Consider the following 72,089-nt stretch of genomic DNA (forward strand, 5'->3'; position numbering starts at 1 on the left):
TTGACGGCGTTTTATCCTGCTTCATCGGCCGTTGATGTTTTGTTGCGATATGTTTGAATTGTTTATGTCTCATATCTTCGATGACCAATAATATTGAAGAGAGAAACGATGCATGTGTCTACCCTTCAGAAAATACCTTTATTACTTCGAATGCGTTTTTAATAAAGATATTCGAATTTTTTACAATATTCTTATGTGTCTTGTTATTCCTGTTTATTTCATTTTGATTATGAGAATAGAACTGTAGAGAACACGAGATAGAACGTTAAGAATAGTTTGGGTAGAATTTTGGTTGATCTGAGTTTTAAAAATCAATCGGTTTTGAGAATGATATGGTGTTTCATTATGTTGTCGATTTTTTTTGATTGTACAATATGTTCTGGAGATGAATTGTGAGTACTGTATTTCATTTCATTCATGAGATGAATATGATTCTGGATATCGAGAGACTGTACCGGAATGTATTATTTGCTCCTCGAAAAATATTTTTTTCGGATATAAATGTTACTAAAGGCATAACTAAGAGGGTTTTAAAAGTAGACCTTTGAATGTGTTCTTGATTTGTTTAAGTTTTCCGAATTTATTTTATGATTACAAGATATCGTAATTTAATAACCAATAATTATTAATGAAATTACGTTCTAAGTATGTATTATTAATTAATATACCTGGGAGGGTCGGAGGGTATATTAAATACTGTTAACGTTCAGTTAAAATAAAATTTGTTAGACAACCTATATTTGTTAACGAGATTTGACTCCATTGTGTTCTGTTTTTACTGGAAAATATATTTCTTGCGGAAGTAATATGTTAGATATTTTCCTGTTACCTGAAATCCAATCGTTTTCGTGTCAGCCTCTCCTCTGCTTCGTCGACCGTTGATGATTTGTTGGGATATGCTTGAATTGTTTAAGTCTCATATCTTCGATGACCAATTTTATTGTAGTGAAAAAATGGATGTGTAGACTTTCAGAAGAGACGTATATTACTTCGAATGCGTTGTTATTATAGATATTCCATTTTTTAAATATTTTTATGTTTTATTAGTGCTGTGTATATTATCTTGATTACGAGAATAACACTGTAGAGAACATGAGAATCAACGTTATTAATATTATGGATACATTTTCGTTTGATATGCGTTTAAAAACTCAATCGATTCTGATGAGATTCGAATAATTTTTAGAATTTTGTTTAATGCTGTGTTATCGTACAACCTTTTATGTACGATTTGAGATTAAAATGTTCTTTCGTGAGGAAATTTTCATTCTGGATATCGGGAGAACGTACAAGAATGTGTAAAGTTTGCTCGATATTTTATTTCATTTGGATAAATTTTTTTAAAAAAGTGAGTAATAACTTGGAAAATTAAGGAAAATTAGTTATTTGGTTTATTCTTGATTTGTTTAATTTTTCCTAATTAATTCGTGATTATAGGTTCGTCGTTATTTAATATCCTATAGTGGTTAATGAAATTACTTTCCAAGTTATTATTATTTTTAAATATATACCCGGGATGGTCAGAGAGTGTAACAAATATTGTTAACGTTCAGTTTAAATTAGATCTCTATCAATACATCGATTTTTAAACGAATTTTGAGTTCTTTACCTTGTGTTATGTCGGATCATTTTCTTTTTGCGGAGTTAATATATTCTCTAATTTCCCCGTTTTCTGTAAAATGATATCGTTGTCTTGTCGGCGTTTTATCCTGCTTCATCGGCCGTTGATGCTTTGTTGCGATATGTTTGAATTGTTTATGTCTCATATCTTCTATGACAAATAATATTGAAGAGAGAAACGATGGATGTGTCTAACCTTCAGAAAATACCTTTATTACTTCGAATGCGTTTTTAATAAAGATATTCGAATTTTTTACAATATTCTTATGTGTCTTGTTATTCCTGTTTATTTCATTTTGATTATGAGAATAGAACTGTAGAGAACACGAAATAGAACCTTAAGAATAGTTTGGGTAGAATTTCGGTTGATCTGAGTTTTAAAAAATCAATCGTTTTTGAGAATGATACGGTGTTTCATTATGTTGTCGATTTTTTTTGGATTGTACAATATGTTCTGGAGATGGATTGTGAGTATTTCATTTCATTCATGAGATGAATATGATTCTGGATATCGAGAGACTGTACCGGAATGTATTATTTGATCCTCGAAAAATATTTTTTTCGGATATAAATGTTACTAAAGGCATAACTAAGAGGGTTTTGAAAGTAAACCTTTGAATGTGTTCTTGATTTGTTTAAGTTTTCCGAATTTATTTTATGATTACAAGATATCGTAATTTAATAACCAATAAATATTAATGAAATTACGTTCTAAGTATGTATTATTAATTAATATACCTGGGAGGGTCGGAGGGTATATTAAATATCGTTCAGTTAAAATTAAATTTGTATGACAACCTATATTTGTTAACGAGATTTGACTCCATTGTGTTCTGTTTTTACTGGAAAATATATTTCTTGCGGAAGTAATATGTTAGATATTTTCCTGTTACCTGAAATCCAATCGTTGTCGTGTCAGCCTCTCCTCTGCTTCGTCGACCGTTGATGATTTGTTCGGATATGCTTGAATTGTTTAAGTCTCAAATCTTCGATGACCAATTTTATTGTAGAGTAAAAAATGGACGTGTAGACTTTCAGAAGAGACGTGTATTGCTTCGAATGCGTTCTTATTATAGATATTCCATTTTTTAAAAATATTTTTATCTGTTTTATTAGTGCTGTGTATATTATGTTGATTATGAGAATAACAATGTAGAGAACATGAGAATCAACGTTATTAATATTATGGATACCTTTTCGTTTGATTTGCGTTTAAAAACTCAAGCGATTCCGATGAGATTCGTATAATTTTTAGAATTTTGTGTAATGCTGTGTCATCGTACAACTTTTTTAGATATGATTTGAGATTAAAATGTTCTTTCGTGAGGAAATTTTAATTCTGGATATCGGGAGAACGTAACGGAATGTGTAAAGCTTGCTCGATATTTTATTTCATTCGGAGGAATTTTTTTAAAAAAATGAGTGAAAACTTGGAAAAATTAAGGAAATGTAGTTATTTTGGTTTATTCTTGATTTGTTTAATTTTTCCTAAATAATTCGTGATTATAGGTTTTTCGTTATTTAATATCCTTTAGTGTTTAATGAAATTACTTTCCAAGTTATTATTATTTTTAAATATATACCCGGGATGGTCAGAGAGTGTAACAAATATTGTTAACGTTCAGTTTAAATTAGATCTCTATCAATACATCGATTTTTAAACGAATTTTGAGTTCTTTACCTTGTGTTATGTCGGATCATTTTCTTTTTGCGGAGTTAATATATTCTCTAATTTCCCCGTTTTTTGTAAAATGATATCGTTGTCTTGTCGGCGTTTTATCCTGCTTCATCGGCCGTTGATGTTTTGTTGCGATATGTTTGAATTGTTTATGTCTCATATCTTCGATGACCAATAATATTGAAGAAAGAAACGATGCATGTGTCTACCCTTCAGAAAATACCTTTATTACTTCGAATGCGTTTTTAATAAAGATATTCGAATTTTTTACAATATTCTTATGTGTCTTGTTATTCCTGTTTATTTCATTTTGATTATGAGAATAGAACTGTAGAGAACACGAGATAGAACGTTAAGAATAGTTTGGGTAGAATTTTGGTTGATCTGAGTTTTAAGAATCAATCGGTTTTGAGAATGATATGGTGTTTCATTATGTTGTCGATTTTTTTTGATTGTACAATATGTTCTGGAGATGAATTGTGAGTATTTCATTTCATTCATGAGATGAATATGATTCTGGATATCGAGAGACTGTACCGGAATGTATTATTTGCTCCTCGAAAAATATTTTTTTCGGATATAAATGTTACTAAAGGCATAACTAAGAGGGTTTTAAAAGTAGACCTTTGAATGTGTTCTTGATTTGTTTAAGTTTTCCGAATTTATTTTATGATTACAAGATATCGTAATTTAATAACCAATAATTATTAATGAAATTACGTTCTAAGTATGTATTATTAATTAATATACCTGGGAGGGTCGGAGGGTATATTAAATACTGTTAACGTTCAGTTAAAATAAAATTTGTTAGACAACCTATATTTGTTAACGAGATTTGACTCCATTGTGTTCTGTTTTTACTGGAAAATATATTTCTTGCGGAAGTAATATGTTAGATATTTTCCTGTTACCTGAAATCCAATCGTTTTCGTGTCAGCCTCTCCTCTGCTTCGTCCACCGTTGATGATTTGTTCAGATATGCTTGAATTGTTTAAGTCTCATATCTTCGATGACCAATTTTATTGTAGTGAAAAAATGGATGTGTAGACTTTCAGAAGAGACGTATATTACTTCGAATGCGTTGTTATTATAGATATTCCATTTTTTAAATATTTTTATGTTTTATTAGTGCTGTGTATATTATCTTGATTACGAGAATAACACTGTAGAGAACATGAGAATCAACGTTATTAATATTATGGATACATTTTCGTTTGATATGCGTTTAAAAACTCAATCGATTCTGATGAGATTCGAATAATTTTTAGAATTTTGTTTAATGCTGTGTTATCGTACAACCTTTTATGTACGATTTGAGATTAAAATGTTCTTTCGTGAGGAAATTTTCATTCTGGATATCGGGAGAACGTACAAGAATGTGTAAAGTTTGCTCGATATTTTATTTCATTTGGATAAATTTTTTTAAAAAAGTGAGTAATAACTTGGAAAATTAAGGAAAATTAGTTATTTGGTTTATTCTTGATTTGTTTAATTTTTCCTAATTAATTCGTGATTATAGGTTCGTCGTTATTTAATATCCTATAGTGGTTAATGAAATTACTTTCCAAGTTATTATTATTTTTAAATATATACCCGGGATGGTCAGAGAGTGTAACAAATATTGTTAACGTTCAGTTTAAATTAGATCTCTATCAATACATCGATTTTTAAACGAATTTTGAGTTCTTTACCTTGTGTTATGTCGGATCATTTTCTTTTTGCGGAGTTAATATATTCTCTAATTTCCCCGTTTTCTGTAAAATGATATCGTTGTCTTGTCGGCGTTTTATCCTGCTTCATCGGCCGTTGATGCTTTGTTGCGATATGTTTGAATTGTTTATGTCTCATATCTTCTATGACAAATAATATTGAAGAGAGAAACGATGGATGTGTCTAACCTTCAGAAAATACCTTTATTACTTCGAATGCGTTTTTAATAAAGATATTCGAATTTTTTACAATATTCTTATGTGTCTTGTTATTCCTGTTTATTTCATTTTGATTATGAGAATAGAACTGTAGAGAACACGAAATAGAACCTTAAGAATAGTTTGGGTAGAATTTCGGTTGATCTGAGTTTTAAAAAATCAATCGTTTTTGAGAATGATACGGTGTTTCATTATGTTGTCGATTTTTTTTGGATTGTACAATGTGTTCTGGAGATGGATTGTGAGTATTTCATTTCATTCATGAGATGAATATGATTCTGGATATCGAGAGACTGTACCGGAATGTATTATTTGATCCTCGAAAAATATTTTTTTCGGATATAAATGTTACTAAAGGCATAACTAAGAGGGTTTTGAAAGTAAACCTTTGAATGTGTTCTTGATTTGTTTAAGTTTTCCGAATTTATTTTATGATTACAAGATATCGTAATTTAATAACCAATAAATATTAATGAAATTACGTTCTAAGTATGTATTATTAATTAATATACCTGGGAGGGTCGGAGGGTATATTAAATACTGTTATCGTTCAGTTAAAATTAAATTTGTATGACAACCTATATTTGTTAACGAGATTTGACTCCATTGTGTTCTGTTTTTACTGGAAAATATATTTCTTGCGGAAGTAATATGTTAGATATTTTCCTGTTACCTGAAATCCAATCGTTGTCGTGTCAGCCTCTCCTCTGCTTCGTCGACCGTTGATGATTTGTTCGGATATGCTTGAATTGTTTAAGTCTCAAATCTTCGATGACCAATTTTATTGTAGAGTAAAAAATGGACGTGTAGACTTTCAGAAGAGACGTGTATTGCTTCGAATGCGTTCTTATTATAGATATTCCATTTTTTAAAAATATTTTTATCTGTTTTATTAGTGCTGTGTATATTATGTTGATTATGAGAATAACAATGTAGAGAACATGAGAATCAACGTTATTAATATTATGGATACCTTTTCGTTTGATTTGCGTTTAAAAACTCAAGCGATTCCGATGAGATTCGTATAATTTTTAGAATTTTGTGTAATGCTGTGTCATCGTACAACTTTTTTAGATATGATTTGAGATTAAAATGTTCTTTCGTGAGGAAATTTTAATTCTGGATATCGGGAGAACGTAACGGAATGTGTAAAGTTTGCTCGATATTTTATTTCATTCGGAGGAATTTTTTTAAAAAAATGAGTGAAAACTTGGAAAAATTAAGGAAATGTAGTTATTTTGGTTTATTCTTGATTTGTTTAATTTTTCCTAAATAATTCGTGATTATAGGTTTTTCGTTATTTAATATCCTTTAGTGTTTAATGAAATTACTTTCCAAGTTATTATTATTTTTAAATATATACCCGGGATGGTCAGAGAGTGTAACAAATATTGTTAACGTTCAGTTTAAATTAGATCTCTATCAATACATCGATTTTTAAACGAATTTTGAGTTCTTTACCTTGTGTTATGTCGGATCATTTTCTTTTTGCGGAGTTAATATATTCTCTAATTTCCCCGTTTTTTGTAAAATGATATCGTTGTCTTGTCGGCGTTTTATCCTGCTTCATCGGCCGTTGATGTTTTGTTGCGATATGTTTGAATTGTTTATGTCTCATATCTTCGATGACCAATAATATTGAAGAAAGAAACGATGCATGTGTCTACCCTTCAGAAAATACCTTTATTACTTCGAATGCGTTTTTAATAAAGATATTCGAATTTTTTACAATATTCTTATGTGTCTTGTTATTCCTGTTTATTTCATTTTGATTATGAGAATAGAACTGTAGAGAACACGAGATAGAACGTTAAGAATAGTTTGGGTAGAATTTTGGTTGATCTGAGTTTTAAGAATCAATCGGTTTTGAGAATGATATGGTGTTTCATTATGTTGTCGATTTTTTTTGATTGTACAATATGTTCTGGAGATGAATTGTGAGTATTTCATTTCATTCATGAGATGAATATGATTCTGGATATCGAGAGACTGTACCGGAATGTATTATTTGCTCCTCGAAAAATATTTTTTTCGGATATAAATGTTACTAAAGGCATAACTAAGAGGGTTTTAAAAGTAGACCTTTGAATGTGTTCTTGATTTGTTTAAGTTTTCCGAATTTATTTTATGATTACAAGATATCGTAATTTAATAACCAATAATTATTAATGAAATTACGTTCTAAGTATGTATTATTAATTAATATACCTGGGAGGGTCGGAGGGTATATTAAATACTGTTAACGTTCAGTTAAAATAAAATTTGTTAGACAACCTATATTTGTTAACGAGATTTGACTCCATTGTGTTCTGTTTTTACTGGAAAATATATTTCTTGCGGAAGTAATATGTTAGATATTTTCCTGTTACCTGAAATCCAATCGTTTTCGTGTCAGCCTCTCCTCTGCTTCGTCCACCGTTGATGATTTGTTCAGATATGCTTGAATTGTTTAAGTCTCATATCTTCGATGACCAATTTTATTGTAGTGAAAAAATGGATGTGTAGACTTTCAGAAGAGACGTATATTACTTCGAATGCGTTGTTATTATAGATATTCCATTTTTTAAATATTTTTATGTTTTATTAGTGCTGTGTATATTATCTTGATTACGAGAATAACACTGTAGAGAACATGAGAATCAACGTTATTAATATTATGGATACATTTTCGTTTGATATGCGTTTAAAAACTCAAGCGATTCTGATGAGATTCGAATAATTTTTAGAATTTTGTTTAATGCTGTGTTATCGTACAACCTTTTATGTACGATTTGAGATTAAAATGTTCTTTCGTGAGGAAATTTTCATTCTGGATATCGGGAGAACGTACAAGAATGTGTAAAGTTTGCTCGATATTTTATTTCATTTGGATAAATTTTTTTAAAAAAGTGAGTAATAACTTGGAAAATTAAGGAAAATTAGTTATTTGGTTTATTCTTGATTTGTTTAATTTTTCCTAATTAATTCGTGATTATAGGTTCGTCGTTATTTAATATCCTATAGTGGTTAATGAAATTACTTTCCAAGTTATTATTATTTTTAAATATATACCCGGGATGGTCAGAGAGAGTAACAAATATTGTTAACGTTCAGTTTAAATTAGATCTCTATCAATACATCGATTTTTAAACGAATTTTGAGTTCTTTACCTTGTGTTATGTCGGATCATTTTCTTTTTGCGGAGTTAATATATTCTCTAATTTCCCCGTTTTCTGTAAAATGATATCGTTGTCTTGTCGGCGTTTTATCCTGCTTCATCGGCCGTTGATGCTTTGTTGCGATATGTTTGAATTGTTTATGTCTCATATCTTCTATGACAAATAATATTGAAGAGAGAAACGATGGATGTGTCTAACCTTCAGAAAATACCTTTATTACTTCGAATGCGTTTTTAATAAAGATATTCGAATTTTTTACAATATTCTTATGTGTCTTGTTATTCCTGTTTATTTCATTTTGATTATGAGAATAGAACTGTAGAGAACACGAAATAGAACCTTAAGAATAGTTTGGGTAGAATTTCGGTTGATCTGAGTTTTAAAAAATCAATCGGTTTTGAGAATGATACGGTGTTTCATTATGTTGTCGATTTTTTTTGGATTGTACAATATGTTCTGGAGATGGATTGTGAGTATTTCATTTCATTCATGAGATGAATATGATTCTGGATATCGAGAGACTGTATCGGAATGTATTATTTGCTCCTCGAAAAATATTTTTTTCGGATATAAATGTTACTAAAGGCATAACTAAGAGGGTTTTGAAAGTAAACCTTTGAATGTGTTCTTGATTTGTTTAAGTTTTCCGAATTTATTTTATGATTACAAGATATCGTAATTTAATAACCAATAAATATTAATGAAATTACGTTCTAAGTATGTATTATTAATTAATATACCTGGGAGGGTCGGAGGGTATATTAAATACTGTTATCGTTCAGTTAAAATTAAATTTGTATGACAACCTATATTTGTTAACGAGATTTGACTCCATTGTGTTCTGTTTTTACTGGAAAATATATTTCTTGCGGAAGTAATATGTTAGATATTTTCCTGTTACCTGAAATCCAATCGTTGTCGTGTCAGCCTCTCCTCTGCTTCGTCGACCGTTGATGATTTGTTCGGATATGCTTGAATTGTTTAAGTCTCAAATCTTCGATGACCAATTTTATTGTAGAGTAAAAAATGGACGTGTAGACTTTCAGAAGAGACGTGTATTGCTTCGAATGCGTTCTTTTTATAGATATTCCATTTTTTAAAAATATTTTTATCTGTTTTATTAGTACTGTGTATATTATGTTGATTATGAGAATAACAATGTAGTGAACATGAGAACCAACGTTATTAATAGTATGGATACATTTTCGTTTGATATGCGTTTAAAAACTAAAGCGATTCTGATGAGATTCGTATAATTTTTAGAATTTTGAGTAATGCTGTGTTATCGTACAACTTTTTTAGATATGATTTGAGATTAAAATGTTCTTTCGTGAGGAAATTTTCATTCTGGATATCGGGAGAACGTACCGGAATGTGTAAAGTAACGTACCGTTTTCTGTAAAATGATATCGTTGTCTTGTCGGCGTTTTATCCTGCTTCATCGGCCGTTGATGCTTTGTTGCGATATATTTGAATTGTTTACGTCTCATATCTTCGATGACCAATAATATTGAAGAGAGAAACGATGGATGTGTCTACCCTTCAGAAAATACCTTTATTACTTCGAATGCGTTTTTAATAAAGATATTCGAATTTTTCACAATATTCTTATGTGTCTTGTTATTCCTGTTTATTTCATTTTGATTATGAGAATAGAGCTGTAGAGAACTCGAGATAGAACGTTAAGAATAGTTTGGGTAGAATTTCGGTTGATCTGAGTTTTAAAAAATCAATCGGTTTTGAGAATGATATGGTGTTTCATTATGTTGTCGATTTTTTTTGGATTGTACAACATGTTCTGGAGATGAATTGTGAGTACTGTATTTCATTTCATTCATGAGATGAATATGATTCTGGATATCGAGAGACTGTACCGGAATGTATTATTTGCTCCTCGAAAAATATTTTTTTCGGTTATAAATGTTACTAAAGGCGTAACTAAGAGGGTTTTGAAAGTAAACCTTTGAATGTGTTCTTGATTTGTTTAAGTTTTCCGAATTTATTTTATGATTACAAGATATCGTAATTTAATAACCAATAATTATTAATGAAATTACGTTCTAAGTATGTATTATTAATTAATATACCTGGGAGGGTCGGAGGGTATATTAAATACTGTTATCGTTCAGTTAAAATAAAATTTGTGTGACAACCTATATTTGTTAACGAGATTTGACTCCATTGTGTTCTGTTTTTACTGGAAAATATATTTCTTGCGGAAGTAATATGTTAGATATTTTCCTGTTACCTGAAATCCAATCGTTGTCGTGTCAGCCTCTCCTCTGGTTCGTCGACCGTTGATGATTTGTTCGGATATGCTTGAATTGTTTAAGTCTCATATCTTCGATGACCAATTTTATTGTAGAGTAAATAATGGACTTGTAGACTTTCAGAAGACACGTGTATTGCTTCGAATGCGTTGTTATTATAGATATTCCATTTTTTAAAAATATTTTTATCTGTTTTATTAGTGCTGTGTATATTATGTTGATTATGAGAATAACAATGTAGTGAACATGAGAATCAACGTTATTAATAGTATGGATACATTTTCGTTTGATATGCGTTTAAAAACTAACGCGATTCTGATGAGATTCGTATAATTTTTAAAATTTTGTGTAATGCTGTGTTATCGTACAACTTTTTTAGATATGATTTGAGATTAAAATGTTCTTTCGTGAGGAAATTTTAATTCTGGATATCGGGAGAACGTACCGGAATGTGTAAAGTAACGTACCGTTTTCTGTAAAATGATATCGTTGTCTTGTCGGCGTTTTATCCTGCTTCATCGGCCGTTGATGCTTTGTTGCGATATGTTTGAATTGTTTACGTCTCATATCTTCGATGACCAATAATATTGAAGAGAGAAACGATGGATGTGTCTACCCTTCAGAAAATACCTTTATTACTTCGAATGCGTTTTTAATAAAGATATTCGAATTTTTCACAATATTCTTATGTGTCTTGTTATTCCTGTTTATTTCATTTTGATTATGAGAATAGAACTGTAGAGAACTCGAGATAGAACGTTAAGAATAGTTTGGGTAGAATTTCGGTTGATCTGAGTTTTAAAAAATCAATCGGTTTTGAGAATGATATGGTGTTTCATTATGTTGTCGATTTTTTTGGGATTGTGCAACATGTTCTGGAGATGAATTGTGAGTACTGTATTTCATTTCATTCATGAGATGAATATGATTCTGGATATCGAGAGACTGTACCGAAATGTATTATTTGCTCCTCGAAAAATATTTTTTTCGGATATAAATGTTACTAAAGGCATAACTAAGAGGGTTTTAAAAGTAGACCTTTGAATGTGTTCTTGATTTGTTTAAGTTTTCCGAATTTATTTTATGATTACAAGATATCGTAATTTAATAACCAATAATTATTAATGAAATTACGTTCTAAGTATGTATTATTAATTAATATACCTGGGAGGGTCGGAGGGTATATTAAATACTGTTAACGTTCAGTTAAAATTAAATTTGTATGACAACCTATATTTGTTAACGAGATTTGACTCCATTGTGTTCTGTTTTTACTGGAAAATATATTTCTTGCGGAAGTAATATGTTTGATATTTTCCTGTTACCTGAAATCCAATCGTTGTCGTGTCAGCCTCTCCTCTGGTTCGTCGACCGTTGATGATTTGTTCGGATATGCTTGAATTGTTTAAGTCTCATATCTTCGATGACCAATTTTATTGTAGGGTAAAAAATGGATGTGTAGACTTTCAGAAGAGACGTGTATTGCTTCGAATGCGTTGTTAATATAGATATTCAATTTTTTAATTTTTTTTTTATCTGTTTTATTAGTGCTGTGTATATTATGTAGATTATGAGAATAACAATGTAGTGAACATGAGAATCAACGTTATAAATAGTATGGATACATTTTCGTTTGATATGCGTTTGACAACTAACGCGATTCTGATGAGATTCGTATAATTTTTAGAATTTTGTGTAATGCTGTGTTATCGTACAACTTTTTTAGATATGATTTGAGATTAAAATGTTCTTTCGTGAGGAAATTTTAATTCTGGATATCGGGAGAACGTACCGGAATGTGTAAAGTTTGCTCGATATTTTATTTCATTCGGAGGAATTTTTTAAAAAAATGAGTGAAAACTTGGAAAAATTAAGGAAATGTAGTTATTTGGGTTTATTCTTGATTTGTTTAATTTTTCCTAAATAATTCGTGATTATAGGTTTTTCGTTATTTAATATCCTTTAGTGTTTAATGAAATTACTTTCCAAGTTATTATTATTTTTAAATATATACCCGGGATGGTCAGAGAGTGTAACAAATATTGTTAACGTTCAGTTGAAATTAGATCTCTATCAATACATCGATTTTTAAACGAATTTTGAGTTCTTTACCTTGTGTTATGTCGGATCATTTTCTTTTTGCGGAGTTAATATATTCTCTAATTTCCCCGTTTTCTGTAAAATGATATCGTTGTCTTGTCGGCGTTTTATCCTGCTTCATCGGCCGTTGATGCTTTGTTGCGATATGTTTGAATTGTTTATGTCTCATATCTTCGATGACCAATAATATTGAAGAGAGAAACGATGCATGTGTCTACCCTTCAGAAAATACCTTTATTACTTCGAATGCGTTTTTAATAAAGATATTCGAATTTTTTACAATATTCTTATGTGTCTTGTTATTCCTGTTTATTTCATTTTGATTATGAGAATAGAACTGTAGAGAACACGAGATAGAACGTTAAGAATAGTTTGGGTAGAATTTTGGTTGATCAGAGTTTTAAAAAATCAATCGGTTTTGAGAATGATATGGTGTTTCATTATGTTGTCGATTTTTTTTGGATTGTACAATATGTTCTGGAGATGAATTGTGAGTACTGTATTTCATTTCATTCATGAGATGAATATGATTCTGGATATCGAGAGACTGTACCGGAATATATTATTTGCTCCTCGAAAAATATTTTTTTCGGATATAAATGTTACTAAAGGCATAACTAAGAGGGTTTTGAAAGTAAACCTTTGAATGTGTTCTTGATTTGTTTAAGTTTTCCGAATTTATTTTATGATTACAAGATATCGTAATTTAATAACCAATAATTATTAATGAAATTACGTTCTAAGTATGTATTATTAATTAATATACCTGGGAGGGTCGGAGGGTATATTAAATACTGTTATCGTTCAGTTAAAATTAAATTTGTATGACAACCTATATTTGTTAACGAGATTTGACTCCATTGTGTTTTGTTTTTACTGGAAAATATATTTCTTGCGGAAGTAATATGTTTGATATTTTCCTGTTACCTGAAATCCAATCGTTGTCGTGTCAGCCTCTCCTCTGCTTCGTCAACCGTTGATGATTTGTTCGGATATGCTTGAATTGTTTAAGTCTCATATCTACGATGACCAATTTTATTGTAGGGTAAAAAATGGATGTGTAGACTTTCAGAAGAGACGTGTATTGCTTCGAATGCGTTGTTAATATAGATATTCAATTTTTTAATTTTTTTTTTATCTGTTTTATTAGTGCTGTGTATATTATGTAGATTATGAGAATAACAATGTAGTGAACATGAGAATCAACGTTATAAATAGTATGGATACATTTTCGTTTGATATGCGTTTGACAACTAACGCGATTCTGATGAGATTCGTATAATTTTTAGAATTTTGTGTAATGCTGTGTTATCGTACAACTTTTTTAGATATGATTTGAGATTAAAATGTTCTTTCGTGAGGAAATTTTAATTCTGGATATCGGGAGAACGTACCGGAATGTGTAAAGTTTGCTCGATATTTTATTTCATTCGGAGGAATTTTTTAAAAAAATGAGTGAAAACTTGGAAAAATTAAGGAAATGTAGTTATTTGGGTTTATTCTTGATTTGTTTAATTTTTCCTAAATAATTCGTGATTATAGGTTTTTCGTTATTTAATATCCTTTAGTGTTTAATGAAATTACTTTCCAAGTTATTATTATTTTTAAATATATACCCGGGATGGTCAGAGAGTGTAACAAATATTGTTAACGTTCAGTTGAAATTAGATCTCTATCAATACATCGATTTTTAAACGAATTTTGAGTTCTTTACCTTGTGTTATGTCGGATCATTTTCTTTTTGCGGAGTTAATATATTCTCTAATTTCCCCGTTTTCTGTAAAATGATATCGTTGTCTTGTCGGCGTTTTATCCTGCTTCATCGGCCGTTGATGCTTTGTTGCGATATGTTTGAATTGTTTATGTCTCATATATTCGATGACCAATAATATTGAAGAGAGAAACGATGCATGTGTCTACCCTTCAGAAAATACCTTTATTACTTCGAATGCGTTTTTAATAAAGATATTCGAATTTTTTACAATATTCTTATGTGTCTTGTTATTCCTGTTTATTTCATTTTGATTATGAGAATAGAACTGTAGAGAACACGAGATAGAACGTTAAGAATAGTTTGGGTAGAATTTTGGTTGATCAGAGTTTTAAAAAATCAATCGGTTTTGAGAATGATATGGTGTTTCATTATGTTGTCGATTTTTTTTGGATTGTACAATATGTTCTGGAGATGAATTGTGAGTACTGTATTTCATTTCATTCATGAGATGAATATGATTCTGGATATCGAGAGACTGTACCGGAATATATTATTTGCTCCTCGAAAAATATTTTTTTCGGATATAAATGTTACTAAAGGCATAACTAAGAGGGTTTTAAAAGTAGACCTTTGAATGTGTTCTTGATTTGTTTAAGTTTTCCGAATTTATTTTATGATTACAAGATATCGTAATTTAATAACCAATAATTATTAATGAAATCACGTTCTAAGTATGTATTATTAATTAATATACCTGGGAGGGTCGGAGGGTATATTAAATACTGTTAACGTTCAGTTAAAATTAAATTTGTATGACAACCTATATTTGTTAACGAGATTTGCCTCCATTGTGTTCTGTATTTACTGGAAAATATATTTCTTGCGGAAGTAATATGTTAGATATTTTCCTGTTACCTGAAATCCAATCGTTGTCGTGTCAGCCTCTCCTCTGCTTCGTCGACCGTTGATGATTTGTTCGGATATGCTTGAATTGTTTAAGTCTCATATCTTCGATGACCAATTTTATTGTGGAGTAAAAAATGGACGTGTAGACTTTCAGAAGACACGTGTATTGCTTCGAATGCGTTGTTATTATAGATATTCCATTTTTTAAAAATATTTTTATCTGTTTTATTAGTGCTGTGTATATTATGTTGATTATGAGAATAACAATGTAGTGAACATGAGAATCAACGTTATTAATAGTATGGATACATTTTCGTTTGATATGCGTTTAAAAACTAACGCGATTCTGATGAGATTCGTATAATTTTTAGAATTTTGTGTAATGCTGTGTTATCGTACAACTTTTTTAGATATGATTTGAGATTAAAATGTTCTTTCGTGAGGAAATTTTCATTCTGGATATCGGGAGAACGTACCGGAATGTGTAAAGTAACGTACCGTTTTCTGTAAAATGATATCGTTGTCTTGTCGGCGTTTTATCCTGCTTCATCGGCCGTTAATGCTTTGTTGCGATATGTTTGAATTGTTTACGTCTCATATCTTCGATGACCAATAATATTGAAGAGAGAAACGATGGATGTGTCTACCCTTCAGAAAATACCTTTATTACTTCGAATGCGTTTTTAATAAAGATATTCGAATTTTTCACAATATTCTTATGTGTCTTGTTATTCCTGTTTATTTCATTTTGATTATGAGAATAGAACTGTAGAGAACACGAGATAGAACGTTAAGAATAGTTTGGGTAGAATTTCGGTTGATCTGAGTTTTAAAAAATCAATCGGTTTTGAGAATGATATGGTGTTTCATTATGTTGTCGATTTTTTTTGTATTGTACAACATGTTCTGGAGATGAATTGTGAGTACTGTATTTCATTTCATTCATGAGATGAATATGATTCTGGATATCTAGAGACTGTACCGGAATGTATTATTTGCTCCTCGAAAAATATTTTTTTCGGATATAAATGTTACTAAAGGCATAACTAAGAGGGTTTTAAAAGTAGACCTTTGAATGTGTTCTTGATTTGTTTAAGTTTTCCGAATTTATTTTATGATTACAAGATATCGTAATTTAATAACCAATAATTATTAATGAAATTACGTTCTAAGTATGTATTATTAATTAATATACCTGGGAGGGTCGGAGGGTATATTAAATACTGTTAACGTTCAGTTAAAATTAAATTTGTATGACAACCTATATTTGTTAACGAGATTTGACCCCATTGTGTTCTGTTTTTACTGGAAAATATATTTCTTGCGGAAGTAATATGTTAGATATTTTCCTGTTACCTGAAATCCAATCGTTGTCGTGTCAGCCTCTCCTCTGCTTCGTCGACCGTTGATGATTTGTTCGGATATGCTTGAATTGTTTAAGTCTCATATCTTCGATGACCAATTTTATTGTAGGGTAAAAAGTGGATGTGTAGACTTTCAGAAGAGACGTGTATTGCTTCGAATGCGTTGTTATTATAGATATTCAATTTTTTAATTTTTTTTATCTGTTTTATTAGTGCTGTGTATATTATGTAGATTATGAGAATAACAATGTAGTGAACATGAGAATCAACGTTATAAATAGTATGGATACATTTTCGTTTGATATGCGTTTGAAAACTAACGCGATTCTGATTAGATTCGTATAATTTTTTGAATTTTGTGTAATGCTGTGTCATCGTACAACTTTTTTAGATATGATTTGAGATTAAAATGTTCTTTCGTGAGGAAATTTTCATTCTGGATATCGGGAGAACGTACCGGAATGTGTAAAGTTTGCTCAATATTTTATTTCATTCGGAGGATTTTTTTTAAAAAAATGAGTGAAAACTTGGAAAAATTAAGGAAATGTAGTTTTTTGGGTTTATTCTTGATTTGTTTAATTTTTCCTAAATAATTCGTGATTATAGGTTTTTCGTTATTTAATATCCTTTAGTGGTTAATGAAATTACTTTCCAAGTTATTATTATTTTTAAATATATACCCGGCATGGTCAGAGAGTGTAACAAATATTGTTAACTTTCAGTTTAAATTAGATCTCTATCAATAGATCGATTTTTAAACGAATTTTGAGTTCTTTACTTTGTGTTATGTCGGATCATTTTCTTTTTACGGAGTTAATATATTCTCTAATTTCCCCGTTTTCTGTAAAATGATATCGTTGTCTTGTCGGCGTTTTATCCTGCTTCATCGGCCGTTGAAGCTTTGTTGCGATATGTTTGAATTGTTTATGTCTTATCTTGGATGACCAATAATATTGAAGAGAGAAACGATGGATGCGTTTACCCTTCAGAAAATACCTTTATTACTTCGAATGCGTTCTTAATAAAGATATTCTAATTCTTTACAATATTCTTATGTGTCTTGTTATTCCTGTTTATTTCATTTTGATTATGAGAATAGAACTGTAGAGAACACGAGATAGAACGTTAAGAATAGTTTGGGTAGAATTTCGATTGATCTGAGTTTTAAAAAATCAATCGGTTTTGAGAATGATATGGTGTTTCATTATGTTGTCGATTTTTTTTTTATTGTACAATATGTTCTGGAGATGAACTGTAAGTATTTCATTTCATTCATGAAATGAATATGATTCTGTATATCGAGAGTCTGTACCGGAAGGTATTATTTGCTCCTCGAAAAATATTTTTTTCGGATATAAATGTTACTAAAGGCATAACTAAGAGGGTTTTAAAAGTAGACCTTTGAATGTGTTCTTGATTTGTTTAAGTATTCCGAATTTATTTTATGATTACAAGATATCGTAATTTAATAACCAATAATTATTAATGAAATTACGTTCTAAGTATGTATTATTAATTAATATACCTGGGAGGGTCGGAGGATATATTAAATACTGTTAACGTTCAGTTAAAATAAAATTTGTATGACAACCTATATTTGATAACGAGATTTGACTCCATTGTATTCTGTTTTTACTGGAAAATATATTTCTTGCGGAAGTAATATGTTAGATATTTTCCTGTTACCTGAAATCCAATCGTTGTCGTGTCAGCCTCTCCTCTGCTTCGTCGACCGTTGATGATTTGTTCGGATATGCTTGAATTGTTTGTCTCATATCTTCGATGACCAATTTTATTGTAGGGTAAAAAATGGATGTGTAGACTTTCAGAAGAGACGTGTATTGCTTCGAATGCGTTGTTATTATAGATATTCAATTTTTTAAATTTTTTTTATCTGTTTTATTAGTGCTGTGTATATTATGGAGATTATGAGAATAACAATGTAGTGAACATGAGAATCAACGTTATAAATAGTATGGATACATTTTCGTTTGATATGCGTTTGAAAACTAACGCGATTCTGATGAGATTCGTATAATTTTTAGAATTTTGTGTAATGCTGTGTCATCGTACAACTTTTTTAGATATGATTTGAGATTAAAATGTTATTTCGTGAGGAAATTTTAATTCTGGATATCGGGAGAACGTACCGGAATGTGTAAAGTTTGCTCGATATTTTATTTCATTCGGAGGAATTTTTTTAAAAAAATGAGTGAAAACTTGGAAAAATTAAGGAAATGTAGTTACTTGGGTTTATTCTTGATTTGTTTAATTTTTGCTAAATAATACATGATTATAGGTTTTTCGTTATTTAATATCCTTTAGTGGTTAATGAAATTACTTTCCAAGTTATTGTTATTTTTAAATATATACCCGGGATGGTCAGAGAATGTAACAAACATTGTTAACGTTCAGTTTAAATTAGATCTCTATCAATACATCGATTTGTAAACGAATTTTGAGTTCTTTACCTTGTGTTATGTCGGATCATTTTCTTTTTGCGGAGTTAATATATTCTCCAATTTCCCCGTTTTCTGTAAAATGATATCGTTGTCTTGTCGGCGTTTTATCCTGCTTCATCGGCCGTTGATGCTTTGTTGCGATATGTTTGAATTGTTTATGTCTCATATCTTCGATGACCAATAATATTGAAGAGAGAAACGATGGATGTGTCTACCCTTCAGAAAATACCTTTATTACTTCGAATGCGTTTTTAATAAAGATATTCGAATTTTTTACAATATTCATATGTGTCTTGTTATTCCTGTTTATTTCATTTTGATTATGAGAATAGAACTGTAGAGAACACGAGATAGAACGTTAAGAATAGTTTGGGTAGAATTTCGGTTGATCTGAGTTTTAAAAAATCAATCGGTTTTGAGAATGATATGGTGTTTCATTATGTTGTCGATTTTTTTTTGGATTCTACAATATGTTCTGGAGATGAATTGTGAGTACTGTATTTCATTTCATTCATGAGATGAATATGATTCTGGATATCGAGAGACTGTACCGGAATCTATTATTTGCTCCTCGAAAAATATTTTTTTCGGATATAAATGTTACTAAAGGCATAACTAAGAGGGTTTTAAAAGTAGGCCTTTGAATGTGTTCTTGATTTGTTTAAGTTTTCCGAATTTATTTTATGATTACAAGATATCGTAATTTAATAACCAATAATTATTAATGAAATTACGTTCTAAGTATGTATTATTAATATACCTGGGAAGGTCGGAGGGTATATTAAATACTGTTAACGTTCAGTTAAAATAAAATTTGTTAGACAACCTATATTTGTTATCGACATTTGACTCCATTGTGTTCTGTTTTTACTGGAAATTCTATTTCTTGCGGAAGTAATATGTTAGATATTTTCCTGTTACCTGAAATCCAATCGTTGTCGTGTCAGCATCTCCTCTGCTTCGTCGACCGTTGATGATTTGTTCGGATATGCTTGAATTGTTTAAGTCTCATATCTTCGATGACAATTTTATTGTAGAGTAAAAAATGGATGTGTAGACTTTCAGAAGAGACGTGTATTACTTCGAATGCGTTGTTATTATAGGTATTCCATTTTTTAAATATTTTTATGTTTTATTAGTGCTGTGTATATTATCTTGATTACGAGAATAACACTGTAGAAAACATGAGAATCAACGTTATTAATATTATGGATACATCTTCGTTTGATATGCGTTTAAAAACTCAAGCGATTCTCTTGAGATTCGTATAATTTTTGGAATTTTGTGTAATGCTGTGTTATCGTACAACTTTTTTAGTTATGATTTGAGATTAAAATGTTCTTTCGTGAGGAAATTTTCATTCTGGATATCGGGAGAACGTACCGGAATGTGTAAAGTTTGCTCGATATTTTATTTCAATCGGAGGAATTTTTTTAAAGAAATGAGTAAAAACTTGGAAAAATTAAGGAAATGTAGTTATTTGGGTTTATTCTTGATTTGTTTAATTTTTTTAAAATAATTCGTGATTATAGGTTTGTCGTTATTTAATATCATTTAGTGGTAAATGAAATTACTTTCCAAGTTATTATTATTTTTAAATGTATACCCGGGATGGTCAGAGAGTGTAACAAATATTGTTAACGTTCAGTTTAAATTAGATCTCTATCAATACATCGATTTGTAAACGAATTTTGAGTTCTTTACCTTGTGTTATGTCGGATCATTTTCTTTTTGCGGAGTTACAATATTCTCTAATTTCCCCGTTTTCTGTAAAATGATATCGTTGTCTTGTCGGCGTTTTATCCTGCTTCATCGGCCGTTGATGCTTTGTTGCGATATGTTTGAATTGTTTATGTCTCATATCTTCTATGACGAATAATATTGAAGAGAGAAACATGGATGTGTCTACCCTTCAGAAAATACCTTTATTACTTAGGAATGCGTTTTTAATAAAGATATTCGAATTTTTTACAATATTCTTATGTGTCTTGTTATTCCTGTTTATTTCATTTTGATTATGAGAATAGAACTGTAGAGAACACGAGATAGAACGTTAAGAATAGTTTGGGTAGATTTTCGGTTGATCTGAGTTTCAAAAAATCAATCGGTTTTGAGAATGATATAGTGTTTCATTATGTTGTCGATTTTTTTTTTAATTGTACAATATGTTCTGGAGATGAATTGTGAAAACTGTATTTCATTTCATTCATGAGATGAATATGATTCTGGATATCGAGAGACTGTACCGGAATGTATTACTTGCTCCTCGAAAAATATTTTTTTCGGATATAAATGTTACTAAAGGCATAACTAAGAGGGTTTTAAAAGTAGAACTTTGAATGTGTTCTTGATTTGTTTAAGTATTCCGAATTTATTTTATGATTACAAGATATCGTAATTTAATAACCAATAATTATTAATGAAATTACGTTCTAAGTATGTATTATTAATTAATATACCTTGGAGGGTCGGAGGGTATATTAAATACTCTTAACGTTCAGTTATAATTAAATTTGTATGAGAACCTATATTTGTAAACGAGATTTGACTCCATTGTGTTACTATTTCTGGAAAATATATTTCTTGCGGAAGTAATATGTTAGATATTTTCCTGTTACCTGAAATCCAATCGTTGTCGGGTCTGCCTCTCCTCTGCTTCGTCGACCGTTGATGATTTGTTCGGATATGCTTGAATTGTTTAAGTCTCATATCTTCGATGACCAATTTTATTGTAGAGTAAAAAATGGATGTGTAGACTTTCTGAAGAGACGTGTATTGCTTCGAATGCGTTGTTATTATTTATATTCCATTTTTTAAATATTTTTATCTGTTTTATTAGTGCTGTGTGTATTATGTTGATTTTGAGAATAACACTAGAGAACATGAGAATCAACGTTCTTAATATTATGGATACATTTTCGTTTGATATCCGTTTAAAAACTCAAGCGATTCTGATGAAATTCGTATAATTTTTAGAGTTTTGTGTAATACTGTGTTATCGTACAACTTTTTTCGATATGATTTGAGATTAAAATGTTCTTTCGTGAGGAAATTTTCATTCTGGATATCGGGAGAACGTACCGGAATGTGTAAAGTTTGCTCGATATTTTATTTCATTCGGAGGAATTTTTTTTAAAAAAATGAGTAAAAACTTGGAAAATTAAGGAAAAGTAGTTATTTGGTTTATTCTTGATTTGTTTAGTTTTTCCTAAATAATTCGTGATTACAGGTTCGTCGTTATTTAATATCCTTTAGTGGTTAATGAAATTACTTTCCAAGTTATTATTATTTTTAAATATATACCCGGGATGTTCAGAGGGTGTAACAAATATTGTTAAGGTTCAGTTTAAATTAGATCTCTATCAACGCATCGATTTGTAAACGAATTTTGAGTTCTTTACCTTGTGTTATATCGGATCATTTTCTTTTTGCGGAGTTAATATATTCTCTACTTTCCCCGTTTTCTGCAAAATTATATCGTTGTCTTGTCGGCGTTTTATCATGCGTCATCGGCCGTTGATGCTTTGTTGCGATATGTTTGAATTGTTTATGTCTCATATCTTCGATGACCAATAATATTGAAGAGAGAAACGATGGATGTGTCTACCCTTCAGAAAATACCTTTATTACTTCGAATGCGTTCTTAATAAAGATATTCGAATTTTTTACAATATCCTTATGTCTTGTTATTCCTGTTTATTTCATTTTGATTATGAGAATAGAACTGTAGAGAACACGAGATAGAACGTTAAGAATAGTTTGGGTAGAATTTCGGTTGATCTGAGTTTTAAAAACTCAATCGGTTTTGAGAATGATACGGTGTTTCATTCTGTTGTCGATTTTTTTTGGATTGTACAATATGTTCTGGAGATGAATTGTGAGTATTTCATTTCATTCATGAGATGAATATGATTCTGGATATCGAGAGACTGTACCGGAATGTATTATTTGCTCCTCGAAAAATATTTTTTTCGGATATAAATTTTACTAAAGGAATAACTGAGAATGTTTTAAAAGTAGACCTTTGAATGTGTTCTTGATTTGTTTAAGTTTTCCGAATTTATTTTATGATTACAAGATATCGTAATTTAATAACCAATAATTATTAATGAAATTACGTTCTAAGTATGTATTATTAATTAATATACCTGGGAGGGTCGGAGTTCCGTTAACGTTCAGTTATAATTAAATTTGTATGAGAACCTATATTTGTAAACGAGATTTGACTCCATTGTGTTCTGTTATTGCTGGAAAATATATTTCTTGCGGAAGTAATATGTTAGATACTTTCCTGTTACCTGAAATCCAATCGTTGTCGTGTCAGCCTCTTGTCTGCTTCGTCGACCGTTGATGATTTGTTGGGATATGCTTGAATTGTTTAAGTCTCATATCTTCGATGACCAATTTTATTGTAGAGTAAAAAATGGATGTGTAGACTTTCAGAAGAGACGTGTATTGCTTCGAATGCGTTGTTATTATAGATATTCCATTTTTTAAAATATTTTTATCTGTTTTTTAATGCTGTGTATGTTACGTTGATTATGAGAATAACACTGTAGATAACATGAGAATCAACGTTATTAATATTATGGATACATATTCGTTTGATATGCATTTAAACCTCACGCGATTCTGATGAGATTCGTATAATTTTTAGAATTTTGTGTAATGCTGTGTTATCGTACAATTTTTTTAGATATCATCTGAGATTAAAATGTTCTTTCGTGAGGAAATTTTCATTCTGGATATCCGGAGAACGTACCGGAATATGTAAAGTTTGCTCGATATTTTATTTCATTCGGAGGAATTTTTTTTAAAAAAATGAGTAAAAACTTGGAAAATTAAGGAAAAGTAGTTATTTGGTTTATTCTTGATTTGTTTAGTTTTTCCTAAATAATTCGTGATTACAGGTTCGTCGTTATTTAATATCCTTTAGTGGTTAATGAAATTACTTTCCAAGTTATTATTATTTTTAAATATATACCCGGGATGTTCAGAGGGTGTAACAAATATTGTTAACGTTCAGTTTAAATTAGATCTGTATCAATACATCGATTTGTAAACGAATTTTGAGTTCTTTACCTTGTGTTATGTCGGATCATTTTCTTTTTGTGGAGTTACAATATTCTCTAATTTCCCCGTTTTCTGCAAAATGATATCGTTGTCTTGTCGGCGTTTTATCCTGCTTCATCGGCCGTTGATGCTTTGTTGCGATATGTTTGAATTGTTTATGTCTCATATCTTCGATGACCAATAATATTGAAGAGAGAAACGATGGATGTGTCTACCCTTCAGAAAATACCTTTATTACTTCGAATGCGTTCTTAATAAAGATATTCGAATTTTTTACAATATTCTTATGTGTCTTGCTATTCCTGTTTATTTCATTTTGATTATGAGAATAGAACTGTAGAGAACACGAGATAGAACGTTAAGAATAGTTTGGGTAGAATTTCGTTTGATCTGAGTTTTAAAAACTCAATCGGTTTTGAGAATGATAAGGTGTTTCATTCTGTTGTCGATTTTTTTTGGATTGTACAATATGTTCTGGAGATGAATTGTGAGTATTTCATTTCATTCATGAGATGAATATGATTCTGGATATCGAGAGACTGTACCGGAATGTATTATTTGCTCCTCGAAAAATATTTTTTTCGGATAGAAATGTTACTAAAGTCATAACTAAGAGGGTTTTAAAAGTAGACCTTTGAATGTGTTCTTGATTTGTTTAAGTTTTCCGAATTTATTTTATGATTACAAGATATCGTAATTTAATAACCAATAATTATTAATGAAATTACGTTCTAAGTATGTATTATTAATTAATATACCTGGGAGGGTCGGAGGTCCGTTAACGTTCAGTTATAATTAAATTTGTATGAGAACCTATATTTGTAAACGAGATTTGACTCCATTGTGTTCTGTTATTGCTGGAAAATATATTTCTTGCGGAAGTAATATGTTAGATACTTTCCTGTTACCTGAAATTCAATCGTTGTCGTGTCAGCCTCTTGTCTGCTTCGTCGACCGTTGATGATTTGTTGGGATATGCTTGAATTGTTTAAGTCTCATATCTTCGATGACCAATTTTATTATTTTATCCTGCTTCATCGGCCGTTGATGTTTTGTTGCGATATGTTTGAATTGTTTATGTTTCATATCTTCGATAACCAATAATATTGAAGAGAGAAACGATCGATGTGTCTACCCTTCAGAAGTAATATGTTAGATATTTTCCTGTTACCTGATATCGAGAGAGTAGTGTAAAAGTATATAATATAAACCCGAGAAATGATGTGCCCCCCTCAGGCAGATTTGCCTACACTTAAAACTAGCTCAACATGCCCATATGAGCTTTTTGCTCAAGTGTGGTACTCTGTCTAATCCAAGATTTTTGTAAAAATGCCCTCGGGATTTTCCCGTGAATGATGAGCCCCCTCAGATTGATTTGGCTACACTTACAAAAGCCACATCTGTGAGATTTTTGTCAATAATCCTGTCACAAATATGCCCCTTTTGATATTGTGTGATATCTTAAGTATAGTGACTGCTATAGTGCCTTAGCATGTATAGATTTCAAAATATTAACAATTCTGTTAATATTGCACTTTTCAGAAAATTCTATTTATAAAAATTAGGCATTTACAGCTAAATATTGCATATATCAGGAAAATTATAGAGACAAAAAAAATATAGAGAATCATGCCTAGAATATGCCTACAAAATTTTAAGTCTCCAGCACTGATAGTTTTTGAAAAAATCACAAATTCAAAAAATTATCGATTTTTTAACAAAACTTCTAAACAGCCTCTAGATTTCAAATATGCAACCCCCTAGCTTCTATCTTGAAAAATAGGCAAGTCATTCAAGATCTAGAGAACGGCAAGATATTTTGAAAAATGTATAGAGATCAAAAAGTTGCATCTCGGCATGCCCATGAGAAATCACCAAGCCCCATGTCTCTAGCATTCATGGTTCCAGAGATAATCAAAATTCAAAAAATTATCGATTTTTTCAAAATTTGAGTATGTTGCTCTGGGGGGCATGCAGAGTCCCCCCCCATAAATATAATTGTCCTAGGATCAAAACTAGTGAAAAATTCAGAAATAAAATTATCGATTTTTTAAAAATTTCAGTATGTTGCTCTGGGGGCCATGCAGAGTCACCCCCATAAATATAATTATCCTAGGATCAAAATTAGTGACAGAATGTAGAAACAAAAATTATAATAAGGCTTGGATACAGCTACCAGCCACTATATTTTTATTTTGAACACAGCACTTAAAACTAAGCCAAGATGCTCACCCACCCACACCCACCCACATCCATACATATTTACTTCCGGTCCACTTCTATTGCATAATGTTGTGCAATATTATGCAATAAATTATTAGGCATGTGTTGTTTTCTGATTAATTGGTTATGACATAATGTGATGATGTGGTGTTTTCTGATTGGTTTAAATAAGCAAGGTTTCTATTGGCTCTATAAATCTATATAAGCCAGAGCACAGTGCTGTTTGTTACCATTGCTGGATCGGCAGTGGAACCCACAAGTGGGGGGCAGAATCTGAACAGGCTCTACCAGATTGTAGGAGACTTAAAGCATACAGTCTGGTGGAATAACCCAAGTAAGATCATAGGAACAATATACACTGATGCAATAAAAGCCAATTTTTGGCAGGGGGGCCAAAGTGGTTCCCAAATACAAAATAATTAATATCTCAAGAACTAATTGACATACAGCTATGCAGTTTTTTTTGTCTGCACTGAACCCAACTGATATTTTTTATTAAGCATATAATTTTGATTTGAATCCCAAGAAATTTTATATAATAAACCAACAACAAAAATACCAAAACCAAAAATATTAACACACATACACACACATATACACACACAAATCACACTGCTGAACCCAATTGATTTTTTTTATTAAGTATAAAGTTTTGATTTGGACCCCAGGAAATCTTATATAATAAACAACAACAAAAATGCCAAATCAAAAATATTGTAATCAATGCAATAAAAATATATCCAGCCCCAATTGGGCCAGGCACCAAAGGAATTGTGATCCAGACAAATGCAGAACTCCCACTAAAATATGCCCTAAATGCCATAGAAAATATAGCATAGAATATTTCTTTTATAAACATAAAGGTACTTGCTCTGCACAGTCATCAACATTGCCCCCACAACCATCTACATCTGGTCTGAAAAGGAAGCATGAAACACCTGTTAATGCTAGACCGGCAAAGCAGCCACGCTATGCACCACCTATCCATAGCAGTTTTAATGGCCAACTTAGGGATTACCGGTTTGTATCAGAGCAAAAATATGGTATTAAGAATTTTTTGAACAGTATGTGCAGGCAATTCTAAATGCACAAAATGGCTCTTATAAGCTGTCTCTCAAATTGTTTACACAATATAAGAAACCAAATGGCACAAAATTTACACAGCCCCACATAACAGAAACTGTACCTGTATACTCAAATACAAATTCAGACAAAATAATAAGCAGTTTGATAGATCAATTGAATATTAAACACTCTGAATTTGCAACAAAAGAGTCAGGATGGAGCCTATTCGGTTCTTCACACAAGCTCTATGTTAATATTTCTGAATTCAGCCCATTACAAGGATCTACATATCTGCCATTACCTGCCAATATTAAAAACAAAAGAGCCGTGGTTAATATAGAAAATAACGATGAGAAATGCTTTCTGTGGTGTATTTTATCTGCTTTGTTTCCAGTTTTAAGGCATCCTGAGAGAATAACTTATTATAAACAACATGAACATGATTTTGATGAAGCAATGGAGGGTCTAGAATATCCAATGTCTGTTCAGAATATTGATAAATTTGAAAAAAAGACCAGGGATATCAATGATAAACAATTATCTATTAATGTTTTTATTTGTTCTACTGGCCGTGGCAATTGCTTGATAGCACCTCTCAGAATCAGTACACTTGATGATGATTCTGCTGTTCCGATTGATCTGCTCTTAATTGAAGGGGAAGATACATATCATTACACTCTGATACATAATCTTGAAGCTTTAGTCAGAAAACAATTAGACAAATCTAAGACAATATTCAAGTTGTGTAGAAGATGTTTAATTGTATTTGATGGTAGAAAAATGGTGAATGGTGTTTGTGAACAGAATACAGAAATTGCTAAAAACAAGTTAATTGAGCATCTGAAATACTGTGGCAATCATAAACCTGTTCATATGGTTATGCCTAATCCAAGTGAAAAAGCCAATTTTAAAAAATTTGAAGCCTTGTTGGAACACCCAGCATATATAGTCTGTGATTTTGAATCAAACAACAAACCCCTTGCATTCTGCAGCCCAGATCCTGATGAACCTTCAATTACACCATACCAGTTACATGAACCTTCTAGTTTTTATTATGTGGTTGTACAGGATGGGGTTGTTAGTAAAGAATATTTATACATGGGAGCAGATGCCATCAAAGAATTTGCACATATAATAGAAAATGAGTGCCATGACATAGCATCTAATGTCTTATTAAAATCAAAACCAATGTTGCCTTTAACAGAGAAACAGAATGAAGATTTCAACAATGCAGAAAAATGCCCGGTATGTGATTCTGAATTTTCAGATATAAATATCAAGGTACATCACCATTCCCATACAGATGGTAAATTCTTAATGGCCCTGTGTAATAGCTGTAATATTAAGATCCAGAGACCAAAATTTGTCCCCATATTTTGCCATGGTGCATCTAATTATGATTTTCATCATCTGATCAGGTACAAGGGGTTTGACAAGCAGAATTTAAATATTTTAGCAGAAAATAATGAGAAATATATTGCTATTAGCAAAATAATTAAAGTTAATGGTGTTTCTATTCACTTAAGATTTCTTGATTCATACAGAATTCTGTCTGCTAGCCTGGCTACACTGGCCACTCAATTATCTGATGATCAATTCAAAATCAAATGTGCTTTGTTTCCAAATCAGGACCTGAAATTAATTAGGCGGAAGGGTGTATATCCATATGATTATGTTACAGATTTTTCTAAATTTGATGAGTGTTCTCTGCCTCCACATCAAGAGTTTAACAGCAAAATCAGAGCATCTGGAATCACTGATGATGATTATCACCATGCCCAGTTGATGTGGAACAATTTAAAATGCAAGTCATTTGGTGATTATCACAAGGCATATTTAAAACATGATGTGACCCTCTTAGCTGATATACTGCAGGCATTTAGAAAATCTTCCATGGAAAATTATAAGCTGGATCCAATGTATTTTTACAGTGCGCCAGGCCTAGCATGGTCTGCAATGTTTTTGAACACTAAAATGCAATTGGATCTGATCCAAGATCAAGATGTGTATCTGTTTATGGAGCAATGTATAAGAGGGGGCATGGTGCAATGCTCTCAGAGATATGCCAGAGCTAATAACAAATATATTCCTGATTATGATGCAGCACTGCCATCAAATTATATACTGTATGTGGATGCCAATAGCCTGTATGGTTATGCTATGATGGATAAACTGCCATATGCAGGGCTTGAGTGGGTTGAAGATTTCAATATTGAAGATCTTAAGAATTTTGATGGCAGTAATTATGGCCTGTTCTTAGAGGTTGATCTGACAATTCCTGATAATTTACACAACACATTTTCTGATCTGCCCCCAATTCCTGAGGTTCAGTGCTCACCTGGCTCTAAACAGAAGAAACTATGATGACTCTGGAGCCAAAACAGGGTTATGTCATATATTACAAAAACCTCCAGTTCCTGATGAAACATGGTGTTCATGTGAGCAAAGTTGGCAAAGTTTTGAGCTTCAGGCACTCAAGATGGTTGAAGCCATATATTGATACAAACACAGAGCTTCGAACATCTGCAATGAGCCAATTTGATAAAACTTTGTTTAAATTGATGGTCAATTCTGTGTATGGCAAAACAATTGAAAATGTCAGAAAACATATTGATGTTAAAATAATTACTGACCCCAGCCGGAGCAAAAAATTGATTGCAAGGCCTAATTTCAACTACAGAAGAATTTATGATGAAAATATGGCACTTTTTAATATGAAAAAACAAAGATTAAGTTTGATAAGCCTATTTATGTAGGGGCTGTAATATTGGAATTGGCCAAATTACACATGCTGTAGCTCTATTATAATGTGTTGAAACCTTTTTATGGTGATTGTGTAAAATTGGTGTACATGGACACAGATAGTTTTGTTCTTGATATTCAAACAGAAGATGTTTATCAAGATATAGCACAGCCTGAATTGTTGAAATATTTTGATACCAGTGAACATTCAAAAATTCAACACCACAACAAAAAGGTACCTGGCAAGTTAAAAGATGAGACACTTGGTGATGTTATTGCGGCATTTGCTGGGTTAAGGGCCAAGATGTACAGCTTTGAAACATGTAGTGGTGCTGTTGCAAAAAAGCCAAGGCCATAACCAGAGTAATTGTTGACAAAGAGCTTGAATTTGAAGATTACAAAAACTGCCTCAAATCATGTAGCACAATCAGAACATCAGAAAATACAATTCAGAGTGTGGATCACTTGTTGACTACAAATATTGTAAGAAAAGTGGCTCTGGACCCACATGATGATAAGAGATGTATTTTGTCATGTGGCATACATACTCTACCATGGGGTCATTGTGATTTGAAAAGTGGGAATCAATGCCCAATTACAGAGCATGATTTGAAATAAATAAACATGCCTATGAACTTATTTGGGTTCAAAAAACAGGCTATTATGGAGCTGCCAACACCACAACCCTCTTCTGATATAATATCTAAACTAAGTGCTTTGTTAATTATTCATCTGAACAGCATACTTACAGATGTTGATGATGAAACAGGTAAAACATTGTACATATTTAACAATAATTTAAATCATTACCAATTACCTGTAGGTGGACAATTACAATTTATTACAACCCCTGAGGGTAATGTCAAGATTTCAATAGGGAGAAATATTTATAGAATTAAGCACTCAAACATGATTTCTGGCACTGTTTATACTGTTTCTGCTGGTGACTGCTTATATATTGAGGTCCCGGGATCCTATGACAAGCTTATACCCTTTTTTATAGAATTAAGAATTAGATATTCAATAATAAATAACCGCTAAACCAAAAATGCCTAATGATATATTTGGCCATACAAGACATGAAGATCACAGTGATGAGATTCTGATGCTTGATGTCAGAGTCAAGAAATTAAGAAGTGATTTACAAGCTTTACAAACCACACTGAATGCCAGTCTTCAACTAGAAATTACAAATTTGCAATCACAATGCATGGACCCTCTTCTTAAAATTGATTCTGAACTCAAATTATTGCTTCAGAAATATACTGATTTGGCCACATTGGATAATTTTCAAAGTTTAGAAGAAGCTGTAGCAGCTCTTCAAGCCAAATTTAAGACCCAGGTCACCAACTCTGAGCAATTGAAACAACAATTGGAAGAGCAAATAAATAATGTCCAGGCACAGCTCCAAACAATTGTCAAAAGCATAAAATCACAAGAAGATTTTGATCTAGTGATTTCCACTCTAAAAGAACAGATTCAATCATTACAGATACCTAATCTGGACCCCTTGAACAATGCCATAGCCGAGGTTAAAGAGAAAATTGAGACACTTGAAAATTTTATGAACAACTTGCCATCTTCTGATGCTTTGAGTGCAATAACTCGGAGTGTTGCCAATATTAAGCTGCAACTTGAAACATATGAAGATTTTGGAAAAATTCAAAGTACCATAACCCATCTTGAGGGTACAATAGCAGCAGTGAAAGTGATTTGACAAATGTAAAAGAATCTCTAGAATCTCGCCTGCCTGGTATTGTAGATACCCTTGCCAGTGTCCAGCAACAGATCACAAAACTTGAAAACCTCAACACTGAATCTGAGATATCTCATTTTCATCACTTGATCGATGATATCCAAACAAAGCTTGAAATTTTACAACAATCAACACCCACTCAGGCAGATATAGCCCTGCTCCAAAATGCTATGCGTGGTGTGGTTGATGCTTCTGAATTAAATGATGTGAAATTGGCACTTGAATCTTTGCAAAATACTGTATCAAATCTGCCTACATCACAGGAACTTAAAAATATTAAGAGAGCTGTGAATCGCATATTGAAATCAGAAGATCATGAATATCCAGACAGAGATCAAACAACTCACTCAGACAGTGGCCACTCTACCAACCAATCAACATATTAATGAACTGCATGCCCTGTTTGAGGATATCAGAAGACAGGTTCATGATCTTACTGCTCAAAATTCAAAATTGGCAGTTGTTGAAAATTTACAGCAAATTGTAGCTAATATCAAGCAACAGCTAGGGACCATGGAATCCAATCAAGCAAATGCTTTGTCTGTTTTTGCCACCCTGCTACAAGAGATTGTGCAACAATACAAGAAACTTGTTGTTGACATAAAAATCAAGCCAGTCCATGATGATGTTGTTAGGACCATCAATGAGCACCTTGAATCTGTAACAAGCAGATTGCTTACAGCAGAAAAAGAAATAACAGGCATAATCGAGAATCCTAAACATACAGTAATTCTTGAATTGTACAGCATCCCCAACAAAGAATATGATTCACCATTTACACCAGATGGCAAAATATATTATGCTGTCCCCTGCACAATTGTATTACCAGTTTTTTTGTTGGGGGCACACTTAGACCAATCAAGATCAAATATTGGCTTCAACCACAGGCACACCACTACCCTATCTTATCAATAACAAATGCTGATAACAAAACAAAAATCACCAGTGTAGAGTTAGAGGATTTTACAGACACCAATACATTAGAAACATCTTATGCTGAAGATGATGGCTCTCTGGAATTTAATATACAAATAGGGGACAAATTATATTTAGAAAATCCTGTAGTATCAGCTGCTGAACACCCTATAGTTGCAATATTCTTGTTTACATATTATGTCTAGACAAATTATTGTTGATGAATTACACAGACAAGCCAGACATAATTTTAAGAGAGTGCCAGTAGTTACAAAAGGCATAGATGATTTATGGCAGTGCGACTTGGTTGAGATGGCAAGTGGACAGCTGAAAAAGTTAGACAAGATCAAAAAGGGCTACAAGTATCTACTCACTGTCATAGATACATTTTCAAAATTTGCCTGGGCTGTGCCACTCAAATCCAAAACTGGAACATGTGTTACAGAAGCCTTCAGGACAATCATCAATCAGAGTGGAAGATCACCGCGCTATTTGCAAACAGATAATGGCCAAGAATTTTATAATTCTGTGTTCCAACAATTTAATAAAAGCCAGTCAATACAACATTACTCGAGTTACAGTGATCTCAAGGCCTCAATTGTAGAGAGATTCAACAAAACCCTAAAAAATCATATGTTTAAACAACTTACACTTACAAGGTAATTATAAATGGATTAATATTCTTTCAGAACTTCTACAAAAATATAACAGCTCGGTCCATTCCACAATCAACATGAAACCCTCTGAAGTAACTTCATCTGATGAGCAAAAATTGATCAGTACTGTTTATTATCCTAAATATCAGCCAACAACAAGAAAAGCCAAATACAAGGTGGGTGATCAAGTAAGAATCAGCAAATATAAGCACTTATTCAAAAGAGGCTTTACAAGAAACTGGAGCACTGAATTATTTACAGTGGTTCAAGTTAAACCTCGGACCCTTAACACTTATGTAATAAAAGACCACCGAGGAGAAATTCTCAAAGGCAGGTTCTATGAAGAAGAACTCAACAAAACTAAACAGCCTGACACATATCTCATAGAAAAAATCATCCGCAGAAAAGGCAACAAGTTATTTGTCAAATGGCTAGGACTTCCAGAACACAGCTGGATCGAAGCAAACAAAGTGATAATATGAACACCTGGGATGTTATAAAGAGGCTGCCAGAACCTGAACAGCAGCATAAGAGAAATGGCAAGTTGCTGCCTGATAATATTAGATGTCTAATTGTTGGGCCATCGGTTTGTCGTAAAACTACACTAATGATTGATAATTTTTTATTGGCACCCAACTGGTTAGACTGGAAAAACAGGCACTTGTATGTCTTCTCTAAGAGCTTGGAACAATTAAAATATCAGCAGCTGATGAAGCTATATGATGGATTGGATATTGCCACTTTTGAATCAGATGTTAAGCCACTCCATGAATGTCTCGATAATTCTGTTGTTGTGTTTGATGACATTATACTGGATAATCAAAACAAGGTTAGAAATTTCTTTACACAGGGCCGACACAAAAACATTGATTGCTTCCACCTTGCACAGACTTTTTCAAAAATACCGAAGCAGCTGATCCGAGACAACAGCAATTTTATATGTGTGTTTCATCAAGATCATAACAACCTCAAACACATACATGATGAATATGTAGGTGGGGACTTGAGCTACAATAATTTTTCCAAGTTTTGCAGTAGGTGCTGGAACCAGGATAGTTATGGGTTTGTCACAATTGATATGACAAGAACACCTAATACTGGTAAATATAGAAATAAAATTAACAATTTTCTAGACAATGAAACATATATAAATAACCATGAAAAGGCCAATCATTGATGATCTTAAATTAAGAGATTATCTTGTAAAAAGATTTAAGGGATGGAAATCAGAGAACCGAGGAATCTATGAAAAACACAAACAAACAGAACAGCCTATTATTGATGCTATTAGTGAATTAGGTAAAAATATCAAAACTGTTACAGAGCAAAATCAAAATTTGATCACAGAGCTTGTACCTGTAGCTGCTAGGAACATATTAGATTATCCAATCACCCCACTTTCTATTATTCATACACCTAGTCCTGTTGCTCCTCGAAGAATTGAAGCTACTCAGGATCCTATTGAATTGGGTCTTCTTGCTCAAAAATATTTAACCACACCTAAAGACAACAAAGATGAGGTCTTTGGCTTATATGCTGACACAGAGCGTGATGGTAGCATCATACATAGAATTGGCAATTTCAGAGTAACATTTATGGGAGATGATCTAATTGTATATTCAGAATCTCATCTTGCAGAAAAAGGTGCTTTTGTTAAGTATCCCGGAACACCTGGATTGTGGGAACTGATGACTAGGAAAAGGCCTGGCAGCTATACAGATCAAGATTATGAACATTACAAAGAAATATTAATAAAATCAGATGCTCTATACCAGAACAATGATCCCACACAAAAAAGAGTCAAGTCTAGCAGTGGAGCAAAATTTAACAACTTAATCAAGCCCATATGGTCACAGATCAAGACTGGCAGTGGAATCAAACATTACAACACCCTGCCCAAAGAATTTGTGTGGGTTGATGATGTCAGGAAACTTGTAGATAGGTTATTGGTGATAGCTGGGGGGGAAAATGCTGGCAACCATAATTTTTACAATGAAAAGGTTGGAATTATGGACATGATAAGCACAAAATTGTCTAATTTTATAGTGAATGACACTAAGGGGATTGGATATCTTATAAAAATTATTAATACTCTACCACCTAAATTTTGGAATATTTCTGAGGGTCGGGGGCTGGTTAATGACATTATAAACAAGCTGCCATTTGAACTACACATTCCAGGCTATCAGTATTGTGGTCCCGGTACAAAATTGGACCATAGATTAAACAGAGGTAATCCTGGTGTTAATCCCCTAGATGCTGCTTGTAGAGACCATGACATAGCATACAACACACATTCTGATCTTGACAAGAGACATGTTGCAGACAAGAAATTAGAAGAGGCTGCATTTGGTAGATTTGTAAGAAAAGATGCTTCTTTAAGTGAAAGAATAGCAGCATTGGGAACCACCATAGCTATGAACACCAAACAAAAACTGGGGTGGGGGTTGTGAATATATATATAATAAACATAGGATGAAGGCCAAGGGTGTTATGTATCAGATACCTTATGCAGGTCTTAAATCTCTTAAAACTATTGATAGCCTTTTAACCAAAAAGCAGCGCAAGAAAAAAAATTATTGTATTGCCAAGGGCCATTGTATGAAATTATTACTTAGTACCCCCCATTATAAAAAAATACAGCAATCTAGAAAAAAATCACATGTGGGTGGATTTAAATTTACTATCCCGGCCATCTTAGCAGCACTTGGGGCTGTGGGGAGCTTGGCTGGGGGATCAGCTGCCATAGCAAAAACAGTAATAGATGCCAAGAAGAATAGGGTAGAATTAGATGAATTGAAGCGCCATAACCTGGCCATGGAGAAAAAAGGCAAAGGTGTTAAGAGAGCCATGAATAAGTTTAAAAAAAACAAGAGCCGCTTACAAACCAAGATATTGAAGCTTTAATCAAGCCACTGGGCATCAAAAATTTTAGAGGTGTGTACATGTGTGATTCTTTACCAGAACAACCACTCAACAAAGAGTGTGGCATAGTTAATTTGGATAAGTACAAAAATCAGGGCACTCACTGGATTTGTTATCTTAAATATTTAAAAGATGAGGCATTTGTGTTTGATTCATTTGGAGGTGTTCCACCTGAAAATTTAATAAAATATCTAAATTCAGCTAATCTTTATTACAATAATGCCCGTGTTCAAAATTTCAAAGATGTTAATTGTGGACATCTGTGTTTATCTGTTCTTAGATATCTGTCTCAAATAAATAAACCATCAATTGAAGATTTTCAAAAAGCCCTGTGGTATCTGAAACATCATGGGGGTATTCCATCTCACCAGCCAAAATTCAATATTGAAACTTAGATTACATGATGACATAGTGTATCCCAAAACAATAGCTCTCAGAGCATTTTATGGCATGTACTTAATCCCTAATATTACACACCACAACAACACAATTGCAGTAGGGGATCAAAAAATTGTCATCACTCCAGGGCAGTATAATCTGTCCACTTTAAATGCTCAATTACCCAGAGGTATAGTATTAACTCAAAATTCTGTCACTCACAGAGTAGAGATTGTATCTGCTACAGAGACAGTGGATCTGGGTACTATAGGAGAGCTGTTAGGCTTTGAGAACATCACAAAACTTGAACCAGCCATCAAACACACTGCTATTAATATACCCAAATTCTTAGCCATAGAAACTCTGAATATTCACTGTAATGTGGCCGAGGGTATGATCACCAAATCAAATGGCATAGGCACTCACAAACAAACTGGCATCATTGCAACATTCAAACCTAACTCTGAATTTATGGAGCCCATCATCTACACTCCGTCCCCAAAATTATATTTTCCTGTGTGCCATAAGAGAATAGATTACATTGAGTTGATGGTCACTAATCAAAAAGAAGAATTAGTTCATTTTGCTGGAGCCACAACAACTGCAATCATAGAAATTAATATTTAAATAAAAATACATACAAGAAAAAAATGGAAAATATTGAGAGTTATGAGCTACAATCATTCCCCCCAAACAGGAGGACATTTGCAAATTTAAATCAACCCAACACAGTGATTGAGGTTGATCTTAATGTAGGGGATGGCTTTATACAAACCCACAGAGCAGATCTATACATCAAATTTGATGTTGTAAAGCTCGATGGTACAGATTATCCGGCAAATTCAAATATAAGATTGGTAGACAATTTTGTGCCACATCTGTTCTCTGAAATTGAGATCAGAAAACATGGTGTTGTTATAAACAGAGTAGATTATCCCGGCATTACCTCCACAGCTTTGGCCACAATAAAATTGTCCAAAACCGAGGCTTCTTACTACAAAATAGGTGGATTTGAGGCTGGTGATAAAATTATATCTAAGAGCCACACAGTGCTATTCCCTATGCGCCTGTTGCCAGGATTCTTCTCAGATTACAAATATATTATGTGGAAGTTTGGTTTAAGAATCACATTTAGAAGAGCTGCCAATGATAATAATGCTTTGATGAGGTACAGTACATTAAACTCTACAGGGGAAGCTCTGCCTAATACCCTACCTGATGAGGGCAAATGCATTATTCAGACTATGGAGCTAAGAATCCCGGTTGTTGAATATGAAGCCAGTTATGCTCTTAAATACAAAGCAGATATAATAAAAAATCCACATTTTCCTTTACAATTTTATACATATCAATGTGTACAGAAGCCTGCCACTGGTACCTATTATGAGTTTGATGCTACAAATTCATTCTCCAGTATACAATATGACATGCCAGATTTTGTGGTGGTACTGTTTCAGACTGGAAGACACAATAATCAGGAAAAAAATTCAAGTAAATTTGATAACTGCAACATCAAGAACATATATCTTAAAAATGGCAGAAATGAGGTGTTCCCTAGAGAAAATTATAATTTAAACATGTCCAAGGATGATTTTCTTAAATTATATGAAGCATTTACAGCATACAAAAGGGTCACTACTGGCAATACTGACATGTATTACACACCAGATGAATTCAAAGCACAGAGAGCCATGTTTGTCATCAACACTTCAAAAAGAAAACAAGTTGTGGTTAATGACAGGACAAACATTAAAATTATCTGTGAATTCCATGATACACTCCCTGATGACACCATATGTAGTGTTATTCTTATAGGTGAAAAATCATATGTTTATGATGTAAGAAATAAGAGAGTCACAGAGCAATTCTAGAAAATCTCTGCATATTACATTGTCTTAGTACTAGATATGGAAGTTGAGCCTGGTGTATCATTAAACTTAAACCGGAAGTAAATATGGGTGGGTGTGTGTGGGTGTGGGTGTGTGTGTGTGTGTGTGTGTGTGTGTGTGTGTGGCTTTTTACCTTAATTTTAAGTGTAGCAAAAACAATATCAAGAGGGGCATATTTTTGACAGGATTATGGACAAAAATCTCACATGTGGCTTTTGTAAGTGTAGCCAAATCAATCTGAAGGGGCTCATCGTTTCACGGGAAAATCCCGAGGGCATTTTTACAAAAATCTTGAATTAGACAGAGTACCACACTTGAGCAAAAAGCTCAAATGGGCATGTTGAGCTAGTTTTAAGTGTAGGCAAATCTGCCTGAGGGGGGCTCATCATTTCTCGGGTTTATAATATCACAAATCACACTACTCGAGAGACTGTACCGGAATGTATTATTTGCTCCTCGAAAAATATTTTTTTCGGATATAAATGTAACTAAAGGCATAACTAAGAGGGTTTTAAAAGTAGACCTTTGAATATGTTCTTGATTTGTTTAAGTTTTCCGAATTTATTTTATGATTACAAGATATCGTAATTTAATAACCAATAATTATTAATGAAATTACGTTCTAAGTATGTATTATTAATTAATATACCTGAGAGGGTCGGAGGGTATATTAAATACTGTTAACGTTCAGTTAAAATTAAATTTGTATGAGAACATATATTTGTTAACGAGATTTGACTCCATTGTGTTCTGTTATTACTGGAAAATATTTTTCTTGCGGAAGTAATACGTTAGATATTTTCCTGTTACCTGAAATTTAATCGCTGTCGTGTCAGCCTCTCCTCTGCTTCGTCGACCGTTGATGATTTGTTCGGATATGCTTGAATTGTTTAAGTCTCATATCTTCGATGACCAATTTTATTGTAGAGTAAAAAATGGATGTGTAGACTTTCAGAAGAGACGTGTATTGCTTCGAATTCGTTGTTATTATAGATATTCCATTTTTTAAAATATTTTTATCAGTTTTATTAGTGCTGTGTATATTATGTTGATTATGAGAATAACACTGTAGAGAACATGAGAATCGACGTTATTAATGGTATGGATACATATTCGTTTGATATGCGTTTAAAAACTCACGCGATTCTGATGAGATTCGTATAATTTTTAGAGTTTTGTGTAATGCTATCGTACAACACTTTTAGATATGATTTGAGATTAAAATGTTCTTTCGTGAGGAAATTTTCATTCTGGATATCGGGAGAACGTACCGGAATGTGTAAAGTTTGCTACATATTTTATTTCACTGGGAGGATTTTTTTTAAAAAAATGAGTAAAAACTTGGAAAAATTAGGAAAAGTAGTAATTTGGTTTATTCTTGATTTGTTTAACTTTTCCTAAATAATTCGTGATTATAGGTTCGTCGTTATTTAATTTTCTTCTAGTGGTTAATGAAATTACTTTCCAAGTTATTGTTATTTTAAATATATACCCGGGATGGTCAGAGGGTGTTACAAATATCTTTAACGTTCAGTTTAAATTAGATCTCTATCAATACATCGATTTGTAAACGAATTTTGAGTTCTTTACCCTGTGTTATATCGGATCATTTTCTTTTTGCGGAGTTAATATATTCTCTAATTTCCCCGTTTTCTGTAAAATGATATCGTTGTCTTGTCGGCGTTGTATCCTGCTTCATCGGCCGTTAATGCTTTGTTGCGATATGTTTGAATTGTTTATGTCTCATATCTTCGATGGCCAATAATATTGAAGAGAGAAACGATGGATGTGTCTACTCTTCATAAAATACCTTTATTACTTCGAATGCGTTTTTAATAAAGATATTCGAATTTTTTACAATATTCTTATGTGTCTTGCTATTCCTGTTTATTTCATTTTGATTATGGGAATAAAACTGTAGAGAACACGAGATAGAACGTTAAGAATAGTTTGGGTAGAATTTCGGTTGATCTGAGTTTTAAAAATCAATCGGTTTTGAGAATGAAATGGTGTTTCATTATCTTGTCGATTTTTTTTGGATTGTACAATATGTTCTGGAGATGAATTGTCAGTACTGTATTTCATTTCATTCATGAGATGAATATGATTCTGGATATCGAGAGACTGTACCGGAATGTATTATTTGCTCCTCGAAAAATATTTTTTTCGGATATAAATGTTACTAAAGGCATAACTAAGAGGGTTTTAAAAGTAGACCTTTGAATGTGTTCTTGATTTGTTTAAGTTTTCCGAATTTATTTTATGATTACAAGATATCGTAATTTAATAACCAATAATTATTAATGAAATTACGTTCTAAGTATGTATTATTAATTAATATACCTGGGAGGGTCGGAGGGTGTATCAAATACTGTTAACGTTCAGTTAAAATTAAATTTGTATAGAACCTACATTTGTTAACGAGATTTGACTCCATTGTGCTCTGTTATTACTGGAAAATATATTTCTTGCGGAATTAATATGTTAGATATTTTCCTGTTACCTGAAATCCAATCGTTGTCGTGTCAGCGTCTCCTCTGCTTCGTCGACCGTTGATGATTTGTTGGTATATGCTTGAATTGTTTAAGTCTCATATCTTCGATGACCAATTTTATTGTAGAGTAAAAAATGGATGTGTAGACTTTCAGAAGAGACGTGTATTGCTTCGAATGTGTTGTCATTATAGATATTCCATTTCTTTAAATATTTTTATCTGTTTTATTAGTGCTGTGTATATTACGTTGATTATGAGAATAACACTGTAGAGAACATGAGAATCAACGTTATTAATATTATGGATACATTTTCGTTTGATTTGCGTTTAAAAACTCAAGCGATTCCAAAGAGATTCGTATAATCTTTAGAATTTTGTGTAATACTGTGTTATCGTACAACTTTTTTAGATATGATTTGAGATTAAAATGTTCTTTCGTGAGGAAATTTTCATTCTGGATATCGGGAGAACGTACCGGAATGAGTAAAGTTTGCTCGATATTTTACTTCATTCGACGGAATTTTTTTAAAAAAATGAGTAAAAGCTTGGATAATTAAGGAAATGTAGTTATTTGGTTTATTCTTGATTTGTTTAATTTTTCCTAATTAATTCGTGATTATAGGTTCGTCGTTATTTAATATCCTTTAGTGGTTAATGAAATTACTTTGCAAGTTATTATTATTTTTAAATATATACCCGGGATGGTCAGAGGGTGTAACAAATATTGTTAACGTTCAGTTTAAGTTATATCTGTATCAATACATCGATTTGTAAGCGAATTTTGAGTTCTTTACCTTGTGTTATGTAGGATCATTCTCTTTTTCCGGAGTTAATATATTCTCTAATTTCCCCGTTTTCTGTAAAATGATATCGTTGTCTTGTCGGCGTTTTATCCTGCTTCATCGGTCGTTGATGCTTTGTTGCGATATGTTTGAATTGTTTGTCTGATATCTTCGATGACCAATGATATTGAAGAGAGAAACAATGGATGTGTCTACCCTTCAGAAAATACCTTTATCACTTCGAATGCGTTCTTAATAAAGATATTCGAATTTTTTACAATATTCTTATGTGTCTTGTTATTACTGTTTACTTCATTTTGATTATGAGAATAGAACTGTAGATAACACGAGATAGAACGTTAAGAATGGTTTGGGTAAAATTTCGGTTGATCTAAGTTTTAAAAAATCAATCGGTTTTGAGAATGACATGGTGTTTCATTATGTTGTCGATTTTTTTTGGATTGTACAGTATGTTATGGAGATGAATTGTGAGCATTTCATTTCATTCATGAGATGAATATGATTCTGGATATCGAGAGATTATAGCGGAATGTATTATTTGCTCCTCGAAAAATATTTTTTTCGGGTGTAAATGTTAGTAAAGGCATAACTAAGAGGGTTTTAAAAGTAGACCTTTGAATGTGTTCTTGATTTGTTTAAGTTTTCCGAATTTATTTTATGATTACAAGATATCGTAATTTAATAACCAATAATTATTAATGAAATTACGTTCTAAGTATGTATTATTAATTAATATACCTGGGAGGTTCGGAGGGTATATTAAATACTGTTAACGTTCAGTTAAAATTAAATTTGTATAGAACCTATATTTGTTAAGGAGATTTGACTCCATTGTGCTCTGTTATTACTCGAAAATATATTTCTTGCGGAATTAATATGTTAGATATTTTCCTGTTACCTGAAATCCAGTCGTTGTCGTGTCAGCGTCTCCTCTGCTTCGTCGACCGTTGATGATTTGTTGGTATATGCTTGAATTGTTTAAGTCTCATATCTTCGATGACCAATTTTATTGTAGAGTAAAAAATGGATGTGTAGACTTTCAGAAGAGACGTGTGTTGTTTCGTATGCGTTGTCATTATAGATATTCCATTTCTTTAAATATTTTTATCTGTTTTATTAGTGCTGTGTATATTATGTTGATTATGAGAATAACACTGTAGAGAACATGAGAATCAACGTTATTAATATTATGGATACATTTTCGTTTGATTTGCGTTTAAAAACTCAAGCGATTCCGATGAGATTCGTATAATCTTTAGAATTTTGTGTAATACTGTGTTATCGTACAACTTTTTTAGATATGATTTGAGATTAAAATGTTCTTTCGTGAGGAAATTTTCATTCTGGATATCGGGAGAACGTACCGGAATGTGTAAAGTTTGCTCGATATTTTATTTCATTCGGAGGAATTTTTTTAAAAAAATGAGTAAAAGCTTGGAAAATTAAGGAAGAGTAGTTATTTGGTTTATTCATGATTTGTTTAATTTTTCTTAATAATTCGTGATTATAGGTTTTTCGTTATTTAATATCCTTTAGTGGTTAATGAAATTACTTTCCAAGTTATTACTATTTTTAAATATATATCCGGGATGGTCAGAGTGTGTAACAAATATTGTTAACGTTCAGTTTAAATTAGATCTCTATGAATACATCGATTTGTAAACGAATTTTGAGTTCTTTACCTTGTGTTATGTCGGATCAATTTCTTTTTGCGGAGTTAATATGTTCTCTAATTTCCCGTTTTCTGTAAAATGATATTGTTGTCTTGTCGGCGTTTTAACCTGCTTCATCGGCCGTTGATGTTTTGTTGCGATATGTTTGAATTGTTTATGTCTCATATCTTCGATGACCAATAATATTGAAGAAAGAAACGATGGATGTGTCTACCCTTCAGAGAAAACCTTTATTGCTTCGAATCCGTTTTTAATAAAGATATTCGAATTTTTTACAATATTCTTATGTGTCTTGTTATTCCTGTTTATTTCATTTTGATTATGAAAATACAACTGTAGAGAACACGAGATAGAACGTTAAGAATAGTTTGGGTAAAATTTCGGTTGATCTGAGTTTTAAAAAATCAATCGGTTTTGAGAATGATATGGTGTTTCATTATGTTGTCAATTTTTTTGGATTGTACAATATGTTCTGGAGATGAATTGTGAGTATTTCATTTCATTCATGAGATGAATATGATTCTGGATATCGAGAGACTGTACCGGAATGTATTATTTGCTCCTCGAAGAATATTTTTTTCGGATATAAATGTTAGTAAAGGCATAACTAAGAGGGTTTTAAAAGTAGACCTTTGAATGTGTTCTTGATTTGTTTAAGTTTTCCGAATTTATGTTATGATTACAAGATATCGTAATTTTATCAATAACCAATAATTATTACTGAAATTACGTTCTAAGTATGTATTAATAATTAATATACCTGGGAGGGTCGGAGGGTATATTAAATACTGTTAACGTTCAGTTAAAATTAAATTTGTATGAGAACCTATATTTGTAAACGAGATTTGACTCCATTGTGTTCTGTTATTACGGGAAAATATATTTTTTGCGTAAGTAATATGTTAGATATTTTCCTGTTACCTGAAATCCAATGGTTGTCGTGTCAGCCTCTCCAATGCTACGTCTACCGTTGATGAATTGTTCGGATATGCTTGAATTGTTTAAGTCTCATATCTTCGATGGCCAATTTTATTGTAGAGTAAAAAATGGATGTGTAGACTTTCAGAAGAGACGTGTATTGCTTCGAATGCGTTGTTATTATAGATATTCCATTCTTTAATTATTTTTATCTGTTTTATTACTGCTGTGTATATTATGTTGATTATGAGAATAACACTGTAGAGAACATGAGAATCAACGTTATTAATAGTATGGATACATACTCGTTTGATATGCGTTTAAAAACTCACGCGATTCTGATGAGATTCGTATACTTTTTAGAATTTTGTGTAATGCTGTGTTATCGTACAACTTTTTTAGATATGATTTGAGATTAAAATGTTCTTTCGTGAGGAAATTTTCATTCTGGATATCGGGAAAACGTACCGGAATGTGTAAAGTTTGCTCGATATTTTATTTCATTCGGAGGAATTTTTTTAAAAAAATGAGTAAAAACTTGGAAAATTAAGGAAAAGTAGTTATTTGGTTTATTCTTGATTTGTTTAATTTTTCCAAAATAATTTTTGTTTATAGGTTCGTCGTTATTTAATATCCTTTAGTGGTTAATGAAATTACTTTCCAAGTTATTATTATTTTTAAATATATACCCGGGATGGTCAGAGGGTTTAACAAATATTGTTAACATTCAGTTTCAATTAGATCTCTATCAATACATAGATTTGTAAACGAATTTTGAGTTCTTTACTTTGTGTTATGTCGGATCATTTTCTTTTTGCGGAGTTAATATATTCTCTAATTTCCCCGTTTTCTGTAAAATGATATCGTTGTCTTGTCGGCGTTTTATCCTGCTTCATCGGCCGTTGATGCTTTGTTGCGATATGTTTGAATTGTTTATGTCTCATATATTCGATGATCAATAATATTGAAGAGAGAAACGATGGATGTGTCTACCCTTCAGAAAATACCTTTATTACTTCGAATGCGTTCTTAATAAAGATATTCGAATTCTTTACAATATTCTTGTGTCTTGTTATTCCTGTTAATTTCATTTTGATTATGCGAATAGAACTGTAGAGAACACGAGAGAGATCGTTAAGAATAGTTTGGGTAGAATTTCGGTTGATCTGAGTTTTAAAAAATCAATTGATTTTGAGAATGATAAGGTGTCTCATAATGTTGTCGATTTATTTTGGATTGTACAATATGTTCTGGAGATGAATTGTGAGTATTTCATTTCATTCATGAGATGAATATTTTTTTGTATATCGAGAGACTGTACCGGAATGTATTATTTGCTCCTCGAAAATTTTTTTTTCCGGATATAAATGTTACTAAAGGCATAACTAAGAGGGTTTTAAAAGTAGACCTTTGAATGTGTTCTTGATTTGTTTAAGTTTTCCGAATTTATTTTATGATTACAAGATATCGTAATTTAATAACCAATAATTATTAATGAAATTACGTTCTAAGTATGTATTTTTAATTAATATACCTGGGAGGGTCGGAGGGTATATTAAATACTGTTAACGTTCAGTTAAAATTAAATTTGTATGAGAACCTATATTTGTTAACGAGATTTGACTCCATTGTGCTCTGTTATTACTGGAAAATATATTTCTTGCGGAATTAATATGTTAGATATTTTCCTGTTACCTGAATTCCAATCGTTGTCGTGTCAGCCTCTCCTCAGCCTCGTCGACCTTTGATGATTTGTATCGGATATGCTTGAATTGTTTAAGTCTCATATCTTCGATGACCAATTTTTTGCAGAGTAAAAAATGGATGTGTAGACTTTCAGAAGAGACGTGTATTGATTCGAATGCGTTGTCATTATAGATATTCCATTTCTTTAAATATTTTTATCTGTTTTATTAGTGCTGTCTATATTATGTTGATTATGAGAATAACACTGTAGAGAACATGAGAATCAATGTTATTTTTATTATGGATACATTTTCGTTTGACGTGCGTTTAAAAACTCTCGCGATTCTCATGAGATTCTTATAATTTTTAGAATTTTGTGTAATGCTGTGTTATCGTACAACTTTTTTAGATATGATTTGAGATTAAAATGTTCTTTCGTGAGGAAATTTTCATTCTGGATATCGGGAGAACGTACTGGAATGTGTAAAGTTTGCTCGATATTTTATTTCATTTTCAGGAATTTTTTTAAAAAAATGTGTAAAAACTTGGAAAATTAAGGAAAAGTAGTTTTTTGGTTTATTCTTGATTTGTTTAATTTTTCCCAAATAATTCGTGATTATAGGTTCGTCCTTATTTAATATCCTTTAGTGGTTAATGAAATTACTTTCCAAGTTATTATTATTTTTAAATATATACCCGGGATGGTCAGAGGGTGTAACAAATATTGTTAACATTCAGTTTAAATTAGATCTCTATCAATACATCGATTTGTAAACGAATTTTGGGTTCTTTACCTTGTGTTATGTCGGATCATTTTCTTTTTGCGGAGTTAATATATTCTCTAATTTTCCCGTTTTCTGTAAAATAATATCGTTGTCTTGTCGGCGTTTTATCCTGCTTCATGGGCCGTAGATGCTTTGTTGCGATACGTTTGAATTGTTTATGTCTCATATCTTCGATGACCAATAATATTGAAGAGAGAAACGATGGATGTGTCTACCCTTCAGAAAATACCTTTATTACATCGAATACGTTCTTAATAGATTTTCGAATTTTTTACAATATTCTTATGTGTCTTGTTATTACTCTTTATTTCATTTTGATTATGAGAATAGAACTGTAGAGAACACGAGATAGAACGTTAAGAATGGTTTGGGTAGAATTTCGGTTGACCTGAGTTTTAAAAAATCAATGTGTTTTGAGAATGATATGGTGTTCCATTATGTTGTCGATTTTTTTAGATTGTACAATATGTTCTGGAGATGAATTATGAGTATTTCATTTCATTCATGAGATGAATATGATTCTGTATATAGAGAGATTGTAGCGGAATGTATTATTTGCTCCTCGAAAAATATTTTTTTCGGATATAAATGTTAGTAAAGGCATAACTAAGAGGGTTTTAAAAGTAGACCTTTGAATGTGTTCTTCATTTGTTTAAGTTTTCCGAATTTATTTTATGATTACAAGATATCGTAATTTAATAACCAATAATTATTAATGAATTTACGTTCTAAGTATGTATTATTAATTAATATACCTGGGAGGTTTGGAGGGTATATTAAATACTGTTAAAGTTCAGTTAAAATTAAATTTGTATGAGAACCTATATTTGTTAACGAGATTTGATTCCATTGTGTTCTGTTATTACTGGAAAATATATTTCTTGCGGATTAATATGTTAGATATTTTCCTGTTACCTGAAATCCAATCGTTGTCGTGTCAGCGTCTCCTCTGCTTCGTCGACCGTTGATGATTTGTTGGTATATGCTTGAATTTTTTAGTCTCATATCTTCGATGACCAATTTTATTGTAGAGTAAAAAATGGACGTGTAGACTTTCAGAAGAGACGTGTATTGCTTCGAATGCGCTGTCATTATAGATATTCCATGTTTTAAATATTTTTATCTGTTTTATTAGTGCTGTGTATATTATGTTGAATATGAGAATAACACTGTTGAGAACATGAAAATCAACGTTATTAATATTATGGATACATTTTCGTTTGATATGAGTTTAAAAGCTGAAGCGATTCTGATGAGATTCGTATAATTTTTAGAATTTTGTGTAATACTCTGTTATCGTACAACTTTTTTCGATATGATTTGAGATTAAAATGTTCTTTCGTGAGGAAATTTTCATTCTGGATATCGGGAGAACGTACCGGAATGTGTAAAGTTTGCTCGATATTTTATTTCATTCGGAGAAATTTTTTAAAAAAATGAGTAAAAGCTTGGAAAATTAAGGAAGAGTAGTTATTTGGTTTATTCCTGATGTGTTCAATTTTTCCTAATTAATTCGTGATTATAGGTTTTTCGTTATTTAATATCCTTTAGTGGTTAATGAAATTACTTTCCAAGTTATTATTATTTTCAAATATATACCCGGGATGGTCAGAGTGTGTAACAAATATTGTTAACGTTCAGTTTAAATTAGATCTCTATGAATACATCGATTTGTAAACGAATTTTGGCTTCTTTACCTTGTGTTATGTCGGATCATTTTCTTTTTGCGGAGTTAATATATTCTCTAATTTCAACGTTTTCTGTAAAATGATATCGTTGTCATGTCGGCGTTTTATCCTGCTTCATCGGCCGTTGATGCTTTGTTAAGATATGTTTGAATTGTTTATGTCTCATATCTTCGATGAACAATAATATTGAAGAGAGAAACGATGTATGTGTCTACCCTTCAGAAAATACCTTTAATACTTCGAATGCGTTCTTAATAAAGATATTCGAATTTTTTACAATATTCTTATGTGTCTTGTTATTCCTGTTTATTTCATTTTGATTATGAAAATAGAACTGTAGAGAACACGAGATAGAACGTTAAGAATGGTTTGGGTAGAATTTCGGTTGATCTGAGTTTTAAAAAATCAATCGGTTTTGAGAATGATATGGTGTTTCATTATGTTTCGATTTTTTTTGTATTGTACAATATGTTCTGGAGATGAATTATGAGTATTTCATTTCACTCATGAGATGAATGTGATTCTGGATATCGATAGATTGTAGCGGAATGTATTATTTGCTCCTCGAAAAATATTTTTTTCGGATATAAATGTTAGTAAAGGCATAACTAAGAGGGATTTAAAAGTAGACCTTTGAATGTGTTCTTGATTTGTTTAAGTTTTCCGAATTTATTTTATGATTACAAGATATCGTAATTTAATAACCAATAATTATTAATGAAATTACGTTCTAAGTATGTATTAGTAATTAATATACCTGGGAGGTTCGGAGGGTATATTAAATACTGTTAAAGTTCAGTTAAAATTAAATTTGTATGAGAACCTATATTTGTTAACGAGATTTGACTAAATTGTGTTCTGTTATTACTGGAAAATATATTTCTTGTGGAAGTAATATGTTAGATATTTTACTGTTACCTGAATTCCAATCGTTGTCGTGTCAGCCTCTCCTCTGCTTCGTCGACCGTTGATGATTTGTTCGGATATGCTTGAATTGTATAAGTCTCATATCTTCGATGACCAATTTTATTGTAGAGTAAAAAATGAATGTGTAAACTTTCAGAAGAGACGTGTATTGCTTCGAATGCGTTGTTATTATAGATATTCCATTTTTTAAATATTTTTATCTGTTTTATTAGTGCTGTGTATATTATGTTGATTATGAGAATTACACTGTAGAGAACATGAGAATCAACGTTATTAATATTATGGATACATTTTCGTTTGATATGTGTTTAAAAACTCACGCGATTCTCATGAGATTCTTATAATTTTTAGAATTTTGTGTAATGCTGTGTTAACGTACAACTTTTTTAGATATGATTTGAGATTAGAATGTTCTTTCGGGAGGAAATTTTCATTCTGGATATCGGGAGAACGTACCGGAACGTGTAATGTTTGCTCGATATTTTATTTCATTTTCAGGATTTTTTTTAAAAAAATGAGTAAAAACTTGGAAAATTAAGGAAAAGTAGTTATTTGGTTTATTCTTGATTTGTTTAATTTTTCCTAAATAATTGGTGATTATAGGTTTTTCGTTATTTAATATCCTTTAGTGGTTAATGAAATTACTTTCCAAGTTATTATTATTTTTAAATATATACCCGGGATGGTCAGAGGGTGTAACAAATATTGTTAACGTTCAGTTTAAATTAGATCTCTATGAATACATCGATTTGTAAAGGAATTTTGAGTTCTTTACCTTGTGTTATGTCGGATCATTTTCTTTTTGCGGAGTTAATATATTCTCTAATTTCAACGTTTTCTGTAAAATGATATCGTTGTCTTGTCGGCGTTTTATCCTGCTTCATCGGCCGTTGATGCTTTGTTGCGATATGTTTGACTTGTTTATATCTCATATCTTCGATGACCAATGATATTGAAGAGAGAAACAATGGATGTGTCTACCCTTCAGAAAATACCTTTTTTACCTCTAATGCGTTCTTAATAAAGATATTCGAATTTTTTACAATATTCTTATGTGTCTTGTTATTCCTGTTTATTTCATTTTGATTGTGAGAATAGTACTGTGGAGAACACGAGATAGAACGTTAAGAATAGTTTGGGTAGAATTTCCGTTGATCTGAGTTTTAAAAAATCAATCGGTTTTGAGAATGATATAGTGTTTCACTATGTTGTCGATTTTTTTTGGATTGTACAATATGTTCTGGAGATGAATTGTGAGTATTTCATTTCATTCATGTGATGAATATGATTCTGGATATCGAGAGATTGTACCGGAATGTATTATTTGCTCCTCGAAAAATATTTTTTTCGGATATAAATGTTACTAAAGGCATAACTAAGAGGGTTTTAAAAGTAGACCTTTGAATGTGTTCTTGATTTTTTTAAGTTTTCCGAATTTATTTTATGATTATAAGATATCGTAATTTAATAACCAATAATTATAATTGAAATTACGTTCTAAGTATGTATTATTAATTAATATACCTGGGAGGGTCGGAGGTCTGTTAACTTTTAGTTATAATTAAATTTGTATGAGAACCTATATTTGTAAGCGAGATTTGACTCCATTGTGTTCTGTTATTACTGGAAAATATATTTCTTGCGGAAGTAATATGGTAGATATTTTCCTGTTACCTGAAATCCAAGTGTTGTCGTGTCAGCCTCTCCTCTGCTTCGTCGACCATTGATGATTAGTTGGGATATGCTTGAATTGTTTAAGTCTCATATCTTCGATGACTATTTTATTGTAGAGTAAAAAATGGATGTGTAGACTTTCAGAAGAGACGTGTATTGCTTCGAATGCGTTGTATAATCCTCTACGTCTCTTGTTTCCCCTTTAATACCAAAGAAGTGAGACGAGGATTGTCTTATCGGCGCAGTGGATGATCATATATTAGGTACTTAAAGTATACAATTGGAACTTAATATTCGTTAAACAAATATTTATTACAAAACATGTTAGTACTTACTTTCCAAATACAATTAATTCAACAGAAATGTCTATGGATTATCTCCCAGTTAACCTAGTTTAATTTGTCCCATTTGATAGTCAGCAGTCAGTAAGGAAAGGTTACACGAGTCAGAGCAAATCGCAACCCAGCCCAAAATCCCCCACAGCCAACATGACCCGGAGCAATCCACCAAAAAAATCTAAACTAAAACAATTTCCATTTCTTGCACTTTTAAGAACTCAAAATAAATCAATGGACTTTAGGTAAATTACACCCGGCCATGAGGGCCTATAAAGGGCGATAGACTGTAATGCAATATACTCAGCCTGTCCAGCCTGTGTCCAGTACGTCAGAAGTCTCTCGTAGTCGGCAAGGATCTGCCACGCTAAACTTCTCGCTCGACCAGCGCAGATGCCCAGCCAATGGCAGAACCTTCCAGAGTCACCTGTGTGTTCAGTCTCCATCCGTCATTCATGAGCAATATTACACTATGGGCTTACAAAACAACCTCTCCCCCAAAAATTACAATTTTCTAGCACATAGTGTACTACTAGTTACACATATCTTTTTAGAATTCATATTACAAACATACTCTTCTTACATAACCAAGTTTCAAGCTTTAGAGCGAGTTTTCGTAATAGTTATAGGGGTTTGCGCATGTCATCTCTCCAACTCCATCGCCTGCAAATATTCAAAAAGAAAAAGAAAAGAAACTGGTACCAGTACAAGTTTACAAACATAAACCATTCATTCTTACTATATTACAGGCAACCTACACCAAATCTACAATAATTTACATTTATATAATGGGATAGTCCTTAATTAACCTTACATAGTCAGAGATCTTGTCGATCCATGTATAAAATTAACTATTATTGCCTCTCCTGGGCTCCAAATATCTTTTCAATTTATGTACATGTACTTTGGAACATACCTTGTCATCATCAACTTTCTTAACCAGAACTGAATTCTCTGTTAGAAATTTACTTATAAAATATGGACCCTCGTACATATTAGAAAGACTTTTAGTTATCTTGTCCTCTAAGGAAGATTTAATCTTAGTCCTAACTAATACTTTGTCATTGACTTGAAACGTTATGGTTGCATATCGCTTCTTATACAATTGTTTTCTCTTTTCCCATTCCCTTTGCATATTTCTGATAGCATTTTTCCATTCATCTTGCAAATTACCATCTGCTACATTAAAATCCATATCAGATAATTGCCATTGGACTTCCAATGGATCCCACAATTGTCGTCCCAAAAACAATTCCGACGGAGTATACTTCAATGTATGATGGTATGAACAATTTAAACTATACTGTATCTTTTTCAAACCTTCATGCCATTTAGTTTGATCTGCTGAATAATAACATCTCAAGGCAGTTTTCAAAGTACGTATGTATCTTTCACTTAAATTGGCCTGAGGATTGCCAACAGATAATCTAATATGCTGAATTCCATGGTTAAATGAATAACTGGTAAATGCATCTGATACAAAATATGACGCATTGTTTGATACAATCTCATAACAATAGCCATAAGTAAAAAAAATATGATCTAATTTATCAATCAATACCTTTGAACTAAATTTCCTAATTGGCTCAAATATACAAAATTTTGATGCTCCATCTACCAGAACAAAAATATATTTATAACCATTAGATACAGGTAATGGTCCACAAATATCTATGTACAACCTTTTCATAGGAATTGTTACAATTTCAGACGTTAATATATTTTCAGGGGTTGTGTTTTTACACTTAGCTCGTTGACATACATCACAAGATTGAACTAAATCCTTAACATCCTGAGACATATGTTCCCAAGTAACGTGTCTCTGTAGACGCTTAAGTGTTTTCAACCAATTACCATGAGATCCTGTTCGCATATTAGTGTGATAATATAATATTAAAGGATGTTTCAAATTATCTGGTACACATATCCTATAAGGAAAATTCTTGGCTTTAGTTCTTTTGTATAAGAAACCTCGATGCAATTTATAATTTGGGAAATTTATACCTTTTACCATTTGTCTCATAATATTGGCCAATTCCTGATCTTTCAACATTTCTTTCTTCAAGGTATCGGTATGAAATTGGTTTACCAACATGGCCAAATTAACATTACTAACATAATCAGAATCTAATTCTTCCGTGTGATAATCTCTCCAATCATACATACGAGATAATAAATCAGAAGTCACATTTTGCTTAGAGGGTATGTGCACCACTTCAAACTTATAACAAGAGAGTTTCTCCATCCATCTCGCATATTTGGAATATTTCCTAGATTGTTTAACCATATAACTAAGGCTCATATTATCTAATTGAATAATAAAAGGCTGAATTTTCAAACAGTATTCAAAACGTGATATGGCTTGCATTAAAGTTATAAGTTCAATCTCATAAATTGTTCGTTTTCTATCAACTTCTTTTAATCTTTTAGAAAAGAACGCCACTGGTCTCAGATTATTATTTTCATCAGCTTGTAAAAGACAAGAGCCGAATCCTCTCAAGGACCCATCACATTGAATAACAAACGGTTTATTTGAGTCAGGCAATTTCAAAATTACATGTTCTCTAAATAGAGTTTTAATTTTTTCTAGTGCCTCTTGTTGCCTAGAACCCCAATAAAATTTTATTTTGAGTGTCCGGATTTCATTTAAGGGAGCTACTACAGTAGAATACTCTGGAATAAATTTAGAATAAAAATTTAAGGTACCCAATAATCTTAATAATCCTTTTAAATTTCTCGGAGAAGGGAGATTTTGAATAGCTTCAATTCTGTCTGGATCCATTTCACAATTTCCTTGCCCCACAATAAATCCCAAGAATTTTATTCTCCTTTTCAAAAAACAACTTTTATTGGGGGAAATAGTTAACCCATATTCTCGTAATCTCTGAAGTACTAAACGTAAATGTTCCAGATGTTCTTTCTCATTAGCACTATGAACAATTATGTCATCACAAAATAAATGTAAAAACCTTCCCTTATAATCATGAAAAACTTGGTTCATAACTCGTGACATGCAACTTGGCCCAATACTAATGCCAAATGGAATGACCTTTTATCTATACTGATTATTGGGAGTTACAAAGGCTGTTACATCTCTACTAGATTCATCCAAATTTACTTTGTTGAAAGCTCTTTTCAAATCAATAACGGAAAATACCTTCCCCTGATTCAATTGAGCCATAGTTTCTTCCATATTAGCCACTGGGTGCGCATCATAGATTATTTTCTTATTCACTGCAGAATAATCACAAATAAGTCTTTTAGTCCCCCCTGAAGAAGGAATTACAAAGCAAGGTGCTGCGTACGGTGACGAAGATGCTTCAATAATGTTTTGTTCTAATAATTCAGTAATCACTCCATCTAGTTCCTGTTGTTTAGTTGGTGGAACAAAATATGGACTCCGATGTACAGGAACATTATCATATAATTTAGTTTTATACGAAAAGTTCTTTAAACGTCCTAGCTTAGAAGTAATAACATCAGAAAATTCACTTTTCAACTTACATAACTGTTGTTCAGTATCCTCTAATGCAAACTGTCCAAAAGATGCGCCAGAAACATCAGAAGCTCTGGATTCGAGTCCACGCCTTCTCTCTCGTGGCCTCCACGAAGTCCTGGACTGGCTCCGAAAGGAGTTCTCACCATTGTTTACATTTCTGACGAAGTTTTCCTGGTTCGCACCTGCTGCCTGCTGGAAAGCTACATGTTGACCTTGGTCAGTTCTCGTGCGCTGATAAGACCGAGCTCCGACACCTCGGCCTGTGCTGGCTGAACCCTGGGCAGGAGAACGTACAGGAAATGAAGGACGGTCTTGTCTTTGTCTTTGACCTATATTCTGTAAAACACGCAAATTTTTGCATAAGCTTTCAGATGTCCATTTAATAGGGATTTTCTCATCACTTCCGGAAAAACCAACAATTTGTTCTAAATAGTTAATCACCATGTGGCACTGTTTCTGAAATCTCACACCAAGCACTACGTCTAGAGGCATGTTTTTGCAAACATGAAAAGTTGTGGTCCACGATAAATTTCCAAAACCAACATTTAACATAACTCCTTTATTAATATTCATAAGGTTGTTGTTACCAACTATCACTTGCATATCCAAATCCCATTCTCGAACAGTTCCCCTAGTCTTTATTCAATCTAAGAGACTTTCACTAATTAAACTATATGTTGACGCAGAATCTAAACATGTCAATAAATTCAGATTTTCGATTTTACAGTCAACAAACACAGCAGTCACTTTAGTTTCACCACCTTGTCTGGGTCCTATGTCACTACGCAATCCTTGCAAAGCAAATTGAGCACCTCTCACATGCATCGGACACCATCGCTCAAAATGATCACTTGCTGAACATTTACGACAATATTTGGGCGTATAGTCTTTGAATGCAGGACCTTTAGCCTTGAATTGTCGTTCGATATTATGTAATCCCCAAAAATCCTTGGACAAATAAGAAAGTTTTTCTAAAACTTTCAACTCGTTCTGCAATTCATTTAAAGCATTAGGTATCCCCTTTAGATACAATTTTTGGGAATACTGAGGTTTAAGTCTATCCACAAGATAACTTACAAATGTACTTTCATCAATATCAAACTGCAAAATCTTAGCAGCTCGAACTCTACTGTCTAAATACTCTAATGGAGTTTCATTGTCTCTTTGATTACCATTACATACTTATTACATAAATACTGCCTCCCAATAGAAGTTGCATACTTATTTAAGATCATTTGAACTACACCATTCCAAGGGATATTTTCAATTATACATTTCATCCATAATTTACCCATTTCAGTATTTAATTTTGGTAAAACTGCGAGCATAATCTCGTGAGAAGGAAACATTTTTCTGTCTTTAATACCCTGCAATACATACAGAAATCTATACAGGCTTTCAGCATTAATTTCCTTAACTATAGGTACGGTAGCTATTAATTGAGTCAAATTTTCTTTGGCCATTTCCATATTTAACTTTCTCAAATCGGACCTATTATATAATACTCGTTCGTCTTCATCAGACGACGACGAACTTTCCAAAGGCTTACTTGGGCGTTTATTCACCCACCGGGGTTTACAAGGGACCTTTACGTACGTTTCTACATCTTCCCCCTCCCTTTGTCGTCCTTGGGCATTTTCTGGGGTGTGTGGTAAGGGTCCTACAAATTCATTTAACAACTGCGAAGCAGAATGTTCTCTACGAGTTGAAGAAAGTGGGGGAAAAGGCGGACCAAAATTCCTCCCATCCACTGTTCCCGTAATATCTACTGTATAATAATTCCGAGAGGTAGCCATATTACCGCACCATTTTACAGTCTATCCTCCTTAGAAATATTGATATATTGATAGCCAATTGTACATAAGTACCAGAGACAGAACCAGCATGGAACCATGCTGTGCTCTTATAATCTTCTACGTCTCTTGTTTCCCCTTTAATACCAAAGAAGTGAGACGAGGATTGTCTTATCGGCGCAGTGGATGATCATATATTAGGTACTTAAAGTATACAATTGGAACTTAATATTCGTTAACCCAATATTTATTACAAAACATCTTAGTACTTATACTTTCCAAATACAATTAATTCAACAGAAATGTCTATGGATTATCTCCCAGTTAACCTAGTTTAATTTGTCCCATTTGATAGTCAGCAGTCAGTAAGTAAAGGTTACACGAGTCAGAGCAAATCGCAACCCAGCCCAAAACCCCCCACAGCCAACATGACCCGGAGCAATCCACCAAAAAATCTAAACTAAAACAATTTCCATTTCTTGCACTTTTAAGAACTCAAAATAAATCAATGGACTTTAGGTAAATTACACCCGGCCATGAGGGCCTATAGAGGGCGATAGACTGTAATGCAATATACTCAGCCTGTCCAGCCAGTGTCCAGTACGTCAGAAGTCTCTCGTAGTCGGCAAGCATCTGCCACGCTAAACTTCTCGCTCGACCAGCGCAGAAGCCCAGCCAATGGCAGAACCTTCCAGAGTCACCTGTGTGTTCAGTCTCCATCCGTCATTCATGAGCAATATTACACTCTGGGCTTACAGTTGTCAATATAGATATTCCATTTTTTTAAATATTTTTATCTCTTTTATTAGTGCTGTCTGTGTATTATGTTGATTATGAGAATAACACTGTAGAGAACATGAGAATCAACGTTATTAATATTATGGATACATTTTCGTTTGATATGCGTTTAAAAACTCAAGCGATTCTGATGAGATTCGTATAATTTTTAGAATTTTGTGTAATACTGTGTTATCGTACAACTTTTTTAGATATGATTTGAGATTAAAATGTTCTTTCGTGAGGAAATTTTCATTCTGGATATCGGGAGAACGTAACGGAATGTGTAAAGATTGCTCGATATTTTATTTCATTCGGAGGAATTTTTTTTAAAAAAATGAGTAAAAGCTTGGAAAATTAAGGAAATGTAGTTATTTGGTTTATTCTTGATTTGTATAATTTTTCCTAAATAATTCGTGATTATAGGTTCGACGTTATTTAATATCCTTTAGTGGTTAATGAAATTAATTTCCAAGTTATTATTATTTTTAAATATATACCCGGGATGGTCAGAGGTTGTAACAAATATTGCTAACGTTCAGTTTAAATTAGATCTGTATCAATACATCGATTTGTAAACGAATTTTGAGTTCTTTACCTTGTGTTATGTCGGATCATTTTCTTTTTGCGGAGTTAATATATTCTCTAATTTCCCCGTTTTCTGGAAATGATATCGTTGTCTCGTCGGCGTTTTATCCTGCTTCATCGGCCGTTGATGTTTTGTTGCGATATGTTTGAATTGTTTATGTCTCATATCTTTAATGACCAATAATATTGAAGAGAGAAACGATGGATGTGTCTACCCTTCAGAAAATACCTTTATTACTTCGAATGCGTTCTTAATAAAGATATTCGAATTTTTTACAATATTCTTATGTGTCTTGTTATTCCTGTTTATTCCATTTTGATTATGAGAATGGAACTGTAGAGAACACGAGATAGAACGTTAAGAATAGTTTGGGTAGAATTTCGGTTGATCTGAGTTTTAAAAAATCAATCGGTTGTGAGAATGACATGGTGTTTCATTATGTTGTCGATTTTTTTCTGGATTATACAATATGTTCTGGAGATGAATTGTGAGTATTTCATTTCATTCATGAGATGAATATGATTCTGGATATCGAGAGACTGTACGGGAATGTATTATTTGCTTCTCGAAAAATATTTTTTTCGGATATAAATGTTACTAAAGGCATAACTAAAAAGGTTTTAAAAGTAGACCTTTGAATGTGTTCTTCATTTGTTTAAGTTTTCCGAATTTATTTTATGATTACAAGATATCGTAATTTTATCAATAACAAATAATTATTAATGAAATTACGTTCTAAGTATGTATTATTAATTAATATACCTGGGAGGGTCGGAGGGTATATTAAATACTGTTAACGTTCAGTTATAATTAATTTGTATGAGAACCTATATATTTGTAAACGAGATTTGACTCCATTGTGTTCTGTTATTACTGGAAAATATATTTCTTGTGGAAGTAATATGTTAGATATTTTCCTGTTACCTGAAATCCAATCGTTGTCGTGTCAGCCTCTTCTCTGCTTCGTCGACCGTTGATGATTTGATGGGATATGCTTGAATTGTTTAAGTCTCATATCTTCGATGACCAATTTTATTGTAGAGTAAAAAATGGATGTGTAGACTTTCAGAAGAGACGTGTATTGCATCGAAAGCGTAGTTATTAAAGATATTCCATTTTTTTAAATATTTTTATCTGTTTTATAAGTGCTGTCTGTGTATTTTAAGTTGATTATGAGAATAACACTGTAGAGAACATGAGAATCAACGTTATTAATATTATGGATACATATTCGTTTGATATGCGTTTAAGAACTCAAGCGATTCTGATGAGATTCGTATAATTTTTAGAGTCTTGTGCAATGCTGTGTTATCGTACAACTTTTTTAGATATGATTTGAGATTAAAATGTTCTTTCGTGAGGAAATTTTCATTCTGGATATCGGGATAACGTACCAGAATGTGTAACGTTTGCTCGATATTTTATTTCTTTCGCAGGATTTTTTTTAAAAAGACGAGTAAAAGCTTGGAAAATTAAGTAAATGTAGGTATTTGGTTTATTCTTGATTTGTTTAATTTTTCCTAAATAATACGTGATTATAGGTTCGTCGTTATTTAATATCCTTTAGTGGTTAATGAAATTACTTTCCAAGTTATTATTATTTTTAAATATATACCCGGGATGGTCAGAGGGTGTAACAAATATTGCTAACGTTCAGTTTTAATTAGATCTGTATCAATACATCGATTTGTAAACGAATTTTGAGTTCTTTACCTTGTGTTATGTCGGATCATTTTCGTTTTGCGGAGTTAATATATTCTCTAATTTCCCCGTTTTCTATAAAATGAAATCGTTGAGTTGTCGGCGTTTTATCTTGCCTTATCGGCTGTTGATGCTTTGTTGCGATATGTTTGAACTGTTTATGTCTCATATCTTTGATGACCAATAATATTGAAGAGAGAAACGATGGATGTGTCTACTCTTCAGAAAATACCTTTATTACTTCGAATGCGTTCTTAATAAAGATATTCGAATTTTTTACAATATTCTTATGTGTCTTGTTATTCCTGTTTATTTCATTTTGATTATGAGAATAGAACTGTAGAGAACACGAGATAGAACGTCAAGAATAGTTTGTGTAGCATTTCGATTGATCTGAGTTTTAAAAAGTCAATCGGTTTTGAGAATGATATGGTGTTTCATTATGTTGTCGATTTTTTTGGATTGTACAATATGTTCTGGAGATGAATTGTGAGTATATCATTTCATTCATGAGATGAATAAGATTCTGGATATCGAGAGACTGTACCGGAATGTATTATTTGCTCCTCGAAAAATACTTTTTTCGGATATAAATGTTACTAAAGGCATAACTAAGAGGGTTTTAAAAGTAGACCTTTGAATGTGTTCTTGATTTGCTTAAGTTTTCCGAATTTATTTTATGATTACAAGATATCGTAATTTTATCAATAACAAACAATTATTAATGAAATTACATTCTAAGTATGTATTATTAATTAATATACCTGGGAGGGTCGGAGGGTATATTAAATATTGTTAATGTTCAGTTATAATTAAATTTGTATGAGAACCTATATTTGTAAACGACATTTGTCTCCATTGTGTTCTGTTATTACTGGAAAATATATTTCTTGCGGAAGTAATATGTTAGATATTTTCCTGTTACCTGAAATCTAATCGTTGTCGTGTCAGCCTCTCCTCTGCTTCTTCGACCGTTGATGATTTGTTGGGATATGCTTGAATTGATTAAGTCTCATATCTTCGATGACCAATTTATTGTAGAGTAAAAAATGGATATGTAGACTTTCAGAAGAGACGTGTATTGCTTCGAATGCGTTGTTATGATAGATATTCCATTTTTTTAAATATTTTTGTCTGTTGTTATTAGTGCTGTGTATATTATGTTGATTATGAGAATAACACAGTTGAGAACATGAGAATCAACGTTATTAATATTATGGATACATTTTCGTTTCATATGCGTTAAAAAACTCAAGCGATTCTGATGAGATTCCTATAATTTTTAGAATTTTGTTTAATGCTGTGTTATCGTATAACTTTTTTATATATGATTTGAGATTAAAATGTTCTTTCGTGAGGAAATTTTCATTTTGGATATCGGGAGAACGTACCGGAATGTGTAAAGATTGCTCGGTATTTTATTTCATTTGGAGGAATTTTTTTAAAAAAATGAGTAAAAACTTGGAAAATTATGGAAATGTAGTTATTTGGTTTATTCTTGATTTGTTTAATTTTTCCTCAATAATTCGTGATTATAGGTTCGTCGTTATTTAATATCCTTTAGTGGTTAATGAAGTTACTTTCCAAGTTATTATTATTTTTAAATATATACCCTAGATGGTCAGAGGGTGTAACAAATATTGTTAACGTTCAGTTTAAATTAGATCTGTATCAATACATCGATTTGTAAAGAATTTTGAGTTCTTTACCTTTTGTTATGTCGGATCATTTTCTTCTTGCGGAGTTAATATATTCTCTAAATTCAACGTTTTCTGTAAAATGATATCGTTGTCTTGTCGGCGTTTTATCCTGCTTCATCGGCCGTTGATGCTTTGTTGCGATATGTTTGAATTGTTTATGTCTCATATCTTCGATGACCAATATTATTGAAGAGAGAAACGATGGATGTGTCTACCCTTCAGAAAATAAATTTATTACTTCGAATGCGTTGTTATTAAAGATATTCGAATTCTTTACAATATTCTTAGGTGTCTTGTTATTCCTGTTTATTTTATTTTGATTATGAAAATGGAACTGGAGAGAACACGAGATAGAACGTTAAGAATAGTTTGGGTAGAATTTCGGTTGATCTGAGATTTAAAAAATCAATCGGTTTTGAGAATGATATGGTGTTTCATTATGTTGTCGTTTTTTTTTTGGATTGTACAATATGTTCTGGAGATGAATTGTGAGTATCTGATTTCATTCGTGAGATGAATATGATTCTGGATATCGAGAGACTGTACCGGAATGTATTATTTGCTAATCGAAAAATATTTTTTTCGGATATAAATGTTACTAAAGGCATAACTAAGAGGGTTTTAAAAGTAGACCTTTGAATGTGTTCTTAATTTGTTTAAGTTTTCCGAATTTGTTTTATAATTACAAGATATCGTAATTTAATAACCCATAATTATTAATGAAATTACGTACTAAGTATGTATTATTAATTAATATACCTGGAAGGGTAGGAGGGTATATTAAATACTGTTACCGTTCAGTTAAAATTAAATTTGTATGAGAACCTATATTTGTTAACGAGATTTGACTCTATTGTGTTATGTTATTACTGGAAAATATTTTTCTTGCGGAAGTAATATGTTAGATATTTTCCTGTTACCTGAAATCCAATTGTTGTCGTGTCAGCCTCTCCTCTGCTTCGTCGACCGTTGATGATTTGTTGGGATATGCTTGAATTGATTAAGTCTCATATCTTCGATGACCAATTTATTGTAGAGTACAAAATTGATGTGTAGCCTTTCAGAAGAGACGTGTATTGCTTCGAATGCGTTGTTATGATAGATATTCCATTTTTTTAAATATTTTTGTCTGTTGTTATTAGTGCTGTGTATATTATGTTGATTATGAGAATAACACAGTTGAGAACATGAGAATCAACGTTATTAATATTATGGATACATTTTCGTTTGATATGCGTTATAAAACTCAAGCGATTCTGATGAGATTCCTATAATTTTTAGAATTTTGTTTAATGCTGTGTTATCGTATAACTTTTTTATATATGATTTGAGATTAAAATGTTCTTTCGTGAGGAAATTTTCATTTTGGAAATCGGGAGAACGTACCGGAATGTGTAAAGTTTGCTCATTATTTTATTTCATTTGGATAAATTTTTTTCAAAAAATTAGTAAAAACTTGGAAAATTAAGGAAAAGTAGTTATTTGGTTTATTCTTGATTTGTTTAATTTTTCCTAAATAATTCGTGATTATAGGTTCGTCGTTATTTAATATTCTATAGTGGTAAATGAAATTACTTTCCAAGTTATTATTATTTTTAAATATATACCCGGGATGGTCAGAGCGTGTAACAAATATTGTTAACGTTCAGTTTAAATTAGATCTGTATCAATACATCGATTTGTAAACGAATTTTGAGTTCTTTACCTTGTGTTATGTCGGATCATTTTCTTTTTGCGGAGTTAATATATTCTCTAATTTCCCCGTTTTCTGTAACATGATATCGTTGTCTTGTCGGCGTTTTATCCTGCTTCATCGGCCGTTGACGCTTTGTTGCGATATGTTTGAATTGTTTATGTCTCATATCTTCGATGACCAATAATATTGAAGAGAGAAACGATGGATGTGTCTACCCTTCAGAAAATGCCTTTATTACTTCGTATGCGTTCTTAACAAAGATATTCGAATTTTTTGCAATATTCTTATGTGTCTTGTTATTCCTGTTTATTTCATTTTGATTATGAGAATAGAACTGTAGGGAACACGAGAGAGAACGTTAAGAATAGTTTGGGTAGAATTTCGGTTGATCTGAGTTTTAAAAAATCAATCGGTTTTGAGAATGATATGGTGTTTCATTATGTTGTCGATTTTTTTGGATTGTACAATATGTTCTGGAGATGAAATGTGAGTATTTCATTTCATTCATGAGATGAATATGATTCTGGATATCGAAAGACTGTACCGGAATGTATTATTTGCTCCTCGAAAAATATTTTTTTCGAATATAAATGTTACTAAAGGCATAACTAAGAGGGTTTTAAAAGTAGACCTTTCAATGTGATCTTGATTTTTTTAAGTTTTCCGAATTTATTTTATGATTACAAGATATCGTAATTTAATAACCAATAATTATTAATGAAATTACGTTCTAAGTATGTATTATTAATTAATATACCTGGGAGGGTCGGAGGGTATATTAAATACTGTTAACATTCAGTTAAAATTAAATTTGTATGAGAACCTATATTTGTTAACGAGATTTGACTCCATTGTGTTATGTTATTACTGGAAAATATTTTTCTTGCGGAAGTAATATGTTAGATATTTTCCTGTTACCTGAAATCCAATCGTTGTCGTGTCAGCCTCTCCTCTGCTTCGTCGACCGTTGATGATTTGTTGGGATATGCTTGAATTGTTTAAGTCTCATATCTTCGATGACCAATTTTATTGTAGAGTAAAAAATGGATGTGTAGACTTTCAGAAGAGACGTGTATTGCTTCGAATGCGTAGTTATTAAAGATATTCCATTTTTTAAATATTTTTATATGTTTTATTAGTGCTGTGTATTTTATGTTGATTATGAGAATAACACTGTACAGAACATGAGAATCAACGTTATTAGTATTATGGATACATTTTCGTTTGATGTGCGTTTAAAACTCAAGCGATTCTGATGAGATTCGTGTAATTTTTAGAATTTTGTGTAATGCTGTGTTATCGTACAAATTTTTTAGATATGATTTGAGATTAAAATGTTCTTTCGTGAGGAAATTTTCATTCTGGATATCGGGAGAACGTATCGGAATGTGTAAAGTTTGCTCGATATTTTATTTCATTTGGATAATTTTTTTTTAAAAAATGAGTAAAAACTTGGAAATTTAAGGAAAAGTAGTTATTTGGTTTATTCTTGATTTGTTTAATTTTTCCTAAATAATTCGTGATTATAGGTTCGTCGTTATTTAATATCCTATAGTGGTTAATGAAATTACTTTCCAAGTTATTATTATTTTTAAATATATACCCGGGATGGTCAGAGGGTGTAACAAATGTTGTTAACGTTCAGTTTAAATTAAATCTGTATCAATACATCGATTTGTAAACGAATTTTGAGTTCTTTACCTTGTGTTATGTCGGATCATTTTCTTTTTGCGGAGTTAATATATTCTCTAACTTCCCCGTTTTCTGTAAAATGATATCGTTGTCTTGTCGGCGTTTTATCCTGCTTCATCGGCCGTTGATGCTTTGTTGCGATATGTTTGAATTGTTTATGTCTCATATCTTCGATGACCAATAATATTGAAGAGGGAAACGATGGATGTGTCTACCCTTCAGAAAATGACTTTATTACTTCGTATGCGTTCTTAATAAAGATATTCGAATTTTTTACAATATTCCTATGTGTCTAGTTATTGCTGTTTATTTCATTTTGATTATGAGAATAGAACTGTAGAGAACACGAGATAGAACGTTAAGAATAGTTTTGGTAGAATTTGGGTTGATCTGAGTTTTAAGAAATCAATGGGTTTTGAGAATGATATGGTGTTTCATTATGTTGTCGATTTTTTTTGGATTGTACAATATGTTCTGGAGATGAATTGTGAGTATTTCATTTCATTCATGAGATGAATATGATTCTGGATATCGAGAGACTGTACCGGAATGTATTATTTGCTCCTCGAAAAATATTTTTTTTTGGATATAAATGTTACTAAAGGCATAACTAAGAGGGTTTTAAAAGTAGACCTTTGAATGTGTTCTTGATTTGTTTAAGTTTTCCGAATTTAATTTATGATTACAAGATATCGTAATTTTATCAATAACCAATAATTATTAATGAAATTACGTTCTAAGTATGTATTATTAATTAATATACCTGGGAGGGTCGGAGGTTATATTAAATACTGTTAACGTTCAGTTAAAATTAATTTTGTATGAGAACCTATATTTGTTAACGAAATTTGAATCCATTGTGTTATGTTATTACTGGAAAATATTTTTCTTGCGGAAGTAATATGTTAGATATTTTCCTGTTACCTGAAATCCAATCGTTGTCGTGTCAGCCTCTCCTCTGCTTCGTCGACCGTTGATGATTTGTTGGGATATGCTTGAATTGTTTAAGCCTCATATCTTGGATGACCTATTTATTGTAGAGTAAAAAATGGATATGTAGACTTTCAGAAGAGACGTGTATTGCTTCGAATGAGTTGTTATTATAGATATTCCATTTTTTTAAATATTTTTACCTGTTTTATTAGTACTGTGTATATTATGTTGATTATGAGAATAACACTGTAGAGAACATGAGAATCAATGTTATTAATATTATGGATACATTTTCGTTTGATATGCGTTTAAAAACTCAAGCGATTCTGACGAGATTCGTATAATTTTTAGAATTTTGTTTAATGCTGTGTTATCGTACAACTTTTTTATATATGATTTGAGATTATAATTTCGTCGTTATTTAATATCCTATAATGGTTAATGAAAATACTTTCCAAGTTATTATTATTTTTAAATATATACCCGGGATGGTCAGAGGGTGTAACAAATATTGTTAACGTTCAGTTTAAATTAGATCTCTATCAATACATCGATTTTTAAACGAATTTTGAGTACTTTACCTTGTGTTATGTCGGATCATTTTCTTTTTGCGGAGTTAATATATTCTCTAATTTCAACGTTTTCTGTAAAATGATATCGTTGTCTTGTCGGCGTTTTATCCTGCTTCATCGGCCGTTGATGCTTTGTTGCGATATGTTAGAATTGTTTGTCTCATATCTTCGATTAACAATAATATTGAAGAGAGAAACGTTGGATGTGTCTACCATTCAGAAAATACCTTTATTAATTCGAATTTGTTCTTAATAAAGATATTCGAATTTTTTACAATATTCTTATGTGTCTTGTTATTCCTGTTAATTTCATTTTGATTATGAGAATAGAACTGTAGAGAACACTAGAGAGAACGTTAAGAATAGTTTGGGTAGAATTTCGGTTGATCTGAATTTTAAAAAATCAATTGATTTTGAGAATGATATGGTGTTTCATTATGTTGTCGATTTATTTTGGATTGTACAATATGTTCTGGAGATGAATTGTGAGTATTTCATTTCATTCATGAGATGAGTATTATTTTGGATATCGAGAGACTGTACCGGAATGTATTATTTGCTCCTCGAAAAATATTTTTTTCCGGATATAAATGTATCTAAAGGCATAACTAGGAGGGTTTTAAAAGTAGACCTTTGAATGTGTTCTTGATTTGTTTACGTTTTCCGAATTTACTTTATGATTACAAAATGTCGTAATTTAATAACCAACAATTATTAATGAAATTACGTTCTAAGTATGTATTATTAATTAATATACCTGGGAGGGTCGGAGAGTATATTAAATACTGTTAACGTTCAGTTATAATTAAATTTGTATGAGAACCTATATTTGTAAACGAGATTTGACTCCATTGTGTTCTGTTATTACTGGAAAATATATTTCTTGCGGAAGTAATATGTTAGATATATCTGTTGTTATTAGTGCTGTGTATATTATGTTGATTATGAGAATAACACAGTTGAGAACATGAGAATCAACGTTATTAATATTATGGATACATTTTCGTTTGATATGCGTTAAAAAACTCAAGCGATTCTGATGAGATTCCTATAATTTTTAGAATTTTGTTTAATGCTGTGTTATCGTACAACTTTTTTATATATGATTTGAGATTAAAATGTTCTTTCGTGAGGAAATTTTCATTCTGGATATCGGGAGAACGTACCGGAATGTGTAAAGTTTGCTCGATATTTTAATTTATTCGGAGGATTTTTAAAAAAAAATGAGTAAAAACTTGGAAACTAAAGGAAATGTAGTTATTTGGTTTATTCTTGATTTGTTTAATTTTTCCTAAATAATTCGTGATTATAGGTTCGTCGTTATTTAATATCCCTTTGTGGTTAATTAAATTACTTTCCAAGTTATTATTATTTTTAAATATATACCCGCGATGGTCAGAGGGTGTAACAAATATTGTTAACGTTCAGTTTATATTAGATCTGTATCAATACATCGATTTGTAAACGAATTTTGAGTTCATTATCTTGTGTTATGTCGGATCATTTTCTTTTTGCGGAGTTAATATATTCTCTAATTTCCCCGTTTTCTGTAAAATGATATCTTTGATTTGTTGGCGTTTTATCCTGCTTCATCGGCCGTTGATGCTTTGTTGCGATATGTTTGAATTTATTTATGTATCATATTTTCGATGACCAATAATATTGAAGAGAGAAACGATGGATGTGTCTACCCTTCAGAAAATACCTTTATGACTTCGAATGCGTTCTTATTAAAGATATTCGAAATCTTTACAATATTCTTATTTGTCTTGTTATTCCTGTTTATTTCATTTTGATTATGAAAATAGAACTGTAGAGAACACGAGATAGAACGTTAAGAATAGTTTCGGAAGAGTTTCGGTTGATCTGAGTTTTAAAAAATCAATCGGTTTTGAGAATGATGCGGTGTTTCATTATGTTGTCGATTTTTTTGGATTGTACAATATGTTCTGCAGATGAATTGTGTGTATTTCATTTCATTCATGAGATGAATATGATTCTGGATATCGAAAGACTGTACCGGAATCTATTATTTGCTCCTCGAAAAATATTTTTTTCGGATATAAATGTTACTAAAGGCATAACTAAGAGGGTTTTAAAAGTAGACCTTTGAATGTGTTCTTGATTTGTTTAAGTTTTCCGAATTTATTTTATGATTACAAGATATCGTAATTTAATAACCAATAATTATTAATGAAATTACGTTATACGTATGTATTATTAATTAATATACCTGAGAGGGTCGGAGGTTATATCAAATACTGTTAACGTTCAGTTAAAATTCAATTTGTATGAGAACCTATATTTGTTAACGATATTTGACTCCATTGTGTTCTGTTATTACTGAAAAATATTTTTCTTGCGGAAGTAATATGTTAGATATTTTCCTGTTACCTGAAATCCAATCGTTGTCGGGTCAGCCTCTCCTCTGCTTCGTCGACCGTTGATGATTTGTTCGGATATGCTTGAATTGTTTAAGTCACATATCTTCGATGACCAATTTTATTGTAGAGTAAAAAATGGATGTGTAGACTTTCAGAAGAGACGTGTATTGCTTCGAATGCGTAGTTATTATAGATATTCCATTTTTTTAAAATATTTTTATGTGTTTTATTAGTGCTGTGTGTATTATGTTGATTATGAGAATAACACTGTAGAGAACATGAGAATCAACGTTATTAATATTATGGATACATTTTCGTTTGATATGCGTTTAAAAACTCAAGCGATTCTGATGAGATTCGTATAATTTTTAGAATTTTGTGCAATGCTGTGTTCTCGAACAACATTTTTATATATGATTTGAGATTAAATTGTTCTTTCGTGAGGAAATTTTCATTCTGGATATCGGGAGAACGTACCGGAATGTGTAAAGTTTGCTCGATATTTTAATTTATTCGGAGGATTTTTTTTTAAAAAAATGAGTAAAAACTTGGAAACTTAAGGAAATGTAGTTATTTGGTTTATTCTTGATTTGTTTAATTTTTCCTAAATAATTCGTGATTATAGGTTCATCGTTATTTAATATCCCTTTGTGGTTAATTAAATTACTTTCCAAGTTATTATTATTTTTAAATATATACCCGCGATGGTCAGAGGGTGTAACAAATATTCTTACCGTTCAGTTTAAATTAGATCTCTATCAATACATCGATTTGTAAACGAATTTTGAGTTCATTACCTTGTGTTATGTCGGATCATTTTCTTTTTGCGGAGTTAATATATTCTCTAATTTCCCCGTTTTCTGTAAAATGATATCTTTGTCTTGTTGGCGTTTTATCCTGCTTCATCGGCCGTTGATGCTTTGTTGCGATATGTTTGAATTTATTATGTCTCATATCTTCGATGACCAATAATATTGAAGAGAGAAACGATGGATGTGTCTACCCTTCAGAAAATACCTTTATTACTTCGAATGCGTTCTTATTAAAGATATTCGAATTCTTTACAATATTCTTATTTGTCTTGTTATTCCTGTTTATTTCATTTTGATTATGAAAATAGAACTGTAGAGAACACGAGATAGAACATTAAGAATAGTTTGGGAAGAGTTTCGGTTGATCTGAGTTTTAAGAAATCAATCGGTTTTGAGAACGATACGGTGTTTCATTATGTTGTCGATTTTTTTTGATTGTACAATATGTTCTGCAGATGAATTGTGTGTATTTCATTTCATTCATGAGATGAATATGATTCTGGATATCGAAAGACTGTACCGGAATGTATTATTTGCTCCTCGAAAAATATTTTTTTCTGATATCAATGTTACTAAAGGCATAACTAAGAGGGTTTTAAAAGTAGACCTTTGAATGTGTTCTTGATTTGTTTAAGTTTTCCGAATTTATTTTATGATTACAAGATATCGTAATTTAATAACCAATAATTATTAATGAAATTACGTTCTAAGTATGTATTATTAATTAATATACCTGGAGGGTCGGAGGGTATATTAAATACTGTTAACGTTCAGTTAAAATTAAATTTGTATGAGAACCTATATTTGTTAACGAGATTTGACTCCATTGTGTTATGTTATTACTGGAAAATATTTTTCTTGCGGAAGTAATATGTTAGATATTTTCCTGTTACCTGAAATCCAATCGTTGTCGGGTCAGCCTCTCCTCTGCTTCGTCGACCGTTGATGATTTGTTCGGATATGCTTGAATTGTTTAAGTCAAATATCTTCGATGACCAATTTTATTGTAGAGTAAAAAATGGATGTGTAGACTTTTGGAAGAGACGTGTATTGCTTCGAATGCGTTGTTATTATAGATATTCCATTTTTCTAAATATTTTTATCTGTTTTATTAGTGCTGTGTGTATTATTTGATTATGAGAATAACACTATAGAGAACATGAGAATCAACGTTCTTAATATTATGGATACATTTTCGTTTGATATCCGTTTAAAAACTCAAGCAATTCTGATGAAATTCGTATAATTTTTAGAATTGTGTGTAATGCTGTGTTATCGTACAACTTTTTTATATATGATTTGAGATTAAAATGTTCTTTCGTCAGGAAACTTTCATTCTGGATATCGGGAGAACGTACCGGAATGTGTAAAGTTTGCTCGATATTTTATTTCATTTGGAGGAATTTTTTTAAAAAAATGAGTAAAAACTTGGAAAATTAAGGAAATGTAGTTATTTGGTTTATTCTTGATTTGTTTAATTCTTCCTCAATAATTCGTGATTATAGGTTCGTCGTTATTTAATATCCTTTAGTGGTTAATGAAGTTACTTTCCAAGTTATTATTATTTTTAAATATATACCCGGGATGGTCAGAGGGTGTAACAAATATTGTTAACGTTCAGTTTAAATTAGATCTGTATCAATACATCGATTTGTAAACGAATTTTGAGTTCTTTACCTTTTGTTATGTAGGATCATTTTCTTCTTGCGGAGTTAATATATTCTCTAAATTCAACGTTTTCTGTAAAATGATATCGTTGTCTTGTCGGCGTTTTATCCTGCTTCATCGGCCGTTGATGCTTTGTTGCGATATGTTTGAATTGTTTATGTCTCATATCTTCGATGACCAATATTACTGAAGAGAGAAATGATGGATGTGCCTACCCTTCAGAAAATACCTTTATTACTTCGAATGCGTTGTTATTAAAGATATTCGAATTCTTTACAATATTCTTAGGTGTCTTGTTATTCCTGTTTATTTTATTTTGATTATGAAAATAGAACTGGAGAGAACACGAGATAGAACGTTAAGAATAATTTGGGTAGAATTTCGGTTGATCTGAGATTTAAAAAATCAATCGGTTTTGAGAATGATATGGTGTTTCATTATGTTGTCTTTTTTTTTTTGGATTGTATA

This window comes from Lepisma saccharinum, chromosome 17 (genome assembly GCF_977018435.1).
Source record: "Lepisma saccharinum chromosome 17, izLepSacc3.1, whole genome shotgun sequence".
NCBI classification, from domain to species: Eukaryota; Metazoa; Arthropoda; class Insecta; order Zygentoma; family Lepismatidae; genus Lepisma; species Lepisma saccharinum.